This window comes from Mus musculus, chromosome 17 (assembly GCF_000001635.26).
Source record: "Mus musculus strain C57BL/6J chromosome 17, GRCm38.p6 C57BL/6J".
In the NCBI taxonomy this organism is placed as follows: domain Eukaryota; kingdom Metazoa; phylum Chordata; class Mammalia; order Rodentia; family Muridae; genus Mus; species Mus musculus.
Window position 1 is genome coordinate 14,438,958 of NC_000083.6, and position 55,733 is coordinate 14,494,690.

The 55,733-nt window shown below is 44.1% G+C and overlaps 1 long non-coding RNA gene across 1 annotated transcript; it reads left to right on the forward strand.

The window, feature by feature from the left end:
- Positions 1-10,964: 10,964 nt before the first annotated feature.
- Positions 10,965-49,154, forward strand: Gm38551. The gene is made up of 3 exons (XR_876627.2): positions 10,965-11,057; positions 46,600-46,818; positions 48,650-49,154. It is a non-coding gene; the product is annotated as a predicted gene, 38551 (long non-coding RNA).
- The last annotated feature ends 6,579 nt before the right edge of the window (positions 49,155-55,733 follow it).

The window sequence follows — 55,733 nt, forward strand, 5'->3', positions numbered from 1 at the left end:
TATAACCTCAGAAAAATATTTGGTTTGATTTTGAGGCAAATAAACAACATTGTGGCTTTTTTTTTTTTTTTTTTTTTGGTGTTGGGGGTAATCCTTGTCTCATCGGTGAGGACAAGTGAAAATGGAAAACATGGTGAGGTGAGCCATCAGCTTTAAGTGGTGGCTGAAGAGACTGCACTTTACAAGCCCAGGGGCGAGCCAGCAAGCCAGGGAAGCAAGACCTCGTCAGCTTCTTAAGTGACCATTGTATTCCACAATATGGCATCTTTCCATCAAAATTATGACTTAATATTTACCATCCTGGGACATTTGTGCTGTGTGGACACCTTGAGGTTTCCTCAGCCCACCCCACTTATGTTGTCTTGGTGACAGAGAACTTTGGTATTTGTGTGTGTCGCTGATAGTGACTTAAGTTCCAAGTGACTTAGAGGGGTGGCCTGGTACTTATTTGGAATCTGGATCCTTTGGAGGGGCCAACAATAGAGCCTGAACTTTGTTCTGTGGAGAGGAGCACCCATTATCCAGGCATCTTATTTTTATACTTTATGTGTTTTGAAACTCGTACTTCTCTTTCTGTGGTGGGTTCCATCTGAAATCTTGACCCAGACTATCCTATCAGGTGAAGGAGGAAAAACAGAGTAAGTTATGATCTGAGAGATGTGGCTGAAGAGCCACCTTGGGAGCACAATATGCCACTTCCAGTTCCCAGAGAGACCTTGTCCCTGGGCACCAGGAGGATAGAAGTACTGGGCTGTGCTAAAGCCTTTCCTAAAGTTGGTTTATAAAAGTATTATAACAACAAACCAACAACAACAACACAACAGTAAATGGGACATTCAAGAATACTTCAGCACTTACGTTTTTCTTCCATTTTAATTCCTGTTAGGGAGAATCTGAATAAGGACTTAGTTTTGCCCCGTAAACAGTAAGAAGCAAACACTAATCTTGGGATTCCTATTTTGGCAAAGGGTAGAGCTACCATGACCTGGTTTGGCTGTGGCTTGCTTTCCCTCTCCCTTGAGAGATGAGCAACGGTCGCTGTGACATGTGCTTGAAGTAAAGTGTTTATAAAACACCCAGAAACTCCAGACGCCCTGCCCTTTGGTGACCAGGAGGAGTTCAACTGACTGATGGTCCTCTTTTACCACAGCCCAGCACAACCATGCATATAGTAACCTCCCTCCCTCTGCCACTCACACAAATAAATAAAATGAGGGAGCCAATGGCTTTCAGACCAGATGTGTTCAGACTGTGGATGAATGGGCTTCCTTCCTACCCGGAATTCACCAGGCATCCAGTACTGCACATGTGGAGGAGATAGGGTCTGGACGGTCTCAAGTGTTGATGGCTGTAAGACCTGAAAATTCAGACGTCAAAACAGAAGCCCCAGCAAGCATTCTTCTCCAGGGTACCAGATGTCATGTGTGCAGTGGGCCTTTTCTCTGCACCACCAGAGGATAATATCCTGGTGGCAACAAGTACAGGCCAGTCTGCATCGGCCATTTTTCTCTGGAAATGCAGCTAACGCAATGGCAGAATGGTATTTTAGTTGTGTTTCATTCCAGTTAGGTAAAGCTTAGTCAACGCGGTGAGTGAAACCGGGAAGGACAGCTCTAGGATCCAGACCCTTGTTCTGCAGCTTGCTGGGTTCTCACCAATGGCTCTCCTATCATCTGGTTCTTGCTAATCTTTCTCCAGCAACCTTCTTTCACAGACTCAGCCTGACTCTCCTTTCCTCTGCCCCTGCCTTCTGCTTGAGAAGGAGGTTTCTTCCTGAAATCTCAAGTTCCAAGCTCTTTGCTTTTTAGTTACTCTTCGTATTGGCATGAGGCAGTGTATCAGATTGAACCAACTTAAGGAAAGGCGCTTATTGTAACTCACAAAACTCCAAAGTTTTCAGGGATACAGTCCTTCAAGGTGGGAGGCATGGTGGCAGTGAGGCAGCAGCTGCTCAGGCTGCGTCTGCACAGGATCAGAGCTACGAATCCTGGTTCTTTACTTTCTCAGCCTGGAGCTCCAGTCCATGGGGTGGTGTGCTCACATTCAGGGTGGGTCTTTCCACCTCATCTGATCCAATCCTGAAACTCTCCTACAGACATGCTCAGAAGTTTGTTTCCATAGTGATTCTAGATCCCACTGAGTTGACAATCAAGATGGCCCTGCCACAGATCCTTTAAACACTGCAGGATTTCCTGTCCCCACAAAGTGAGGCTGACTGTTCCCAAGGGCTGTACATCACTCTGGCAATTCCAAAAGTAAGGAAGGACAACATTTGAAGTCCGCTTGTCCACTCAAGTAAATAAAGTCCTTCCACTTCTAATGTCAAAGACTAAGGCTTCCATTACCCCATCTGCCCCAGAAATCCAGAACTACAGCTCTGAGCTCCCAGGCACTCTTCACCAAGCCTCCCTCTACAACCTCCGACTCTCCCATGTGTGATGTCATAGGCTGGGGTTGCTCCAATGAGTGCCTTCCACTTCTGGCTTTGTGACCATGGCTTCAGACATTTCTCTAAATAAAATGTGTCTGTTTCGTCCATTTATAAACTTCAGCTGCTTCAATGCGGCAAGTATGTTTGTGGATGTCCTCAATAGGATTTCGAATGCCAAATTCCTCTCCCACATCTCTCTTTTGTCTCTTCTATTATGGCAGCGGGTGGGATGAAAAGCCCTGGCACTGAGCATTCTGTCAGCTGGTATTTGACCTTCACAATACTCAGGCCTTGCCCTTTAGTTCCTAGGGCTCATAAAGTAGAGTATGACTGCTGGGACCTCTTACTCCTACCTCATATGTCCAAATATCTCCAGACCCTCCCCTCTACCAGGATTGCAAGGCTGTGGGCCTGGGGCAACCTTAGCTGCTCTTAATTTCCAGTTGCCAATAACAAATGGAGGATCTGTGATTAGCACCACAGGGACCTTGTACTTGCTTGGAATGCTCTCCTGTGAGCTGGCACACAGGGTAAGAGTTTCCACATAGGAAGGGTTTGTCTTTTCTACTCCTCTTCCTCCTCTCTTCCTCTTCTTCCTCCTCCTCTCCAGGGCATTATCTCTAACCATAGTGGGTACCATTTTTTCCAAGTCCAGCAAAAGCCCCTCTAATGACAGTTATACTAGGCTCCTGTCTGCAAGTATAACAGATTATCATCAATAGTGTCAGGAGTGGGCTCCCGCTCATGACATGGGTCTCAGGCTATAGCAGTTGTGCAGCTGGGTCTTCATGTGGAACTCCTGACTTAGGAGCAGGGACTATTTCTGACTACCATGCTGCCTTTGGAACCCTTTCCCCTAACTAGGCAGCCTTGTCTAGCCTCAATGGAAGAAGATGCACTTAGTCCTTTTACAGCTTAATATGCCAGCTGGTTGCTTCACCCAGCAACTCTTAGAAGCTGATGACCAAAAATTGTGTGGAGCTAGGGGAGTTCCATGGACGTGGGGAAGGAAGAATTGAGGGAGCCAAAGAGGTCAAGGACACCATAAGAAAACTCACACAGTTAACTAACCTGGGCCTATGGGGGCTCATAGAGACTGAACTGCCAACCAGATAGCATGAAGGGGCTGGATCTAGGGCCCCACCCATATGTAGGAGTTGATAATACTTTTTTACACCATTTGGAAAACCTGAATTCCTCTCCTGCGTTCCTGTCTCCTGCTGGTTTTGTGAGTTGTCTGTTTAGATTATGGCTGAAAGTTTGTGATTCTGGAAGCCTCGGGATGAGTCATGCACAAGACTCACCTCCCCATCTTTTAGGGAGAAAAAAATTCTCCAGACGTGTTCTGAGCACACCCGGTGTGAGGTGGAGTGGCAGAGATCAGCCCTTGACCTCTATATGTGCAGGTGCACACATGCACACACACACACACACACACACACACACGTCTGTTAAATTAGACAGATGGAAAATTTTGTGAAATTCATTATACACTACAATTGGCTAAGCCACCCCAGCATCACTCCTGGCACACTCTGGTACACTCTCTTGCTGGTCCTGTGGTCACTCACACGATGAACATTTTGTCTCTAGCATCATGCCACTCTCCTGTAACATGTCAGCAGGCAACAATGTCCAATTTTCTAAAAACAAAGCTGTGAATCACAAAAGAATGGCTTTTTCCTACAAATTAAGTTTCCCAAACTGTTCTGAAAACCCTGGATTCTGTCCACCCCACTGTCAGGCTGTCTCTGTTTGAATTCGGTGTCTCTCCTTGACAGTCTTCTGTGAATCATTACTCATTCTGTCTTCTCAATTCTATAGACAAACACTGTCAATTTTGGAATTTTTTACTGATGTAAAATTTACATCAAGATAAATGCAGAGTTGGTGATCACTCATGAGCTAATGACTGTGGGCTGACAATCCATCACCCTGATGAGGATGCAGAATCTGTCCATCTCTCCAGGAAATCCTTCATACTCAAAGTTTACGCTGACTCATATTTCCCACCATCAAACACAAATTTGTTTTTATACTGAAAATGAGGTTTTCCTGCTCTTGGATTTTATATCTCTGAAGAAAGAATTCCAGGAACCATTCTTAGTGTGCAGGCATACACAAACACAGACACACAGAGACATAGGTACACATACAGAGACACACACAGATACAGACACACACAAACACATACAAACACAGACATAGATACATACACACAGACACCGGCACATACCCACACAGACCAGACATTGACACAAACACAGACATAGACATACACAGATACACACAGACATAGGCACACAAAGACACAGATGGATACAAACACACACACACACACACACAGAGAGAGAGAGAGAGAGAGAGCTATGTTATCTACTTCTTGCTTTCCACGACTGTGCTGTATTCTGTATCACAGCTTATTTATACATCTCCCTGGTTACATTATATTTGATCTTTGAGGCAATGAAAAACATTTGTTTGGGATGTAAATAAGTAAAATAATTAACTAATAAAAAGAAGAAAAACATTTGCATATGCCATTTTATGGATCGACAATTTTCTTTCATTTATGTAGAAAAGCATTAGAATAAAATTTTCTGCCAGTTTTCCAAAGCATTTCAGCTTCCTCCTCCTACATCCACAGTAGTGTGCTTGCTGGCCCTGTGTTCCACAGCCTGGTGGATTCAGTGAAAACACACATCATAGTTTCAACTACCATTTACTTAATTGTTAATGATACTAAACACTTCTTAAAGGTTTTATATGAGATTTGCATATATTTCCCTGTGACATATTAAAAACTTTGGCCCATCTAGTCTATTTATTTATTTATTAGCCTACTTATTTATTTATTTGTGAAGACTCTTGAATGTGATGAATATGTAATCTTTATCAGTTATATACTTTTCAACTATAATCTCTTGCTCTACCACCCCTGCCCAAAGGTACCAATGACCATTACCTCTGTGGACCCCAAGATAATGTTGGAGGTTAGCTCTGTGGGTTCTAAGGAAGGTTAGCTGTCAGTCTGAAGGTCCTAAGGCAGGGATAAAGGAACTTTTTTTCCTTATGCTTAACAAGGTGTAAAAATACAACTTGTCATTTATTTTCTTTTCATCTTTGAAGTCTTCAGTGTCCACTGTCCCTTAGAGAAAACCCTCATACCCCACCATAAAGCAATTCTGTGCCATCTTTGGGGACTTTGGTTTGATGTTTTATGTCCTTTACACTATTCTAAAACTTTGACAAATGGTTTATCAATTTATATGGCAAAGCTATGGATTTGACTGAGCTAGTGTTATGTGTATATGTGATTTGTGGACAATCAGGATTTTTTTAAAAAAATATATTGAGTTATAACATGGACGTGGTAAGTCTTCATGTTATTTTTGTTTCCCTTTATTTTATCTCAAGGTTTTAAAATTTGCCAACACAAATTATTTGTATAATCTTTGTTACATTTTTATCTTGGAGGTTATTTTATGTTTTCTCTGATATTGTAAATGTAATTAAATATTTAAATGTATTAATTTCTTTGTTAAGTATATTAAATACAGAGGCGATATCTTTCCACCTCTGTAAGATTATTCTGCTGATTTCTAAAGTTTTATGTCTTTAAATTTTCTTCCTTTCAAATTTGTATGCTTTTATTTCCATTGTCTTATATCAGGGAATAAGGTTTCCAGAACAACTTTAAATAAAGTAATGAGAAATTTTATTACTAACCTCTGATGTTAGCAGGAAGCATTTAAAGTTTCTTGGCCCTATGATGACATTGTATGTTATTGCTCAAAACAATACAGAAGGTCAGAAATATAACTAAGAGGGGGAGGCACCTGAGACCAATCCTGAAGACTCAAGTTTAGTTCTAAGGAAACCATAGTTGTCGGGGAGAACCAACTCTTTCGATTTGTACACACACACACACACACACACATACACACACACACACATACATACACACACACATACACACACACACACACACATACACACACACACATACATACACACACACATACACACACATACACACACACACATACATACACACACACATACACACACATACACACACACATACACACACACATACACACACACATACACACACACATATACACACACACACATACACACAGAGAGACACACAGATAGATGAATGTAGCAAAAAGGCTGAATAACAACAGCTATACATTTCCTATGTGTTTTTATATTACATTAACATTTTCCTCCTATATATCAAGTTGATTGTTTCTGCCAATATTTCAAAGGCATAAATGAATATTGAGGTTTATAAGACCTTTTCTGGTGCAGAGATTCACGAATTTTGCTCTACTTTAGTTAGTTACTATGGTGCACTCCATTAATGAAAATGTAACCTCAATTAGCCTTGGCTGCGTGGGCAGACTTGATCATGATGCACTGCAAGCTGAGAACTGAAGCACAGCAAATAGTAAGTATTGGCAACGGTGGGTATACTGTAATTCGTAACTTCTGCAGGGAAGCAGACATGTTCACGGGATGGATGGAAACTTGGCTGTCACAGTATGAGGCTTCTTAGGTCATGGAAAAAATTGAGAATGTAGATGTTGGTGATCATTGTACAACTTGAGATTGAGTAAAAGCCGATAAAGTGTTTACTTTAAAATGTTGAAATTTATAGAAGGTGAATTTTATGTTCTATGGAAAGAGGGCCCACCTGCTAATGTGAGGGACAAGGTGAGCTCTTTGAAGCATTTCCCTGGTGGCTCCAGCTCCAGTTCACAGTGGAGAGTAATATATGTCCTTGACCTCAACAGCAACCCCAGAAGCCAAAATAAAAGTTACATTATTTTCTTACATCTTCACTATCAATCCAATGTGTATGCTGACGATACATTTATTTAGTGATAAGAAAGAAATTATAAAAATCCTCTAAAGCATGTAAATGATTTGGGAAAAGCCCTGGGAGGCTGCGGACACTGGAGCAACCAGCTTGCCACTTCCAGCTTAGGTTGTGGACTGGCTCACTGCAGGATGAACTGGAAGACTTGTTCTCGGAAGGATGAAGGCAGAATTGGCCAGCTGGACAGCAGTTCATAGCAGAGATGGATGTCCGTGGGATTCAGGGTTAGACAATCAATTATGACCATAATAGGTTGATGGGAACAGCCTCCCTAGTCCTACATCTGAAGAAAGATTGTGACCTTGGAAAACGTGGTTCTTGAGACTGGGGACTCTGACTTGGTCAGAGAGATGACAGTGAACCCCTTTGACAGGTTGACTGTGAAGACACCTAGCTACTCGAGGCTGGACATCTGATGCTCACTTCTGATACTCCCTTGGAACTAGTTCCAATGGTATCACTTGGCAGTCGGACAGCTGGAGAGAGTCTTTAAGTCCTGGGTTCTCACTCTTGGATGCCAAAAGTCAGGAAAGAGGAAGCAGTAGGACATCCACTGGAGGACTAGTTATCAGGGATAAGAAAGCAGTCCTCAGTTCTTACCCTCAAATTCGTGGCTGTGGAGATTTGTGATGAGTTGAATCCTTTCATGGCATGGGCTACTATGCAGGTGAAAGAGCTGTCATTTAGGAGGTGCGACCATATGTGGAAGGAGCAACATGTCCCGAGACTCATCTGGGAAATCATTTTCCAAGTTCAACTGTGTTGCTAAAAGGGGTTCCTGGCATTTCTGGGCAGCAGGAAGGAAAAATAGAACCTGTTTCCTCCTTGAGCCCAGCATGGACTCCAGGCACACTGGCCACAGTGAAAAGACTTCTTTGCAAAATGGAAAACAAGTGGAGATACCAACTCAGGGTGGCCACTCACAAGGTCCTAGACCACCAGCACTCTCTCCCCAGGTCCCCTGTGCTCTAAGGGGACAGTCACCAACTCTGGATCCCATCTGCAGAAGTACTACAGACAGGGCGTGGAGCCACTGGGGACTGGTATCTGTAGCAGACAGAACCACAACACCAGGGCAGACCCAGGGTTAGATGCCAGTGGTATCTGCTCTCACTTTCAGTCTCAGAAGAATGGGCAAGCCTTCGTCTTCATCTTTGGAAGCAATTAAGACTTGCCGCCCTGTCTGAATGTGGAGCAAAGGTCATTTTGGAAAACAGGCACTGTCAGTTGCCTGCCATATTTACATAACTCGGGGTTCAGAGCTTCCTTTTGGGTGTGTTTTGCAATATCATCTCTCTTAATAGCCATAAAATAGTTCTCTAGTTCATTTTGTTTCCGAAAACTTTTGATATTCTCTGTGTTTATACTTTAAAAAACTTAATACTGTTTAATATTTAGTTTGAATAAACTATCCGTGAAGGAACACTTGATCAAACAAAATACTTTAATATACAACATTTTTTACACGCAATTTTCTCACCCTTTCCAAAAAAAAAAAAAAAAAACTGGATGCACGGATTTCCAATATTAAAAGTGTTTTATTCTTTTGCAGTTGAGTTTGCTTAAGACCTTGTGGTGAAGAGGAAAATCAAACTCATATTCTTTTATTTCTGCAGTGACTGAGAGAGGGGCAGAGGAAAAGGAGCCTAGAATAACCGTCTAGGTGTCAAAAAATTTTAGTTGAATAATCTTGACGAGCTAAGCAGGCGCTTCTGAAGCTCCTGGATTGCATTGTCATACACACAACGGTTCACTGCTGGGAGCCAGGGGCTCCACACAAGCTATTTCAGGCAATATTTAGAAATCTTTAATCAACCATGAGTGGACCTGCTCTACCCAGCTGAACTCTCCATCTCTCTCTGGAAGCAACGACTCTATGCCATTGGAGGTCAACATCTGTTTTGATAACAGAAAGTATATCTGTAGGAAAATGTTAGGAGGTTGGAGCCCAGTTGCAAATGGCTTTAGGGTGTTTGTTTGTGGCTACACAGTATGAGGTGAAGAACGCTAATTTTGCATGCTGCTCTTGGAGCCACAGCTCCTGGACAACAGGCACTACTGTGGTAGCAGTGACAAGCATGCCATTATGGCATTAAGAGGACATGATGCCAGAGATCAAGGGCCACATGAGAGCAAGAATGTAAAGGAATGGCCTAAGACAAGACATAGCGCCCATGAGTACAAACTAATGCCCAGCTTTCTTCAGCTGGGCTCCAGTTCTCAAAACCACTGTTATGAACACAGCCGGGGTTTAAGTCAGAGCCTCCATGATCCAATCACTTACCAATGACTGAATATACTGGACAGGGACCAAGCAGGGACACAGGTGGGGACACCTCATATCTAAACTGTATCACTAAGAGAACAAATCAAGCTATGTGCAGAGGCTAGGAAGATAGCTCAGTGGATGAGAACAGCATGAGAACCTAAGGTTTGATCCCTAGCACCCATGTAAGAAGCCAGCAGTGACCGTGTTTGCAAGCCTGGTGCTGTGTGGAAAGAGGACGAGAAAGAGGGATCACTGAAATATACGGACAGCCAACTTGAAAAACGCAAGTTCCAGGCTTCCTGGGAGACCCTGTTTCTAGGGAAGAAGGTAGAGAACTAGAGGACCCCTGATGTCCTCCTCTGGCCTTCACATGCAGACACCATGTTTGTATATTCTTTATATCCAACTGTCTAGACTTGGAATCGAGTCTATGTTGTCCATCTAAAGCTTGGCAAAGCTCCAGAATTTTTTTACTCTAAGCCCCATGTTCTTTAGAAGCTGGAACAACTGTCTCCTGGTGCATGTGTTTCCACACGCTCTTCCTTGCAGTGTGTGGCCCAGGCACCACCTCACCACCTGCACCAGTTTGAAAAGTTGCTATGTAAGGAAGCTCAAGGTTCACCTCGTGAGGACGGTGGGAGTGATCCCTCTGCGTACCTCCGATGTGCCATTGGTTTTGAAGCCAGCCCTCCACTTGCTTTGCAGTATTCTGTCTTTGATGAGGTTAATGCTCCAAGGCAAGGACACACTACATATTCAGGCTTGCCTTGGACTGTGTATCTCTAGTTACCCTTGAACTCTGTCCCTCCTCCATTTCCTGAGTGCTAGAATTTCAAGCAAGGGCCACCATGCCAGCTATGGGTGTGTTCTTCTATACAGCAAAGAACTACTAGACCCAAAGCTGTGGCATCTACCCTGTACCAACAGTACCAGCCATGTCTCCTGAAACACTGGAGCACTTTGTGAGATGCTTTCATACATCAGAAAAAAGAAGCCGAGGTGTGGCCCCTGAAGGTTGCTAAGGGTTTTGGAAGGAAGCCACTCTGTGAGTTTGATCACATCATTATCTGCTGGAGCAAAAGCACACAGGTGCAAGGCCTGAGGATGGTGGATCAAGGTAGACCATCAGGTAAGAGGGAAGCTTGTGTCTTGTTCAGATTTAACCACAAGCAAGGTTTAAGACTTGACCAAGACAGCTCTCAAAAGCAGCACTTGTGAGATGAAAACACATGAATGAAGATCTGTGTCAACAAGTATCGGGCTGAGCTTGAAACCATTATTAGCTTCTTTCTAATCTTAGGGAGTCTGATAGCGAGCTTCAGACACAGCGTGAATTGTGACCTCGAGTTCCGATTTTAGAAGCCTTTGGGTGGGTTGGTGAAATGATCAAAATGCTTCTGAGGGAGGTGGTGTTACCTCTGAGGCTGTCGAGAGGCAACGGTCCCAGGTCCGCACCCAGCTGCCAGGTCAGGTCCTACTGTTTTTTTGAAAGGTTCCAAGTTCAACCAAGGTGAACCAAAAATGTGATTTTTCTTTCCCCACATGGACTACTTGTGTTAAATGAAAATACAGGGCTAATGAAGACCACCCAGAGTGAAGCTAGATGGAATGATAGGCCTGGCCGGGGATGAAACACCTGGGCCTGGGCCTTCCTTGACTCCCTTCCGCTCACTGTCTGTACATCCGGCTCTGGGGCCCTGTGCCAACCAGCTCCAGGCAGACTCCCCTCTGTGCCCTGTCTGGGCCTGTGGGCTGAGGCATCACTCCCTCCCCTGGCCCCACGACCTCAATTGGATGGGCCCCAGGGCCCCGCGCTACATCCCAGGTTAGATGCAATCCTATCAACATGGAAGGATAAGGCAACAGGCCCCTGCACATACCCCACACTCAGACTCTCCAGCCCTTTCAACACGCTGCATCTCGGGGTCAGAAAGGCAAGGATGCCAAGGCAATTACTCTGAGGGCTGGGATGGGTTTAAAGCTGGGGCAAAGGTTATGGAAATGTCCTATGGGGATGAGCAGAAAGACCTTGGAGAGCTCAAATTATGTTCAGGGTTGGGCCACTGGAACAGTTCCCAGGCACACATGTACATTTTCAGACAATCCAAGTTAGATAATGACAGCATAGCCTCACTAGCCAAAACATCCTTACCAAAACGCTACAAGAAAAATACAGCAAGGTTCATGGTGCAGGCCACTGTAGTACTTTCCTGTTGCTGTGATAAAATATCCCCAGAAAAGCAAATTTAGGGAGAAAAGGGTTAGTTTTGGCTTACAGTTCCAGTGAGGCTACAGTCCTTGGGGAAAACATGGTGGCAAGAGCAGGAAGCTGGCTGTTCATAGTCCCGCCCACCAACAGGAAACAGAGAAAAAACAGGAAATACACCTGGGCTATAAAACCCAGAGTCCCTCCCTCTGTGATATACTTCCTCCAGCAAGATTCCACTTCCTCAACAGCTTCACCAACTGGGACCAAATGTTAAACACATTACTGGGGGACACTACGCATTTGAAAATTATAGAATTCTGTTGAAAGGGATTTGAACGGTTTCTTAACCAGTACTGGCAACAGACAGCACTGACAGCCCTTTTGTGTGAGTCTGTAGATGCTAGGAGCAATTGACGCAACATGAACTGGTGAAGATGTATAGGTGCTGAATAACTATTAACTTTAATTATCAGCACCCTGTCGGGGAGTTCTAAGAGGGATGAGGGAAGCAAGGTGTCGAAAGCAAACGGAAGGTGAGCAGTGTCAGGAGAGGGAACATTGTTCCTGTGAGTGATGTTATCCTTACAGCTAAAGCTCACTCATCCTCCTGCTTCCCCAACAGCACCCTAACCCAAGAGCCATTGGCTCTGCTTTGCCACCAGGATCTTCCCAGACGGCTCTTATCTCAAATGCACATCCCACCCGCTTTCCCCGAGGCTCTTCTTACTGAAGGATCCAAGAAGAAGGCAGCATTAACAGGACTCTTGGGATATATGCCTGCGGGTCTGATGTCTGCACACGGTTGCCTCCTCCCATAGAGTGTGAGGTAGACTGAGAGCCCAGTTTCTAATGAACAGAGAAGTGGTGGAGAATCACCCCAGGGACTACAAGCCAGGGCTTCTTTCTGGCTCTCTGGCTCTCCCCACGTGATCTTAATAAACTAGCTGCCTGTCTAGACTTGCTTTTCAGAGATCACAAGTTGGAAACTGAATGAGATGTCTGAGTAGCTGCTCCAAAAGATCTCCATCCTGCAAGCATGTTTGTAAGTGAGCTTGCAGTCAGAGCTTTCTGAGCACAAGTTTTTAGGTCAGACTGTTGCCCCAGCCAGCATTTTGATTAAAGCCCCAGAGAGGAACTGCCCAATAGTTCAGTCATGCTTCAAATCCTGATCCTTAGATGTTAGATTTCAAAACAAGCTTGTATTTACTTTATCTTTATGTGTATGGATATTTTGCCTAAATGTATATCTATGTGCTGTATGTGTACCTAGGGCCCGCAGAGACCAGAAGAGGGTGTCATAGTCTTTGGAGCTGTATGTAGTTCATAGATGGTTGTGAGTCACAATGTAGGAATCAAACACAGGACCTCTCTGAAAGCAACCAGTTAGCATAAATACTGAGCTATCTCTCCAGCCACAAATGCTGTTTTAAAGTGACCCTATTTTGGAGTTAACTTATAATTCAATAATGTATAACTAGCATGACATTTTAAGTTTTGAGGTTCTCCTTAGGTCTTGCCTTTTCCACTATACTTCCCGAATAGCACAGCCTACAGCAAGCAAGCCCTTCTCATATGCACTGCCTCATACATATAGTTACTTATTAAATAAAAGTTTATTCAATATATATATAACTTGTAATGCCTATACCTAGCAGATACTGGCGTTGGGTAAATATTAATTTTTATCAGTAAATGGACAGATGGGTGGTTGGCTGGATGGGTCGATAAGTAGGTGAAAGGAAGAAGGTGGCGAACACATGGGTAAAGGATGAACTGGTAAGTGAGTGGGTGCGTAGACCAGTAGACAGATAGATGAGAGGCTGGATAGGTAAGTGAATAGATTGATGGATATGTAGATGGATAAATTGGTATATAAAAAGATAGTGAATAAGATGTACAGGTGGATGGATGGGATACTGGACATATGAATGGATGAGTGGCTGGCTGGCTAGATAAATGGCTCAGTAGAAGGATGAATGGGTCAGTAGATGTATAGACGTATGTATGGATGAATGGGTGGGTGGCTTATAAGGTTGTGAAGGTAGAAGTCTAATCAGAATAATTGTGCAGATGAATATCTTAGAGAATTATGTGTATCATTCTGTATCACAAGAATATTCCAGATAGAAGGCATGGTCCAAAAGGGGAGGTGGGGTGCCTGGCTGTTCCAGAAGGGCTGTAGCTGGGAGAGACAGAGTGAGGAGCAGGTAAGCCTGATCCTCTGCTGGGTACAGTCAGAGATACCTGCTCCCGAAGGCCTATTTTTTTTTTTAACTTAGTGATTTTTCTAGTGGATCACAGTAGGTACGTATGTGGAACCTGAAAGCTGGTGTGTTTACCCCAGACTCTGTGCTGATACCTCCACCAAGCTCCCAGAGACATCAGACTCCAGAACACTTGTCTTGTCCGATTTAAGTTACAGTTCTATGGGATGCTTAAAAATTACTAGAGCCTGGCCAACAAAAGCCAGCCATCCTGCTTCCATTGTGTTTTACCGTGGATGACGTGTAGAGACCCTATGTAGCATGTCCAGCCTCAAAAAGCCTAATATATTATTACCAGCATCATACTATTAGCACAAACACTTAAATATTATTAGCATAAAATCTATTGGTATTATTTTGAGGGTAAGCATGGCACATCAGTTACACAAGGAACCTACAATATTGAGGAAGAAGAGCTAGAAACAGCCAAGTGGAGCAACACTTATCCATGCTGAGAATGTAGAGAAGGCAGCTCAGGTTGTACCAAGGCCACCAAGATACCCCAGAAATGGACTTCTGGTGATGAGAAGAGAGAGAAAGGACTCAGGTGAGCTGCATGGCCACAACAATATCAACAACAACAACAACAATAAAAACAACAACACACCTTTCATGGCTGCTATCATAACTAAATTCTTCCAATTATTTGAAAATTGACCTAACACACATATGCCAATTACATACATTAAGAAAATTTAACAAAGTCCTGGGATACTACTAACATGGAAAATCTGATAGACACTCTGTTGCCAAATTAGCAATAGCTAAAACTTTGTTTTTCATGTAGTATGTTTTTTTTAATTTACTTTAAATTTTATTATCATTTATATTTATTCTTTCAAATGAATGGGGTAGAAGACCCTTTAGTGGGAGGCAAACGTGTCTTACTGCCCCTGCGCTTGAGTCTGGGAAGCTTCTGTCCCTAGTGTCTTGGCTTTTCACTTTTCAAGGTGTTTAATGCTGCCAATTAGATACAATCTAGGATCACCTAAGAAATAATGCTCTTGCTGCATGTCCCCTCACTCCTGCTGCATGTCCCCTCGCTCCTGCTGCATGTCCCCTCACTCCTGCTGCATGTCCCATGCTCCTGCTGCATGTCCCCATGCTCCTGCTGCATGTCCCATGCTCCTGATGCATGTCCCATGCTCCTGATGCATGTCCTCATGCTTCTGCTGCATGGCTTCATGCTCCTGCTGCATGTCCCCATGCTCCTGCTGCATGTCCCATGCTCCTGCTGTATGTCCCATGCTCCTGATGCATGTCCCATGCTCCTGATGCATGTCCTCATGCTTCTGCTACATGGCTTCATGCTCCTGCTGCATGTCCTCTTGCTCCTGCTGCATGTCCCTATGCTCCTGTTGCATGTCCTCTCGCTCCTGCTGCATAGCCTCATGCTCCTACTGCATGTCCCCATGCTCCTGCTGCATGTCCCATGCTCCTGCTGCATGTCCCATGCTCCTGCTGCATGTTCCCACGCTCCTGCTGCATGTCCCCATGCTCCTGCTGCATGGCCTTATGCTCCTGCTGCATGTCCCCATGCTCCTGCTGCATGTCCCATGCTCCTGCTGCATGTCCCATGCTCCTGCTGCATGTCCCATGCTCCTGCTGCATGTTCCCACGCTCCTGCTGCATGTCCCCATGCTCCTGCTGCATGGCCTTATGCTCCTGCTGCATGTCCCCATGCTCCTGCTGCATGTCCCCATGCTCCTGCTGCATGCCCCATGCTCCTGCTGCATGTCCCCGTGCTCCTGCTGCATGGCCTTATGTTCCTGCTGCATGTCCCCATGCTCCTGCTGCATGGCCTTATGTTCCTGCTGCATGTCCCCATGCTCCTGCTGCATAGCCTTATGTTCCTGCTGCCTGCCTCCCCTGCTGTCATGTGCTGTATCACAGAACCATGAACCAAGACCTTCGTTCTGTTGCTTTTGTCAGGGGCTTTTTCACAGCAGTGAGAAATGTTACTAATCCAAGTTTTATGCCATTGTTCTGCTGACCATACCAACTGCACAGGCTTTGGTTTTAGAACAAAGCAAAGGAATGGATGGGGAGTCAGGGTGCAAGTGGGGAGGGACCTTCGGAAAGCAACATCAACCATTACCATTTCTGTAGATTAGATGCAGACTCACATAATGAGCCTTTCCTAGTTCCCAGAAAAATGAACTTGGTGAAAGAGCGAGAAAAATAACACCACATGTTCACCTCCAGGGTCTCAAATTACCCAGAGAAAGATTGTTTTATCCAAGCAAAGAGAGCAAACACTGCAGCTGAAGTGAACTGGGCGTTTAGGCAATGGACAGCCACTGCCAAGGCAAAGTCTGTGCAGAGCAGCGGGAGGCTAGGCCAGCCACCTTCACCCAACAGAGCGTGGTTTGTGCTACTGGCTGGCACACACCTGCTCCGTGGATCCTGCCGAGACCCAGGGAGGCTGCAGCCTGGCTTTCTTCCCCAGTCCTTCATCCAGCTGCATGGACACTCTAACCTGTACACCATCCTTCTTGATGGAAGACACTAGTGGCCAAAGTGCAAGTGGGATGCAGAGGAAGCTGTGGACATGGGCTCTTCTCTTCGAGGCCTCGGTGCCCATGGGTCACTGTTATGGCCTTGGAAAGGCTCTACCTGGCACCAAGCCCAGCTTCTCCTCTATAGTCTTGGAAGAAGCCTGGGAATTTGGAAGGCATTTCTGCACTCCTGTGGTGTTGCACATGGCAGTATAAACACCGTTCTGAAAGAGTCTATTGGGTAATTAATCATTTCAACCCCGATAGTTTCTGGATGGGCTGATACCTCTGCCCTGGGAGGAATGTCTAAATGCTTAGCCAAATCATCATCTTTGTAAAACAAAAAATCAACAAGGCCTGTTTCTTCAGAAGTCAGTTTTGATCTGAATGCCCCAATGGCTGGACCTCAAGGAATGATTTAGGTGTTTTTCTATAAAACAAGGCAGGTATTCTCCAGTGCAGCTGCTCTCGGGGACACACAGAGCTTTCTGTGAAGTATGTCTCAATACTTACAGAGATTTTAAAAGAAAATATTTGGGCTGTGGTTTATGAATCAAACAGTTTTAAGTATGTAAATAAGGAGGGGCTGGCTCTCCTTCCAGAATAGCACACAGGGCTGTCCAGCCTGGGCCACCTTCTGACAGCAAGGATGGGCTGTGCAAGGTGCCAGCAGGTTTGTTTCCCAACATGGGGCAGACACGCATGGATTGTGCACAAGGTACGGAAGCCGATGGCTCATGGCTAAGTTGGGTGCTCTAGTGAGAACGCGTCCCTTGGTAAGCACAGTCAGTCCGTTAACTTTCCTCAGACATCTTCCTTAGAGCTTTTGCTTGGCTAAAGCAACTTATATTCTGACAGGGAGATACATCTTCTTGTATGTGTCTCTCTGAATGTGCTACACTCAGGAGCAGGGCAAGGTCAGGGCCAGGTCAGGACAGAGTCAGAGCAGTGGCTTGTTAGCATCACTTTTGCCCTTTGTCAGGGCCCATGGTGGGTACAAACAGGTCAAGGTTCTGCTGTCCTTCCACGGCCCTAAGAGGGGATCGGGGACAATGGACTGTTGAGAGCTGGTCTCACACTCTGGGAGATCTGCAGTGAGGCTCCAGCCATGCAAATATCATCTGAGGCTGAATCATGAGGCAAGGAGCTCAGAAAACCAAGTAGCCACGCCAGGCACAGACAGTGAGAGGATGTCCCATGCCTGCGGGGACAGAAGTGTCAGGATCGGCTCTGTTTCAAAAGCCCTTGTCCTCGTGGGTAAAATCAGGTCTGCTGTTATGGAGAACTAAACCATTGAACCACCAGCGTGGAGAGGTTGAAAGGTGGGAATCTTCACGGACCGTGACAAATTGAGGTAATTACTCAAAGTACTTTCTCTGACTTGATCCATGGTGGGAAGTGTTTTGGAATATATAATAGACCAAATGGTTCAATTTTCCACCTCAGCTTCATTTGTAGATAATTTTTAAGATAGGTTTTCAGTTTATATAAACTTCGCCTTGGAGAGGAGACAAAATGAAGTGTGTTTATGAACTGGCCAATTCCTGGTGGATTTGAGACTTCATTACCTCAGAGGGGGAAAAAAATCCCTACCATTCTTCCTTGTCCTGATTTTTAAAAGAAGAAACAGTATTTTCTCTTTAAAAAAAAAAAGACCTATTTAAGTGTGTATGTGCGTGTGTTTTAGGCACACATACATGCGTTCAGTTACCCAACATAGCCAGAGGAGGGTGTCTGATGCTCTGGAACTTAATTTGCCAATGGTTGTGAGCCGCCTGATGTGGTGCTAGGAGTGGAACTTAGCCCCTCTGCAAGGGCAGGTCCGTGCTTTTAGCCGCAGCATCCTCTCTCCAGCCTCCAATATGCATATTTATCTGCACACAGAGCCACTAAATTATTACACGGTGTAAATCAAAACCCAAAAAGTGTCTTTTCTACTTTTTTAGTAGCATGAGTCACTGAAGCCCAGCCCTGCATGCCATGTGCCTTTGAGAAGCCCCGACTCACCTCTGCTGAGTGAACTCTGTAACAATCCAGAACAGGTGAAGGTCACTCAGCAGGGGTAGATTCCGGCACCCACTTCCCCTGCGAGACTAGGTTCACAGCTACAGGTCATGAAGTCCTGGTGTGGATCTATCGTGGCCCTGGTGACAATTGTGGCTTGTGGTGTGAAGATATCGGGGAAGTTTTGTTTCCCAGAGCAGCTTCGTTGTGCCTCTCACACTCCGCCTAGTTTTTCATGTTTTTGGAATTCACACACTTATTCTCCCTTGTTTAGACAATCTTGGGTATTATCTAACGATTTCCTCTTCCTCAATGTTCTCTACCTTTTCACTCTAAAACTAACTTAGTTGCTTCTTAGAACATGTAAATTGTTGTTATATTTGGTCAAAGTTTCTTCAACTTTACTTTTGTGATATTCTTCTGTTTTTATGAATTCTTCTTCTTCTTCTTCTTCTTCTTCTTCTTCTTCTTCTTCTTCTTCTTCTTCTTCTTCTTCTTCTTCTTCTTCTTCTTCTTCTTCTTTTTCTCCTCCTCCTCCTCCTCCTCCTCCTCCTCCTCCTCCTCCTCCTCCTCCTCCTCCTCCTCCTTCTGTTTTTCGAGACAAGGTTTCTCTGTATAGCCCTGGCTGTTCTGGAATTCACTCTGTAGACCAGGCTGGCCTTGAACTCAGAAATCTGCCTGCCTCTGCCTCCCGAGTGCTGGGATTAAAGGCATGTGCCTGAGGAAAGTTAAGTTATTCACTTGAACTTTCTATGTCTCCCATCTGCCTCTCTCTTTCCCTCTCTCCCTCTCTTTCTGCATCTCTCCCTCTCCCTCTCCCCCTCCCCCTCCCCCTCCCCCTCCCCCTCCCCCTCCCCCTCTCCCTCTCTTTCTCTCTGTGTGTTAGGAGATAAGAAGCAGAGAGGCACACACTGAATACAATGTATCCATTCATAAATTCTGTTCTGGTTTCAGCTTTTAGGATTCCCAGTCTTGATTACTGTGGTTTCTCCCTTTTCATATTGGATGGATATAATTTTATTTCTTTGAAAACTACTCCTTTTAATTGTGATTTTCCAGGTCACTTTTATGTGATGGTTTTGGCATCTCTGCTTTCTGTACTTTCCACTTACGTGTTAATGGCTGCATTTTCTTGGGGTTTCTCTCAAGAAAGCAGAACTCTCAGGTTCCACTTTCAGACTGGTCACTAAGCAATTGGTTAGGGAAAAGTCATTGTAAGAGGTCACAGCTAAGCTGGGGTCTTAATCGACTTTTCTTGTGAGTGTCTCTCTCTCTCTCTCTCTCTCTCTCTCTCTCTCTCTCTGTGTGTGTGTGTGTGAGAGAGAGAGAGAGAGAGAGAGAGAGAGAGAGAGAGAGCATGTTTTGTGTTTCTCTGTGTGTCTGTGTGTGTTTCTGTGTGTGAGCATGTTTTGTATGTGTGTGACCATGTGTGAGTGTGGGTGAATGTATGTCTGTGTGTGTGTGTCTCTGTGTGTGAATGTGTGTTTGTGTGTGTGTGTGTGTGAGTGTATGTGTGAATTGTGTCTCTGTGTGTAAGTGTATGAGTGTGTCTCTCTGTGTGTGTGTGTGAGTATATGAATGTATGTGTGAATGTGTGTCTGTGTTGTGAGTATATCAGTATATGCATGTGTGTATATGAGTGAGTGAATGGGTGGTGGTGTGTGGAAGGCCTATATGTCTGTGCACATGTAGTGGAGAATCAGAAAAGAGTGTTGGGCAACTTCACTACCTCGTGCATCTTATTCCCTCCAGGCAGGCCTCTCAACTAACCCTGGAATGATGCTGGCAATCAGAGAGCCCCAGCAGTCCTTGCCATTGGTTCCGGGGGTTACAGGTACACATGACCATACCTGGCTTTTGTCTGGGTGCTGAGGAGTCACAGTCAGGTCCCTATGTGTGTTCAGCAGGTGAGTCCACCAGGGAGTCATTCCTCCAGCCCTGAGGCTGGGCTTTTCTGAAGCATCTGAGTTTTTCAGAGAATTCTTTCATGTAGTTCTGCTGGAAAACAGGCAGAGAGTCTGCCCTCAATAAGTATGGGCACTGGCCCTTGTTTGCAGCTGTGAACCATTGCCGCTACCCAGAGTTCCCAGTGCAACCTCTCTCATACAGTCCTTTCAAGGGGGAATCATGTGGGCAGCATCATGGTCTATCTCTAGGGTCTGTTTCTATCAGGAGCTTCAGACCACCCTGAAGGGCTGAAGATGCGGTGGCATTCGGGATTTGGAAGCTAGAAGGCCATCCCAGTAGGAGAAAACCCTCAAGACCCATTCAGATCCACATCCTTGTTCTTCTAGAAAGATCTAAGACATTGGGCTTGTTGGGTAGGAGGGAAAGGATATAGTGTGGCTCAGCTGAGGTCAGAGTCTGCACTTGCACACGGGGAAGCAGTGTAAGCCACTGAGAGCCTCATGTTCAGAAGTAATGGTGTTATATATGTGGGCGCCATGCCACTCACTGCACTGGGAGTCTTGGACTCCTAATTGGAGTCCACTTGGCTGTGGTCTAGTCACGCAGAAGAGATGTTGGGTTCATGGCACTTGGTCACATGAAGAAGTGTGGGAGAAATTCTCGGTGGGAATTTCTGTGATCAGTTCCCTGGGGGCAGAGACTTCACCAAGGACAAGCCACAGTGTTCAAAGAAAGTTCCTATTGAACTTAGCGAGAATGGTGAAATGTACCCTACGTAGTCAGGGACAAGAGTTGGAGCTATGGTAAGTAAGGAGATCTTCCTCATAGAGTAATGATAAGAAAAATCATGCTCTGTTAGTTGGCCCAAGAGGAGTGAATCCACACCACCCATCAGCTTGCACAGTGACAATGCTTCCATACGCCATAGGCTGATACACAAACACCTCAACAAAGTGCAGTATTGTACTGCCAGCCCCCATCTGTGTAAGACCACGTCCAGGCTCTGCTGGGCCAGACAGAGGTTGCTTCTGTGAAGCTGCCCAGTAAGGTTGCCAGCTTCCTACACAAGAGAAGGTACTGTGGTCAGGGCACAGCTAACTGGGATTATTTTTGCTTCTTATGATGTCCAGCTCTGCTGGCCTGGCTAAAACCATAAACATTCAATTTCAGAAGCCTCCTTCAAAACCGAGAATTTAATATGCTCAGTTCCTGAACCTTCCACGAAACTCTTAAAGGTGCCTCCTTCCTAACCCTGCTCCTCATCCTGACATGACATTTCTCCATTCAGAGATGTAGCATGACTTGGTCTCTGTCAGGGTAGCCTAGCAGGGTAGCCTTCTAGGTGTTCTTGATTGACTGATGAAATGAAGACACTCCAGTAGGGCTGCATAGTGCTGACCCCGAGGCTGCCAGAGGCACTGAACAAATTCCTTTGTGAACAGGTTGGCCTAGGTGTGACCGCAGACTAGCTCAGCTGCTACCCATTTCTCCTCTGTGATGGACATCAGTCCATGTAGACAGGGAAGACTGTCCTTTGGAACACTGTGGAATTCTGGGAGGAGTTTTGTTAGAGAAGTGTCTGACAGAAACTGGTTTTTCATGCTGTAGTTAGAGAAGCTGCCCCGTGGGGAAAGAGACGTGTTTGTAGGAGAGTCACCATGTTTGGACACTTTGCACATGGGGGCACTTTGCCTGTGCAGACACTTTGCATGGGCTGTCTTTCCAATTCATTCAGTGGAGGTGGTGGTGGCCTATGGGAGCACTGAGGCTTGAAAGCCCAGGAGGCATCGTCCTCAGATATCACAATTACCTTGTCTCTTTCCTATGAATAGACACCCTTGAGCCTGGTGCCTATGCTGGGTGCTTAGAATCGCAGTGACTGTGCTGCATTCCAAGACGCTGTCTCTCCTTTACTTGTCAGTAAGCATTCCTGCTTGGACCCCACATTCCCTGTTCTCTCACCCCCAATCTACCCCTACGCCTTCAGTGTGGAAATTGTGCCTTCAAAAGAAGGATGAACCCCAAACAAAACAATCACTTCTGAACATTAGAGGTTGGCTAAACTCCAGAAGGGTACCTACAATGCACATGTCTCCGCTCCGCACCTTTGCAGCACGTTCCAAGCGCTATTGTGTGGCAGTGTTGAGTTAGAGACTTTACACCCAGGCATCCATATCCAAGTGTATGATGGCCATCCCTTCTGGGACCACTGAGGGGTCTTTCAGAACTGTATGAATCCTTCACATACTCTGCCCACAGTGGTGATGCTGTCCTGGCTTGGTCCTTATCATGAGTACCTAGTGACCTCACTCAGCCTGGTGCAGCTGCTGACTGCCAGACTCTAGGGGGCGTCCCTGTTGTGTTCTTGCTGGAATGATTGCTGGTAACACATGCACTTGGCAGCCAGAAAAAAAAAAGATTTTACACACACACACACACGTGCACACACACACAAATATAAATATGTTTTATAAGAGACAGGGCTTTTCTTTCTCCACATCCTCGCCAGTATCTGATGTCACCTGAATTTTTAATCTTAGCCATTCTGACTGGTGTGAGGTGGAATCTCAGGGTTGTTTTGATTTTCATTTCCCTGATGATTAAGGATGCTGAGCATTTTTTCAAGTGCTTCTCCGCCCTTCGGTATTTCCCAGTTAAGAATTCTTTGTTTAGCTCTGTACCCCATTTTTAATGGGGTTATTTGAATTTCTGGGGTCAAGCTTCTTGAGTTCTTTGTATATATTGGATATTAGTCCCCTATCAGATTTAGGATTGGTAAAAATCCTTTCCCAATCTGTTGGTGGCCTATTTGTTTTATTGGCACTATCTTTTGCCTTACAGAAGTTTTGCAATTTTATGAGGTCCATTTGTCGATTCTTGATCTTACAGCACAACCCTATAGGTGGAACAACAATATGAACTAACCAGTACTCCCAGAGCTCGTGTCTCTAGCTGCATATGTAGCAGAAGATGGCCTAGTCGGCCATCATTGGGAAGAGAGGCCCCTTGGTCTTGCAAACTTTATATGCCTCAGTACAGGGGAACGCCAGGGCCAAGAAGTGGGAGTGGGTGGGTAGGGGAGCAGGGCAGGATGGAGGGAGGGTATAGGGGACTTTTGGGATAGCATTTGAAATGTAAATGAAGAAAACATCTAATAAAAAATTGGAAAAAAAAAAAGAGACAGGGTTTTTCTGTGTATCCCTGGCTGTCCGGGAACTTGCTCTATAGACCATGCTGGCCTTGAATTTACAGAGATCCACCTGCCTCTGCCTCCTGAGTGCTGGGATTAGAGGCGTGCCTGGCATGAATTGTAATACTTAGTTGCAAATCTCTCTGGGGAACCCTATGCTATTGCCCCTGTCCCATTGTCTCCAAAGTTAAATTCAAATTCAAGAGGCATCCCCATCACACAAAGGTTGTTGGTACTCTTGACCCAGAGTCTCTCTCTGCTTACGAACCCATTTCGATATACTTGCTCACATTGCTGAATATCCCATGAGCATTTAAAATTGAGCACCACCGGGACTGGTGGCGCACGCTTTTAATCCCGGCACTTGGGAGGCAGAGGCAGGCGGATTTCTGAGTTCGAGGCCAGCCTGGTCTACAAAGTGAGTTCCAGGACAGCCAGGGCTATACAGAGAAACCCTGTCTCGGAAAAAAAACAAAAAACAAAAAACAAAAAACAAAATACAAAACCAAACAAAACAAAACCAAAACCAAAAACAAAAACAAAAACAAAAAAACCCTGAGCACCTACTGTGCTCAACAGGATGTGTGCCCCTGCCCTCAGGGAGCTTTAAGGGGCCAAAGCTGGTCTGTGCATATTCTTGTTTTTCCCTATAGTATTTTTACTGATGCGTACAGTGTGGATTTTATGTGGACAGTCTCTTTCAGATCCTTGATGCTCTCTGGCTGTATCCACCGCCATCAATTCCTTGGCTTCTTCCCCTCCCTTTCTCTTCGGCTACTGTCCCCATCCCTGAGTCTCCCTCCTATCTTCTCATCATATATTATGATGATGCATCCAACTTTAATTTGTGCTCTCTCTAAAGTCCCAGATGGCATAATGGCCGTGATAATGATTCTGAGGCTTGCTCCATTTGGGAACACAAATAAACAGAAAAATGAGCAGTTTTCCAGATAGAACCGCTTTTCATATGCTTTATATAAAAGAATGATTATATTTCACTTGGGAAAGCCAGAAGGGGATTATTGAAGAAATTATGCTAAGGCAAAGCTGGCTATCTGTACAAAAATAGAATTAAATATTTATTTAATACCATTTTTCAAAATTAATTCCAGACCAGTATGAAAAGGAATAATTTTTAAAGAACTGGACACATATGTTGGAGAATAATAACCTGAAAATCAAAGAACGCCCTAAGATTTAACTCAAGAAATAATAAGACAGATATTAATTTTATTTTATAAATAGGAAGTTATATGTTAAACATCATAAGGCAAATTAAATTGCAAATAGCAACCGGAAATAATTTTCAACAATATATCACATAGCCAATAAAGTATAAAAAGCATTAAATTGACTAATGGTATAAATAAAGTATTCATAGAAAAATGACATAAATAAAGGAAATCAGATGGCTAAAATAAATGTCAAAATGTTCAGGCTAACTTTATGTGCACCAACTTAATATGCCAGCTACCTACAACATTGTAATTCTACAACATTGGCTTCTTCACAGCTGTTGTGCAGAGCAGGAGATGAACACTTCTCTGTGTCCCTTATGGAAGTCCTAGTTGATATGTGTGTGTGTGTGTGTGTGTGTGTGTGTGTGTGTGTGTGTGTGTGTGTGCACACGTGTGTGTGTTTAGAAAGTAATTGATGAGCGTATGCTCCAGTCTCTAATTTTATTTAAAATAGTCGCAGTCTTTTACTCTGTACTGTTCCTTTTGAAAACTGCTTAAGTCAAATAGTGAAGAAGGAAAGACCATGTTTAGATGCACAAAGGTGTATACTGTAACATTATGAGAAAAGCATTATTACTAGAAGCCTGACTTTTGAAACATCTGAAATGTATCCACTACAGACATAGTACTGACAGCATCATGGTATACAACTTGTGATACAAAATGCATCACAAAGCTATAGTCTCCCAAGGAGCATTGCATAAAGTTAGACACCCAGGCCAAGGGAAGGCAATATGAAGCCCAGGAACAAACCAGGCCTGAAGATTCTCTGTACTTAGTCTCTTGCAGAACAGAACCTTCCTGGCAACAGATTCCTCAGCCCCACCCTCACACTTTGCTGGGTTTGCCTGTGATGTGTCCCCACAGTTATGTATGCCTTGCTTCTTGTTGTTTGTTTATGACTGCTGCACACATTTTTGTAGATTTTCCACCCTCTAAAGCTTTTGGACACTGAGTTCTGTCAGTGTGTGTGCATCTGTGCACATGTATGTGTGTGTACGTGCGTACATGCATGTGTGCATGCGTGCGCTAAAGCTTCTGGGTTTTCCTTACAAGCCTCACGGCATCTCTTGATTATCTGTAAGACTCATCATTAAATAAAGGGCAGAGCTGTCCCCTCTAGCTCCTGCCACCCTCTGTCCTTGATCCCTGGGCAGCTCAGGGTCTGCAGACAAGTAGCCCTCAAATGTGCAGGACATGGTGAGCTGTTGCTGTTCCCTTGGTCTAGGACTCTCTCCAGGCTAAGCTCTCAGAGTTCTGTCAGTTGCAGCTGAGCCTTGCTCTTTTGGTAATACTTAGCTAGACTCTGGACTCACCTTGCCCCACCTCCCCAGCATAAGCATTAGATCAAACTGCACAGCTGACACTCTTAAAATATGTCTGGGCTTGGCCAGTTTGTAAGAAACACTGGCACTGTTCTTGAGGCATTGTTTTGGGGTCAGGTTTCTTCAGATCTGGCAACACTTCAGAGTTGACTACTGGGAATGACCTGGCGATACAGGACGGCTGGAGCTCCAAGTTCCTGTCATTTACACAACTGTCTAACCATGTTCCAGAAGATTCTCTTGAATAGACCTTTCCGTCTTGTTCTGATGTTTTGTTCAGTTGCCTAGATTCTGAGCTAGCTTGTTCCCTTTGACTGTGGTTACACTTCCGGTGCCGTGGACAGAGAACCAGGAGGGGACCCTCTGTGCACTGCCTTCTGGAGTACAGTCAGTCTTCATGGTTCTCTGTGGTGACTGATCTAGCGGTGGCTGTTACACAGTGACAAGGCTCCCCTTAGCTCCTCCTGCATCTAGGAAGAAGGGGAGACCAGGCTCACTTGGATCTTACATTTACATTACATTGCATCAGCAAAGAAATGTATTTCTTGGACATAAAATGTCAGGAAGGGCTGCAGGCGAAGTCATCCGGATGGGTTCTAATGCGTACAAGTCGTTTCCTTCCTCTGGCTGAGTTTAAAAGAAACATATAAAACATAGCCATTTTGCATAGCTAGTTATGACATTGATGGTGACGCTTCCCTTGCACTGACTGCAGAACTCAGGGTGGAAGTGTCACGGGTAGCCCCAGAATTCCGTGGAACTGCATATCACCGGGGCTTGAGGCTTCCACTCTCTGAAGTCATGGGACTTATTAACATACGGAGCAGTTAAAACAAAAAGGAACCCACACCATCGATTTACACCTAGGAAAAAGTAGGAAAGCTCTATTTCATACCCCGAGTAAAGTTCTACTGCAGACCTTTGCAGTTCTGATTTGCACTACTCATCTTCCCAACTAGAATTTTTGTCATTTTTGTGAACTAGAAAACATATGAGAAAAATTAGATGGTCTGATTCATCAATTGAAATAAACCATGAAGCCAAATGCTCTCCATCCAGGCTAGCTGTGTGCAAGTCAGAGAAGCAGCAGGGGCATCCATGCCTCTAATATTAACAGATTTCATGAACAAGTTGGACTTGTTAAAGCTTGCATATCCTCACTCTACATAGAGCTTGGGATTTTCTCATTGCAAACCAAACACTGGATTTCTGTCCTGCTCTTCTTGTAATGTTGGAATGTAGTAGATTGAGAGGGGTCCTGAGTCACTAAATCCAAATCCATAGGTTTCCTTGCCTTGCTAAATACTCTCTTATCCTCTGTCGCTCTTCTGTTTTAGATACTGTATGGAATTTTGGCAACATTGTGGCTGCTCCTCTATGTATCAGACTGGACTAGCATTGAAAGATCAATTGTTATTTGCTCCCTCTTCTATCATCTCCCTCAACTACACTGTGAATACTTGAAACAAAAGAAGCCATGCCATACTTTGAAGGCAGTATTCTGGCTGGCTCCCTGCATTATAGCCAGGTTAACAGTGTCTGTCAAGTGATTAAGTAAAACCCATGCAACTTTCTAAGCCTTTGTTTTATTGTCATCTTAAAAAATAAGTTCATCCGAGGTCTCTGGAGGAAGGAAGAAGAAAACAAGGGGCATCAAAGCACAAAACGGGTGTCTTCCGCTGAGCCTAACTCAGTAGGGTTACTTTGTTCAGTTGGCAGAACCTGGGGCCTTACTCAGTGACTCAGAGAGACTTTCTATCCTACACTTAACACAAACTCAACTCTAACGTGTGTGTGTGTGTGTGTGTGTGTGTGTGTGTGCGCGCGTGCATGCGTGTATGTGCTTCTCTCTGTGTGTCTATGTGTCTCATGTATGTAGGTAGGTAGGTATGTATGCATGTATGTGCTTCTCTGTATGTATATCTCTCTGTGCATATGTCTATATGTCTCTATATATGCTTGTGTGTGTGTGTGTATGTGTATGTTTCTCTGTGTATATGTGTATGTGCTCCTGTATGTGTATATGCCTATATGTGCTTCTCTATGTGTGTGTCTCTCTCTGTATATGTTTGTGTGTCTCTGTATATGCATATGTGTATGACACTGTATGTATTCCTCTGTCTATATGTGTGCCTGTGTGTGTCTTTGCATGTGCTTCTGTGTTTATGTATGTTTGTGATTCTCTATGCCTGTGTCTCCCTGTGAGTATGTCTGTATGTCTCTGTATATGCTTGTGTTAGTATGCATGTGTATGTGTATGTGTTTGTTATGTATACATGTTTGTGTGTGTGAGCATATTCTGTGCGTGTGTGCATGTGTGCTTAAATGCTACAGCTGAACCATGGCTCTCCCATCTAACATATGCAATAACTCTTGCCATCCATCATTTAATTCCATGAACTGCTCAGCATTTATTTAATGCCTGCAGCTCATTCTCTTTTGCTTTGTTTTAGGTTTCATTATTACTGTGTAAAGAAAACTGCATCTTCCACTCCCTTCTTCTGGTTTAGTCGTTAGTGTGTGAAGCACAAAGCATGCCCTAAAACCTTCCTTAAATTAACAGTAATAAACCGAGAGACAAAGACCACGAGTGCATTGCAGGGGGATTAGCTTAATGCTGACAAGATGGACATTTCTAGATGGAGCATATTTTAAACCTTTCCTTTTATTTTGTAATAAAAAACATAATTCAATTTGTTGTCTTCTTGGCATGTATAAAATATTAGGTGAAAGTACAACCACGTCACACAAGCATCTCGGAATTTATGAATATGGTAAATAGAACAGCTTTGCAGCTTAGTCGTCCCCAAATCATCCTCTTTCCCTGAGTCAATTGCCTGAGGAGCTTGTGAGCTCGCATGACTAGACAACACTTACTGCCTAACTGAAGCATCTCAATCAGCTCCAGCTGTGGAATGATGACTTTTTTTGAGTAGGAAGGGCCTTGATCTTGACTTTGTTCCATCCCTATGGCTAAGCTTATACTTAGAGTAGCAATGACCACTTTGGTTAAAAGCCTACCAGACACCACACTTAGTGTCTTCACAGACTATTTCTTATCCTAACTCCAAAAGATGTCCCTTTAAAGAAAGGCGTTAGATACACTAACGCTTGGTCAGGAAACATGGAGATATAGGCTTGATACTTTGAATTCCTCTCCCTGGACCTAAGCCCTCCCTCTCAGGTCCTAGCCTACACACCTCTCACTCAGGAGCCACTGACTGAGCAGGAATGTACTGTCCTATGCCTTTTTCTGAGACAACTGTAAGCATTTGCTTCCTACTTTAAGCCACTGGCTATCTCATACTGCACATACAAAATGAACAAGCAGGAAATCACAGGAGGAGAGAGTACGATGGCAGAGCAGTCACCCAGAAAAAGAATTTAAGTGATCCTTTAATGGGAGAAGAAATACATGTGAAAGGTAAAGACAAGAAGTCACAGCTGACATCGATATTTACCAGGAAAATGGAGCCAAGTCACATGAAGCTACACAATGACCAATTGACACAGCCACATGGCCACAGACTGGGGGCTATAACAAACATTTGGAAATGCTGTTGCAAATACGAAGAATGCTTGAGAAATTCTCTTGGCAGCCTCTTACCATTGAAAATGCACATGGCCCTGACTTATGAGTGTGTAAAAAATGACCCTCATTCAATAGAAGCTGGGCTTCATGCTCTAATGTGTGTCACTTCTGGCTGGAGTGTCAACATTAGCAATTCCAGGCAGCCTAGAGAGCCGCAGCTCTAGTAAGCTGCATGGTCTCCAGGGTAAAAAGCCAATCTGTCCTGCACTGTGTTGCCAGCAGGCTTTAAATCCAAGTATTCATTGAATCCCTCAAGGCATTGGCCATTTCACTATAAAGAAGGTTTTGTGTTAGATGGCTCGGGACGCATCTGTTCTGAGTCTTTAGAAGGTAGACTGGGGAAGCAAGAGAATAATCTGGCAGATTGTTGTCCTAGATCTGTTTGCATTAGAAACTAAAGCAGTGTCCATACTAAGCTGTGCGAAAATGGGTCTAAACTGGAACCTAGGGGAGTCCATCTATAGCCAGGTGACCATTCTTCAGAGCATGTACCTCACATGGTACAGCCGTCCATCAAAGCACACAGGTGTGAATGTGTGAGCAAGCCAGATAAATGTCTCAATTGAAGGGGTAGAGCAGTTCCTGCAGGGTGCATAATGAGACAGGATGCTGCAGGTGGCTGAATTCTGTTTGACTGGGAATGGATGGGGAAGGACTATGAGAAGCTTTCTAAATCTATTTATGGGCTGGAGATCCAACCAGGGACCTCACATGGGCCACACTACACTCGTAACCCTGAAATGTTTATTTATGAGGTAATGAAATTTTACTCTGTCTTGACAGGAGTCCTTACATCTCAGCATTTGCTTTCAGGATCCATCCAAAAATCGGTGACTTTAAGTGAATTGGTGTATCGTGTGTACATCCTGCCTGACAGTGTTGGCTGCTGATGGAAGAGGAGGAGGGTGGGTGACAGGAGCCCGTGTCACTGTGTGGCCCCAGGGAGCTGGGCACTCACGATCTAGGCATCTTCATCATCTGGGACAGCTGCCATTCCCTTTCTGTCTTATGAGACCTTTTGCCATTCAACCAGAGGAAGTTTACAGGCCTGACTAGGACAGTCCCCATGCGATCATGAGAGAACCTTTACTGTGAGCGTTTCCTCATAAATGTACAGGGGCTGAATCCAGATGCTGCCCTCTGGGCAGCTGACCTCCCCTTTCTTGGGGTCACAGAGCGGCAATAAGAGACACTTTAAAAGACTTAATATAAATGGAGATGCACAAAGCTCTTTGCAGTGTACAAGTTGGGGGAGATATTTTTTTAATAAGTTGTTTTAGACATTGTTACAGACAGTGTTGAAACTTCAAATAAATTAAGGATGATCTAGAATTAATTGTATACCATTCTAACCGTGTCTCTAGGCACGAGCTCTCTAATTTAATATGAATTTTTATTAGCACAGTATTTAAAAAGGCCAGTAAACCCTCAACATTTGCCCTGATGTAATTCTTCTGGCTTCCACTTTAAGATGTCTGAGACTTTCTCCCTGCTGTGGCCTTCTTTATTCCCTCAATTTAGCCAAAAGATATTCTTTTTTTCCCCCCTTAAATAGCACTATTTAATCATATTTACTGTGAAAAGGGTGAAAAAGCATGACATAAGCAAATTACCCTTCAGCTGTACATTTTCATGTGTAGCAAAATGGACTTGCCTTGAAATATTTGTTTTGTGTTTTCACAAATTAAACATTGGAGTTAAAACCAAGGACCGAATTTTGACTGCGGGTCTCCTTCAAAAATCCCCTCTCTTTCAGATCCAACATCTAGACCAAAGCCAGGGATGAGCTGACCCTTGCCACATTTTCTTTCTTTAGGAAACTGTTAGTGGGCAAAGCTGTTCTTTTCCCGTAGAAGTAAAAATGAAACTTTTGTACCCTGAAAACTTGGCTCGGGCCCTCACACACCATCAGAGAAGCAGTATAGGGTTGGAGATGCTGGGGGCTTGCATGGTTAACAGAAGTGAGAGTGTGAGACAGTCCTATTTGCTGAGAACTGGACTAAGACCCTCTGAAGAACAGAGCATGCTCTTAACAGTTGAACCATCCCTGCAGCTCCTCTCTGGTGTGTGTGTGTGTGTGTGTGTGTGTGTGTGTGTGTGTGTGTGTGTGTGTGTTTAAGCTTAAGACATTAAAATAACCTATGTTATTTTAAAAAAAAAAAAGACACTTGAGCTGATACTCGGTGACTGGCCTTGCATTGTGGGTAACATTTGCTTTGTATTTTGGGAGTTTCCATCTTTGTCCGATTGAGAAATTCTTAACAATCTCATACAACTTTTTACTTTGGTGCTTTCAATTTCTACACTTTGAGAACTCTGGGAGCTAGGCTGTCTGCTGACTCCGTGTGACTTGCCTCTGTGGGATTCCAGTTAAGAGTCTGATAGCCCTGGAGCAAGTGCTGACTGGAAGGTGCCATCTCGAGTGAGCAGAGATCTTGTCTTTGGTTTCTTGGGTTTCTGTGTCCTGGTAGGTTGACCTCCAGAGAGCAGGCATGGAGGCAAGCACTTTCTATGGGGATTCCATCAGGTCTTAGTCAGTGCTGGATAAACTCTGTGGCACTGGAGTGTGCTTTAATGTCCATGTTAATTCAATAACACACAAAAATACAAAATACTGCTTGCCATTCTAGCTTGCATGACAGTTTCTGTGGCTTCTACTTATTTTTCTTTACTTATTACTTGATCATAAATTGCCAATTGGTATTAATTAATTAAGAGCAATTACTTTCAATTGCTGTCCCTCCACCCTTAATTAACATCTAGTAAACAAGCCAAAGGCAGAGATGAGAGGGTAATTAACTCTTTGTGAGCACTAGGCTTCTTGTATAATTTGTCATCCTGCATTGACATAAACTTGATATTTCGGTTCTGCAAAGGTTGTAACATTGGCCTTAACATTTTTTTCTCTAATGTCAGACACCAGAATTAAAAAGCAAGTTTTTAAAACAAATATATTTTTAAAAACATACATGTTTCAATATTTCACAGCTACTTTTCTTTTCTTACATTCATTTCATGGTTCCCTTTTAACTGATTTTTACTCTCTTTTCTGATGTCTTCCCCCATAACTTAACAGAATGTGAGAAATGTAAATAACCAGGGGTAAATACAGAAACAATGGATTTAGAGAAAAGAATCACTGTGCATTGACATTTTACACAAGAGCAAGTGTGTGTGTGTGTGTGTGTGAGGACTACATACATGTGTGTGCCTGTGCATACATATTGACATATTTTACACAAGAGCACTTATATGTGTGTGAGTACTACATACATGTGTGTGCCTGTGCATACATATTGACATATTTTACACAAGAGCACATATATGTGTGTGAGTACTACATACATGTGTGTGCCTGTGCATACATATTGACATATTTTATAGAAGTGTGTGTGTGTGTGTGTGTGTGTGTGTATTACATAAATATGTGTGGCTGTGTACACATATACATGTTAACTAACAGACACTTTTCTGGTGATCGGGTAATTCAATTCAATAACCCTCATGCTTTAGTCAAAAAAAGGAACTTAATTTCTCACTATTGTTTCCAATTTTAGTTTCGATTCTTGAGGTTGGGGCTGTCTTTAAAAGCTTCCCCACATTCAATAGGTTTGAAATTTCCCCGGAGACACAAATGTTGAAGGCTATGGAGACACTTGCTTGCTGCCTTCTCTTTCTTTGCTTCCTGGTCATCCATGCGGCGAGCAGCTTTCTTGACTGTGTGCTTTCACTATGGTGTTCCACTAGGACAAAAACACTGGAGCCAAGTGAGCATGGGCTGAGCTTCAGAGAATATGCTTTTCCTTTTTAAAAGCTGATCATCTTGGTAATCTGTTACATGGGTAGCAAACTGTCTTGTCTTTACGAATTTCTATGATTTGGGAGTTACCAGCAGCTAAGCCAGTTGCCAGGTATGCAATAGAGTAGAGAGAAGTCTAGGAAGTTGACAGATCAAGAGCTGGTATGTGAACTTGCTGACATCTATTTCAGGGTAGCACAGGCATTCTAATTTAATATTTTGTATATGACATGAATAAATATGAAGTCTTTTCATAAATCTTCCTCTGAGCTTTGGTCAGCACTGTGTTCTGATTTCCTACAGCAGGAAAACCAGACGGTCTGACCTTTGATTGGACTGATTAGACACCCCAGGTGTGTCTGTGACAGTGTGCACAAGAGAGCTCCATGAGAGCTAGTGGATAGGGTGAAGATCGGCCTCCCCTCAGTGTGGTCAGCACCATCCAGGGGCCAGGCTCCAATGGACCATTAAGGCAGAGGATATGGACTTTCATCAGGATGCCCTCATACTCCTGTTCTAAGACTGAAGCTCAAGTCTCTGGCCTTTGGCCTTGAAATAGGCCCCCAAGATTGCAGGCATTTTGGCTAAGGTTTCAGTTACATCCTTGGCTTCGATCAGTGTAGTCTTTCTGCCCAGAGCCCTTTTACAGGCTATTAAGCACATTGCAAGATAATGTGTGCACTAAACTCACTAAATTTGTACTATAGTTGGACTGATTTTGCTTCTAAAATATCCAAGTTTAAATAGTATATTTAATGGAACTCCAAAAAATATATATGCAATTTTAAAGCCTGGATACAACACATCTCAAATGCCTTCAGTATGTTCCCTTCATGAGGAACCGTTAAGGATGAGTCCCGTGAGACATTGGCGGTAAGATCTTCATGGCTGGCCTCACAAAATCTATTGTCTAAGAGACCCTAACTAGTGGAAGAGGCTCTTTCTACATGTATAAGTAAGGACTGAATAGAAGATCTCAAACTATTATGAAACTGCCAACATCAGACACTCAAACGAATTTCAGTTTACAATTAAGACAGGAAAACCATGACAGAACGCAAGCACTACCTTGTGTACCACGTGCTATTGAATGGTCAGGCCACATAACTTTGCCTCAAAGATAAAATCAAAGCAACACCCAGGAATAAATACAGAGGGTTCATAAAATGTCTATAGAGAAAACCTTGATATCACCAAGGAGGTTACCTCCTGGACTACAATAAAGTTCCAGAAACAGACCCAGAAACTTGGGGGAACATAGTTTTTGTAGATTAGTGGAGAAGGGACAGTGCCACAATTGTTGAGACAAATGGCCAATCTCAGGGAACAGTAAAGCAGACTCCGAACCATCCTAGCACCATGCACAGTAAGTACAAGAACGAGGAGCGAAAGATGCTGTTTGGAGATATCTCAAATTTATATTTGAGGCCTGAGAGGAGGGAATGATTTACCAAACAGGACATAAAAACCACTCAAGTACAATGAAATTAATACCTGCTGTTTACCAAAAGGCATCATAAAGAATGCATAAATGAGAGCTCTGAGCACATGTGGTCATCAGCCCGCCACAGGCATTGATGGGTGCTCCACTACAAGCATACATGGGTGCTCCACCACAAGCATACATGAGTGCTCCACCACAAGCATACATGGGTGCTCTGAGGACACGTGACCATCAGCCCACCACTGGCCATCTGTCCTTCTTAGGACAAGCTTGAACTAACCTACCCTGTTCACCCCATCCTACAACTCTCAGAGGAGCTGGTCTCGGGTTGTTTTTTTTATTAATAACCCAATTTCTGTCTATCAATGAATGGATACCATGGCCTGAATTGTGTCCCCACCCCCCAAACGTATGCATTGAAGTCTTGGCTGAACAGCAGCAGCAGCATTGGAAACAATCCAGTTGAAATGAGGGTGGCTTCCGTCCAGTTTCACAGTTATTCATATAGGAAGAGGTGATCCAGCAGAGATGTGAGTGGGTGTTCACCAAGGAAAGGCTACGTGTGGACACATCAGGCAGTTGCCACCCACAAGCCAAGAGTAGGCTCTGGCCTGCTGACCACAAATCTTGGACACCTGGCTTAGGGTGCTATAAGAGAGATGATATCCATATTTTGAGCCCCAAAATGTGGCATGATCCACAGTTTCAAAGGATCTGAATTTTGAACTCTGGGAACCAGGCATGCATGTGGATCAGAAACATACATGCAGATGAAATACTCATATATATATATATATATATATATATATATAATTAAAAAATCATCAAATTGTACATTTAAGACACATGCCCTACAAATGAGACCTCAGAAAAGCCACTAATAGCCAAATCTGGGGTGGTGATATACATCTGTAACCCTGACACTGGGGAAGTTGAGGCAGGAATATGGTGGGAGACCAGCCTGAGTTAGGGTGTTCCAAGCAAGTGTGAGCTCTAGGAGGAGACGTCCCTCAAAGACAAAGCAAGCTGTTAAACAAAGAGATGCTAGTACAGATAGGAAGAACCCTTCCCTGAGCCCTGAGCAAAGTGTCCCAAAATCCACGCTAGGTTCTTCATGGCCACCCTTGCTGACGGCAGATGCAAGGAAGAGGATTAAAGAAACACCAGGAACAAGGTGGAAGCTGGAAACAGGCAGAAGGAAGGGCTAGCAGGATATAGGTAGAAGTCAAATGCACCAGAGGCCAGGAGGTAGTGGTCTGCCCCAAGTCTTGCAGTGTGCCCAATAAAGAGCTCCTAGTTTGGAGGGATATTCCTGGGCACAATAGAAATGAAACAGGCCAGACCAGTGTCAGCCTTAGGACTCAAAGGCAGGAGCAGGTTGTAGGAGAAAGAGTGTGCAGAGAGCCTGCAGCAGAGCGGAGAAGTGCCAGCTAGCACCAGAGCCCAGAGGTTTGTGGAGGGTCTCCCTCCGACCTCCCAGGATTAGAACATCAAAGGAAACTGTTAGCAGCACTGAAACCGGATCTCTGTCATCCACCCAGGCTATAAAAAGCCTCTGATAAATGGAGATAAGGATTCACATGTTAGTGTGGCTTTAAAAGGGGGCCAAGGTCCTATGTGTTTATTTCTTGCGACTTTAAGATGCTTTGACATGGGTGTATTAAAAGTGATGTGTGTTAATTTTATTTAAAGTTTTACGAAGTTTGGTGATCCTATCACATCACCCCGTCCCCATTAAATATGTCATACTTTATAGTTTAAAATTTTTCTTTTTAAATGCCGTGTTTATTCAGCTGCATAAATCACTATGGTTGTAAGTGGTCTTAAGAGCTCATTTTCAGCTACAACCTTTAAAAAGAGCCTCGTTGCTCTGAGCTTCTCAAGTGTGCTGGCACCGTGTGGAGCTGGGGCTCAGCCTTTATACCACTCTTAAAAATCATTGCCAGACACTTGTAGAGCCCAGCACACTGGGGACTCGACTAGACAGTTCCCGCCCCTCCCTGACCTGGGGGCCAATGGCTCTTTGCTAGACTTATTCTGGTGACAGTGTAGCCTCTGGCACACCTGTAACGACTCGCTGTCCTCACTGTTTCCAGAGAAGAGCCGCCAGAAACTTGTCATCGTAGCTTTCTACTGACATTGCTAAACACTTAGAATGTTAATAAAACAAAGAACGCTAGAGATGGGGGCGCGCTGGGGTGTTGAGGCCCCGTAGCAGCTCTGGGGGCACTCTGAAAGATCCTACAGGGAGGGGAAGAAAAGAGGCTGCCAGAGGCTGTTTGCTTTCATGGGCCCAAACATTCCCCTGGTTTAACTGAGATAAGCATCTTTAAATCTCTTAAAGTGTTTCTGCTGGTGCAAAGCTAAATGTCATCACGCCTTTCCTCACGCACTGCTGCGGCCTGGTTCTCATCAGCGAAAGAAGAAACCGATGGAAGGAGCCTGTGCTCGCCCCAGCTTCAAGCAGGAAGTCTTTACAGGAGGAACGCGTGGCCCAGGCATCAGTCCATGGTCGTCTGGTGTCACCCCTGCCTTTTCTCTGTGTCTATCAGTCTTTCATCACTGGTCCTCCAGGCAGGTCTCAGTCACTTTCCCATGTATCTCCATGCGTGCTCTTCAACAGACAACCTCACGGGCACTTTCTCTGTGCCCAGGAGAAGCCTGTAGCAGGATAAGTCCCTGACTTCCTTCAGATTCCAGCTAGAGTTTTGCCTTTTCCATAGTCAGCCATGTGCACTTTCCTCCCCCACATGCCCAGCCAGCCACTGCAGGTACCATGGTGTGAACCTTGTGAGTGATCACCACCAGCAGGGTAGCCTCAGAGATGCAGCGCGCGGCAGCCTCGCGGACAGAACTGCTGGGGGCTTGGCTAGCTCTCCTGTTTGTGTGGCCTGCACTGGTGTGGCCCAGCCACTGAGCTGGTGCCGGCTGCACGTGGCCAAAATGAGGCCACAGACTGAAATACTCAGAGCAGTGTGGTCACAGCGAGGACGGCAGAAAGACAGGCTGGTGTAACCGTCCGTGTTGTCAGGATGTGCCCAGCCTCAAAGCCATGCACAAGGCGAAATGAGTCCCATATGCTTAAAATGTGATGCACTTCCTCAGGTCACAAACAGGAGTGACCCCTCCCTCTGCTCTTTCTATAATCTGATGTAATATTCCAGTCTCCATAGGGGGAGCATGAGGGGACAAGGGCACAAGCTACTGGACCCTGCCATTGCTGGCCAGCTAAGTGGTGCTGGAAACCAAACCCAGTAACAGCAACATGTGCACTTGACTATTGAGCCATCTATCCAGGCCAAGTTATTTTTTAAGTTAAAATATAATTATATAGTTTTCCTCCTTTAACCCATCCCCATGCATCCCCCACCATCCTCTCTTGATTTCATGCCTCTCTCTTCTCTCACGACATTTACATATATATGTACATATGTATATATATAAACATATATATGTACATATATATACACACACACACAAGCTATGTGTATACATACACACACACACCCTGCTCAGCTCATATAATGTCACTTGCATGTATATGACACATGATTTGGGGGCTGACCACATGGCATTGGATAACCAATCAGGGAAGATTATTCTTCCCATTCACTGCATCCTTTACTTGCCTTTCATTCTTTGGTTCGGGTTGGGACCCCGAGAGATTTCCCTGTTTCATATTAATGTGCGTCTTGGTGTTGCTGCAGTTCAGGTCTTGTTTAAGCAATCATGTTGATGCAATTTCATGGATGGATGTAGCTTCTCTGTCAGTTCTAAGAGGTGAAATCTCACAGTAAAATTTCTCTCTTTTGTACAATCTTTCTGCCCTTATTCCGTGATGTTCCCTGAACCTTGAGTGCAGGAGCTGTGTGTGCTATGTGTCACCCGGGGCTGGGTACCACATGATCATTTGATTGATTGTGGTTTTTCTGTAATGGTCTCCATCTGTTGTAAAGAGAAGTTTCTTTTAAGAGGGGTGAGAGCTACATTTATCTGTGGGTCTGAAGATAAATATTTAGAATGTAGTTAGGAATTGTGCTGCTTTTGTGAAGCAGTGGTAGAAACAACTCAGTAATTTGTAAATGTAGAGTTGTACAACCCAAAACACAGTTTATTTCCCTTCCTTCAAACAGTTTCTCCTGATCAGGGCAAACCTGCTTATCCCTGAGGCAAATTCTACAGCCTTCCCAAATCCTTCCTGTCACAAAAAGCCATGTTAGGATCCTTGTTTTTACTCTTCCCTTAACACAGAGTGTTTTGGACTCACCCTGTTGGAGTGAGCTACCCAACAGAACTTCATGGTGTGGATAACCCACAGTCGTGTGTCTGTTCTCATTATGAACACATCAGTAATTATTATTGTTGTTATTATTATTATTGCTTCATGAACACTAGTGTCCATGTTTCCTTGTGGATACATTCATGTGTTCTATATTATGTTGTAAAATATGAGTAATGGAAATGCACAGAAAATGTGTATGGTTCTAGAATATTTATACACTAGCATGCATGTCACCACATAGCTTGAGAAATGTATCATTTACAATTTGAAAAGCAGCCACGTATCTATTGCTCCCCATCGGAACAACACCCACTTACTTTTTGTAGCTTACTGTGTACATAGTGTGTGGATTGTCTTGGGGCGACCAACCGTCTAGTCCCCCCAGACAGCACAGATTACAGGTGACAGAAACAACTCATTCTGGTCTGGCTTGGTTAATCAGGGTGTTTAATTGAAGTTACTTACTCGGTGTGAGAAATATGGGTAGCTTAGAAGTGGTCAGACTGCTGAAGAACTGTCTCCCCCAAGCAACCGTGAGCCATTTGTTTATCTGTTCCTGGGAAGGGGCACGGTATCATGATCTCTCCACATCTTGGAACTTTATGGGCCCAGACTTATGGCTCTCCTTCAGGTAACCATAGTTACTAAGAGATCAAGAGAGAAACATCCACATTCTAGGACAGCACACATCCCTCAAAAGATAAAGAGTCAGTTTTACTGGTATCACAAGATGGAACCATACTGCATTACTCTGTGGCTTTCTCGGATCTCAGCGTAATGAGGTTCATGCAAACCCATGAATGCCGCCCGCCCATCTGTCTTCCATTTTCATTGCAAAAAGAAAAAAAAAAAATAAAAAAGATTTTAAAGCAACTCTACCCTGTTGCTGAACGTGGGTAGATTTCAGATTGGAACTTGCCATCATCAACTGTTATATGTCTCACAATATGCATGTGTAGGAGTTTGAGTGCGATCCTAGGACATTTTTCAGGTCTTAGGATAGCATTCGTGCTCTGTTCTACTCTATATTGTCAAATATATCTGAGCTATGTGTGACTCACAGGCCCTCAGAAACATGCGGGATCCCCATGGTTCCAACTGGTTTACTTTTTCCTCTGTGGGAAACACATATAACCGCTCCGATCCTTCATGTTTGTTTGAATCAGGCTGAGCACTTTCCATTTGTTTCTGGACATTTTGATTTCTGTTTAGCAAAGGCTCAGCCAGGACTCTACCATGGTTTTGGAATCCACTTCTGCTTTGGTCCCTACCTTGCCCTTTCTAAAACCATTCAAGATTTTGTTATTCTCAGAAAGCCAATTGTGTGGATAAGAGACAGTGCCACGGTTGGTGTCTACTTCAAACGTATGTTTCGTCTTTTCTTTTAAGTCAACTTTAAAATAAGTTTTCAAAATAGGAAGCAAGATTCCCCCACCCTTGTTTATTTTAATTTTTTTTTAAGATTCTATGGACTATTTTGAGTCTGTGTGTTTTCATGGAAATTTTCAGATTCGTTTGTCACTCAGTGTGAAAAGCTTGCTGGCATGTGTACAGACACCAAATTGTATCTACAAACCAATTTCTTACAAATTTCCATCTTAAAAACACTGACCTTTGCAAGCAAGAGCACAGAGCACAGCTCTTAATGAGACGTGCCTGGGTTTCTTTCAATGCTTTACAGATTTACTGGAGAACCTTCCTGTGGTGGCGTGGGGGTGGGAGTGGTTGGTTCTCATGGTCTCTCAGGCAGGGTTTGTTTTTATACCAGGCTGGGGTATCTTCCCTGTGTGGCTGATTCCAGCCTTCTGTTGCTAAACACAACGCTAACCGTGGACTTTGCCTTGGACTAGTAAATCTTTGTGAGCTGATACACAATACCTATGACTTTTGATGTCACATGACACCGTGACACAGGACCTCATTGAGGACTCAACCTGCCATTGCTTGTGGAGGGTTCACAGTGGCCATTGTGGCGGGTTGTACTGAGTGCTTGCTCTGTACTTGACGCTGTGCCTGTTCTGGGTGTCAGTATGTATTAGTTACTTTCTTATCAGGTATCGCTGTGATGATGTCCCCGAGGAAAATGACTTAGTGAAGGATGGGTTACTCTGGCTCAGTTTGAGGCTAGAGTCTGACGTGCTAGGGAATGCATGACAGCAGAAACCTGAAGCAGGAAGTAGAGAGGAAATCTGGTGCTCAGCTTCTTTGCTCCTTTTTATTCAGTCCAGGACACCAGCTGTGTGCCTCCAGAGCAGGAATGGATGTTCTAGTGTCCGTTATTCCAAACTAGAAACTTCTCATCTCCGTTCATTCAGTCTAGCATCACCTTACAGATGTGCTCAGAGCTTGGTCTCCTAGGAGACTTTCGAGTCTGTCAATCTGACAATCAATATTAGCCATCATGTAACATATTTTTGTCTTCTGTTAATTAATATGCCATGTCACATGATTGATATTTAAGTTGTTGTATATGTTGTTGAAATATTTAATCTCAATACAGGACTTCTACCCCACCTTTGACCATTTAGTTCCTAGATAAAAGACACACACAACTTTTATATTTATAATAGGCCTTAATCAGCTCAAAAGCTGGGCAGATGTCTACCCTCTATGCTACTATGCCAATTTTCCAGCCAATAATCCCATTATATACTCTGTCATGTTTCATCTGGACTGCCCTTAATTCCAATTAGCCAACTCACTTGGCCATTATTTTAAAATTCTTACCCTATGGCTGCTTTTTCCTTTCTCTACCTTTTTCTCCCCATCCTGGCTCTCCTCCAACCCCAAGCCCAGGAACCCTAATCCCTACCTGTGTTTCTTCTGCCCAGCTATTGGCTGTTGGCATTTTTATTCACCAATCAGGGTTAATTTGAGGGGCAAGGTCACATAGCACCACCTGGGTGTATCATAGTCTCTGGGAGCAACCAGTATATAGCATAGCAAAAGGCCAAACCTTGACAATAAGTATTTTACTAACCATGTATAACAGCAGTCAGTCCAGACAGGCCATGCGTATACTCTTCACATGCTGGTGACTTCAGCCTCCTAGTGCAAACACTTGAGCAGTATAGACAACAAGGGATGTCAGTCTACAGTGCTCTTTTTACAACAATGTTATTTCAGTCTGTTTTGGTATCAGGAAAATATTGGCTTCACAGAGTTAGTTGGGAACCCTCCCTTCCCCTTCGATCTTCTGGTGGTTTTGTGAGGAGGTGGGATGGCTTCTTCTGTCTTTGGAGGTGTTCACACATGAAGACAACTCTACCTGAATTTAGCTTCTGTGGTAGGTGGATTTTTATTGCTCCACTTTCTTTGATGCAGAAATGGTTAAATGTTCTATTTCCTATGCCATTTTTGATTAATTTGTGATCCCAAGAATTTGTCTGCTTTATCTGGGTATCTAATGCATGAATACAAGGAGATCCCTCTAGTTTTATTTTTTTATTTAGCTAAGTATTTGCTGACTTTGGTTAAGCTTTTATAATCTGGACTCTAGCCCGTGGTGGGCAGCATCATGGCATGAGCAAACACAAAAGACCAGATGGGAAGACAGGGCGGGGGTATTCTAGCTATTTTTAATAGAAGCCTACACTTGTAGGGTCACTGGAGAACATCAAAGCCTACTAAAGACCTCATACCCACTGGCACAACCAATCCTTGTGACAACTCCCCTTAGGAAGCTTCATCCCCTCTCAGTAGTAGCGCACTGGGGGCCCTGTTTCCAGCACATGAAATGGAGCGTAAACACAGATCGTATTCACAGAGCATATAGCATGCGTTAATTGGGGTGTGTGATTTTTGTGTGCTACTAAATATATGTTGTGTCATGTGATGTGAATAATGTGAATATTTATACCATCTATCAGTATACACACATATCACTGATATTTCATGTATTATATAGCAAACTGAGACTTTTGATCTTTATTTTTCTTGTTCACAATATAATTCTTGAGAGATTGGTAATTACTCTATAGTATGTTTGAAAAGTGACCTGATGAAGCAAACATCCTTGAAATATTAAGAACTATTTGAAGTACTACTTAAAAATAATTCAAATATTCATAAAGATACACAAGATTGAAGAGCAGCATAGACTAGCTTGTTTCCTATTTCCAGAACATTAGGTCCAAATATAAGAAACACATTTTTTTTTCAGCTAAACAGTAAAATTCACAAGCCTACTTCTTGCCATTAAACAGGTCCTTGTAACTGAAAAATCTGAAAGAATTAAAACTGTAAACTGTTATAGAATTATACTAGAATTTATATAATAGTTTATAATATAAACTATTAAAGGATTATGCTAGAATTTACTAAACTAGTCTAAAAATTTTCAAACATTTAATCATTCAATAATGAAATTCAAAATACAAAGGTATCAAGAAAATCTATATTTAGATATCTTTGAGACTGAATTATGTAATGCAACACTACGTCAGAGTGTGTGAGCACAGCTAAAGCAACATGTGAACTAAAATGTGTAGCTACAATTAATTTTATTAGAGGAAAAAAGGTAGAGAATAATTGACTTGAACTTCATCCTAAGAAGCCAAAAGAAGAACTAAGTAAGCTTGTATAAAACTGCAATTTATAAAGAATAATTCGGTAAGACAAAATTTATAAATAATAGAATTGTCAAAATTTGAAAATTAATAAAATTAATAAACTCCTAGTAATACTGACCAGGGGAGTCACACAAGTTAATAATCAAACATAGTGGACAAGGAGACAACAGCACAGGACCTACAGACAACATAACACTCTCTACACACACAGATTTACAGATGCAAACATATCAACTCAGGCATCGAATCTGGCAATGCTTCTACTCCATGACTAAATTGGTTTAAAGTTTGAAAAGCAATCAGTTAAAATAGTCAGAGTAACAAAAGAAAACAATTGTAAAAACTTAAATGGAAATATGGACCATAAATAACCATTTATCATACCTAAGAATATTGATTAAAATTGAACACGGTCTCATGTTTACTACAACTCTTAGCTAAAGTTGTTTCTTGTTAAGCGTTGGTTTACACTAGTTCATATTTACACACAAGTAAAAAAAGATGGGTGGAAACCATGGGCCTGGCAAGTGAATAAAACCAAGATCTGCTCAAGGACATCAGAGTGGATGTGGTTAGTTGAATATGCTTGGCCCTTGGGAAGTGGCATTATTAAGAGTTATGGCCTTATTGGGGGAGTTGTACCCTTGGTAGAGGAAGTGTGTCACTGTAGAGGTTGGGCTTTGAGGTCTTGTCTGTGTCCTCAAGTCTGGCCCATATGATCCAAAGTCTTCTCCTAGCGGCCTTCAGTTGAAGATGTAGAACTCTCAGCTCCTCCTGCATAATGCCTACCTGGATGCTGCCATGCTCCTGCCTTGACAATGAACAGAAGAACCTCTGAACCTGTAAGGCAGCCCAATTAAATGTTGTCCTACATAAGAGTTGCCTTGGTCATGGTGCCTCTTCACAGCAATGGAAATCCTGACTAAGACAGTGGGGTTCTGAAAGAGGTGCTGCATTTGTGGGCTGAGAGAGAGGATAAAGAGAACTTAGGGTTTCCCTAAACATTTGTCCCTATAAGGGTTGCTCTGCTTCCAAGACAGCTCCTTGATCTCCCAGGCAGTCATAAATGGGTTGTGTTCAAATTAAGATCCCACTCATGTGACATCCTTCTATCTGTCTGTCCATCTCTCCATCCATCCAGCTTATATTGTTTTGCTCTTAGTCCAAACAAAGTATCTGGGTTTTTTGTTTTTGTTTTTTTGTTTTTGTTTTGTTGTTGTTGTTGTTGTTGTTGTTGTTGTTGTTGTTGTTGTTGTTCAAGACAGGGTTTCTCTGTAGACCAGGCTGGCCACAAACTCAGAAATCTGCCTGCCTCTGTCTCCCAAGTGCTGGGATTAAAGGTGTGTGACACCACTGCCCGGCTTCTGGTTTTGTTCTTATACCAAGTGAAAAATTTAGTTATCCTTTCTGTGTCTCTCTTTGTCAGTAAGCACAGTATAAACATAAAGGCTCCAAGCTTCCAGTGTAGGGAACCCTGTTCTGTGAACATCTGAGCCATGGGCTCCATGGGGAACCCTTCTAGAGCCTCCTGGAAAAGCTGAGTCTTTTCCATCATAAAATAGGAATCAGATGGAAAATCTGCTACTAATAGTCTCAGTGCAGGTTGGAGCTCTCTGTATACCCTATCTGACTTTTATTTCCCCCATAAGAACAGATGTTACCTTTTATTAATTAACACATCTTGGGAAAAACATTATCTACTGCTCTTTTGGGAGGTGCCAATTCACATCCATACCTTATTATTTTTAATGACATCTTTTTCTAAGCAGCCTATATTTTTTAATGTTTTGTTCATTTATATATTAAATGATGAACAAAATATCTCATTCCTTCCACCCGTCCTCTCAGACATTCCCCTTCATGTTAATGCCTCCCTTCCCCACTAGACAACTCCACATCAACTTCCACTTAGTACACACATACATGATTTTATGTGACTTATGACATCTAGGAATGGCAAATGAGAGAAAACATATGATATCTGTCTTTATGAGACTGGTTTAATTTGTTTAACATGATGACACCAACTACATGTAATATCTTGTGAGTGATGTAACGTCATCTGTCCTGATGGCTGAAAATATGCCATGTTGTCTTTATCCAAGCCCGAGCTGTTGGACACCTACGTTGGCTCCGTAATGTTGTCGTGATAGGCAGTGCTGCAGTGGGTACTGGTGTCAGGTGTCCTTATGTTAGTCCACTTACAAACACAACTGATTTTGCGTCCTTGTCTTCTATATTTTACAAGGTTGATTTGAGGTTCTTTGTTTAAATACCAAGGAGTGGTAGAGCCAGATGACATGGTAGATCAATGTTTTGGTTTTATAATTTCCTAAGATTGTACTGAGTTACATATAGTTCTACCAGCATCTGCTGTGGTTTTTAAAAGGCCCTAGTAGGGTGTTATTTGAAAGTGTCCCTGGGTTGGAGGATATACTTTTAAGCAATAATAGCTATTTACAACTATCTTTCTTCTTCTGAGCAAATCAGAACTTTCTTGCTAAGTGTAAGAAGTTCAGATTCCGCACCATGTAATGTAGCTACCACAGCCCCTGACTGAGGGCCAGCTGTTAAGTGTGTATCAGCACGGCCTCCTTGTTTTTTGAATCACAATAGTTATGTATTATGAAAGTGACAAACTCATTTGATGGAAATGGAAAAATCATCTCTGGTTTTCATCTTAGAACCTACAGCACAACTTCATTTGAAAAACAGAGTCTACTTCAGAAAGCATTTTCAGACAAATGTTAGAGACAAAGAGGCCTCAAGTTGGCAAGCCAGCGTCATCTCTGGTGACATGTTCAAACAGCTACTTACATAAACCACACTAATCAGGCTCCTCTTCAAGATCAAAAGGTTCAGCACTGTGATCTGACATTGAACCTGGCAGTGACCAGATAGAGGTGAGTAGAGTGGATCCTAAACAGGCTCCGACTCCTCCTATGACTTCAGGCCTCTAGGAGCCACTCTCTTCAGCTGTGTGACAGTCTCTCTTCACAACTTCACAACCAGCACACACTTCCAGCATCACTTTCACTTGGATGCAAGTGAGATGCAGATGATGCTCGCTGTTCTGCCTGATGCTCCTGCCCCATGAGAGCTGGCTCTGTTCTCCGCTCAGATGCATACTCATGATCTCCAGCACCACCTTCACGCTCAGGCATCGTGTGCACTGTTACGCCTGGTGATCTGTTTCTACCATCCTGTCACTTGCTGGATGGGGATGCAGTTAAAGGCTTTAGGTGAAGTCTTTGAGCCCAGGTTAGGAGTGAGCACTGTGTTTGACACACTATCAAAGACTGTCCTGTGTACCTCAGAGTATGTGTGTATTTAAAAAGAAAATCAAAGGAATGAAAACTGTTTAGCCAGACATGAAAGAGGGTGCCGTGTTCATGTGCACAGCTAGGGTGACAGGCTTGTTAAACACCTACCCTGCAGCTATGGTTCACCCTTTGGGTGATTCTCTGCCTCCCAAGATGTTTGGAAAACCCTGTCCAGACAGATCCTATCATGACACGTTGCCCAGATGTTCAGCTGCCTTCAAGCAAACCAGTGTTTTCTAAGTTTATAGAAGCCAAAGGCTCCACTCCCTTCCCAGGAGGCCTTTCATGTTCTTTTTTCACCTCCTGACATAAGTATCTTGACACAGGGTTCCCAGAACATTCCCAGCCTCCAGAGGCAGGGTGACAGTGATAGAGTGTGGTGTGACAAGACCACCATGTCTCACACTAGGCTGTGGAACCTGTGCCACTTCAGGGTCACCATGTCCACAGCCACACCCAACGCTGAGCATGACAGCCTTAGAGGAGTCACAGAGACAGACACTGAATGGTTTCTAAGCCATGAAAAATACAGTTCCAAGGACCGTGAGACAGTCACCCTGGCATGTTCTTTGAATCTAAGAGAGGTCTTAGTACTCATTTCTACATTGGGCTTTTCCATTCAGGACTTCTCTGTTCCCCGAAATAATGACTCGGAGACTTCTTATTTATTAATAAATTCCTAGGCCATAGTTTCAACTTGTTCTCCAACTAGCTCATAACTCAGTTATCCCTTTCATTTAACCTAGGTTTAGCTACTTAGTTTCCTCTCCCTGTCTTAAGTCTGCCTCCTCAAACTTCCAGGGCAAATCTTCTGTATATCTGACTATTGCCCAGAATCCTCTCTATCTATGCAGGATATCCCACCTCCTATTTCCTGCCTCAGCTCATTGGCATTACACTTTTTTAAAATTGGCATTTGTGATGCTTATAAGAGATTCTCTCTATACTCATTCACTGTAGATATGTGGTGGAACTGTCTACACACACACATTCGTGCACACACGTGTACACCCAGCTGTCATACACAGTTGGCTATGACCTTTGGCTACTATCTGTTTCCTGAGTGAGGATACAAAGCATCCTCTGAGAAAGCAGAAGAGTCTAGCACCTAAGGAGGACCCACTAGGAAAGAGAATCTGGGGAGACTGTGTGGGCATGTCAAATGAGACTGGGTCACAGCTCCAGAGAAGTCAAAGGAAACAAGGTTGTGAGAACCCAATTCATGTGACCTTATGAGATGTACAAGGCAGGCTTGTTTCCATAGACCATACAGGACAAGTTCAGGGTGGGTATCAAACAATGGTGTCTAGGTGATTGGGATGGAGATTGGATGCTAATAGAGTTCTGGTGAGGGCTTCACTGCACTGCCTTCCTGCTGGTAATGTGAGGGAAATTTCTGTTTCTCTTACAGCACAGACCCCACCATGGGGACCCTTTCTATCGACCTGGCCACCTCCAAACATCTCATCTCTCAGTACCATGTTCTTGCAAATATTAAGGACAAAGACATTCAGCAACATATGGATCTGGAAGGTCCTGCTCCTGTGTGATCCTGTCAGACTGTGATTGCTCCAGTGTCTCCCATTGCTGGCCAGTTGTCAAGACAATGAGCATGCCTCAGAGGTGATCCCCAACATAGCCATGGCACCCTCAGTACCTGATACCTGACTGCCTTGTTCTGTGGCTGTCAGAAGAACGCTGTAGTTACAGAGTGTCTCTTACATACTGTCATGAATGCCTCAGAGCTGGGCTTGCTCATCCAGGCTCCAGAGAGTCCCTGTTGTTTTCTGTGAAACATCTTCTGACAACCCAGACGTCCCAAGAAATTCAAGTTTATATATTACCTCATTTGAGAAATGTGCTCCAATGCACAAGTTGTTAAATTATGGTAAGCCTTGTCCCCTGGGACTGATGGTATGCAGCTCTCCCGATTCCTCAAACATGACATCTTGTAAGGAGTAGAGACAAGAGAGAAGACATTTCCATTTGTGATGTGTAATTTGTGTAATGCAAATTATAGGGTACTAGGGTCTGGCCATTCATTCCTGATCTTGCCGTTTAGGGTGTTGGTGTAGATGTAAAATCCAGATTGTTCTGGAAGTAATGGTAAGTGTCTCAGTCTGCTGTGTTTATCAAGGAGAGATGGAAAGGGTAAAATTAGGAGGTCTAGGTAGGTATTGTCTATCCTTACTTTGCAAAGGAAGTAGGCGCTAACTGAGCAACTAGTGCCATGTAGGAGTCTTCTGTCTGAAGAGAATTCTGTCACTTGAGTGCATGCTCATTTGTCTGCAGCCTCAGGCTGGGCATGAGTTCCTTGAGTAGGTGCCTGGTGACCACACAGGTGAACCAGTCAAAACTGCCTTTGTAGCAAAGTCCTCCCTGACAGTCCCTGCTCAGACTGCTCCTCCAGACTCACACAGTTCAGGGCTCAAGGAGCCACCCATCACTGCATGGGACATGTGCATCCCACCTTTCACTGAGAAGCCCATGGGGATTAAGTGCACACACAGACTTAGAAATCGCACCTATAACCAACTTCATTGCCACCCATGTGCAGAGGATGCCCTGGTCATCTTCAGATGCCCATGGAGGTGAGGCCTATATTTATTGTCAGCAAGGAAAAGGATGGCTGCTATTTGTGTTTGAAAAGGTTGCAGGATGGTTGGATTCTCCCAAGGAACTAGATCTTTAAATGCAATTCCCAAGGAACTGTAGTAGAAAAGATGAATAAATCCTGATACATGGTTTCTACCAGCCTTGAGCCATTTATGTTCCCGCATGAAAGACACACACAGCCTTTATAATTTTAAATATGCCTTAGGTAACACAATGTCTGGGCAGCCACCTACCCTCCATGCTGTTAGAGTCAACCTTCTTATCGATAACCCAAGTTATTACTTATTATGTTTCATCTGGGCTGCTTTTAACTCCAATTGGCCAGCCCATATGGAATGAACCACATTTTTTATGATTCAGCTAACCAATGGTGTCTCTCCTTTCTCCTTTCCTACTCTCTCCTACTCACTTGCCTCTCTCTCTCTCTCTCTCTCTCTCTCTCCCCCTCTACCCCCCCCCCCCCAAACATGCCAAACCCTTCCTATGTCTCTTCTGCCCAACTATTAGCTGTTGGCATCTTTATTCACCAATCACAGTTAACTGGGGGCAGGGTCACTGGAGCCCCAAGTTAGCATTAGAATGCAAGCAGCATTAGGCCAACCCACTACTAGGAACTAGCTCTTTAAATACAACAATCCTGGAGATTTGATCTATTGTTTCAAGCCTGTGGGGCAGCAGCAGACAAAAAACCACAGGTCTTTGTTGCCTTTCTTCCTCTCTTGGCCAGCAGCATCTGGGCATCCCTGGCATCTGAGAATCCCTGGTATCTAACAGACAGCATCAATAACTTGACTCCCAGTTGTTTATTTAAGAACTTTCTAATAATCACGAGTTTAGTTTCTATGAGTCTAAAAATTCTGAGTAAAAACGGTCTCAGAAGACAAAGGACGAAACACAGGAAACAAGATTGCTCAGATGACCACAAGGACAAGGGCGGGGGTGAAGAGTCCACTGTTATTTCCCCCAAATAATTCTAACTGGTGGGGAAAACTGTACATTAGATGGGAAATGGCTTCCTGGACTTCTGACCCGAGGCACTGAACCTGGACCAGGCACCTCACACACCCCTGCTAACTCAGCTGCCTAGGAGGGGTTTGAGCAGAACATACCTATGGTCTCTTTATGGACAGCTGTCCCGAGGATAAGGGCTAGATCTCCCCCCTCCACAGATCCCCCCCCCCCACGGTGTCCTACAGAGCAGCATCTCACTGTTGCTGGCAGTTCTGTCCCATTCAGAACTAGTTGCTTCTGACATCGTGAACTGTACGCTTTATTTTAACCTTGTGACTGGTGGCTTTTAAGTTCCAAAATATGATTTTCAGCTTAATATTCTCAGAAGAGTTTGGGGATGGGATTCATTTTATTCTCAGCTAGAAATATCCTTTTAAGGGCAAAACTGAGCAGAGTCCGTGGCTGCTACTCATTAACTCTCCCTGATGAAGTAACTATATGCTTGGTAGCAAGGTTGATTGAGTTCACTGTCTCTCAATTCATACTGACGTGATGACAAAATATATTTGTTTGAAGAGCAGGCACAATGAGATATTTGTGGAGGAAACAGAACTCGGGAGCTTGGAGCTTCCAAAGCTTCAGTCTGGCTAGCCTGGGTGAGGCCACATGGCTGGTTGTCAGAGCTTAGCCCGAGAACAACCAGGACACTCCACCCAATTTGTATAGACCTGAAGGCTATGAACAATACTCCCCAAGAAAGGGCTGGCTTAGGACTAGTGCTACCAATCAATTATGGAGCTGGAAAGATAGCTCAGTAGTTAAGGGCACTAGCTTAGGGTTTGATTCCCAGCATCCACATGGTGGTTCACAAGTGTCTGTCGTTCCATTTTCAGGGGATCTGGTATCCTGTTCTCGCTTTCCCATACATGAGGCATAAACACAGTGCACAGATAGACATGCATGCAAAACACCCATACACATAAAATAATAAAACAAAACACTATTTTAAAAAACAGAATAAAATTTCCCTACACCCTCAGACTGTGCAGATCTGGACCCAGAATTGAAGGTAGTCCTGGCCTTTCTCGGTGTGACTTTGTAAGTTTGGGAAGCCAACGCTCTCACCAGCAGCTGAGCTTCTGACCAGCCCATAACCATAACCATTGGTAGACGTGGGCTTCCAGTCTGAGCAGCTGCCGTTGGATACCCATTCCTTCTGCACACTGTCTTCATATCCCTCATCTCTGTCTGAAAGATTTCCACAGTAGTATCTATGGGGCAGTGTTCTTTTTCCTATTATTGAAAATACAGTTTTTCCTCACTTAACAGATCCTGATGTTTCCCTCTGCCCCTCCCACACTTTCTCCAGCTGGATCCATCTCTTTTCGGTCCCTCGTTAGAAAACAGAGAGGCTTTTAAATGATAATAATAGAATAAGATGTAAGATAAAACGGGAAAACTAACAGACTAGAATAGGACAAACTAAACAGAAGGAAAGGAACCCAAGAAAAGGCACAAGAAACAGATCATGACACAGAGACCCAACTGATCACACACTCAGGAATTCCCCTATAAACACTAAACTGGAAACCATAATGTAATATATACCCAAAGGACAGGTAGGGGAAATAGAGAAGAAAATACAAATAAAATGAAAATAAAAATTAAGATTTTTTTTAAAGCCCCAACATGACGTTATGAGACAAGGAACCTCCAAAGATGGCCACTGACTTTGTTCTCTGTTAGCCATTTACAGCTGGGCCTGCAACCTGCCCTTAGGAGTAGTTTGTTTGCCTAGTGCAACTCCCTTGGAGAAAGCTGAATTTTCATTTGCAAGTGGTTATCCAAGTGGAGGCGGCTGCTGAATTAGGGATGGTGGTGTGAGTCTGCTTTTGTCAGCTCTAGGGTCCCATCTGCTGCAGACCCTCGCAGGCCCTGTGCATGCTCCCTAGGCCTCTGTGAATGCACGGCAGTCCTGTCGATGGATGCAGAGGTCCCTGTGCTCTGAGGGGAGGGAAAGATGAGATGGCCATAGCTCACATAGGACTGATTTTACCAAGGTCTCTCACTCTCTACATGTCGGGCTTCAAGTCTCTGTATTTGTTCCCATTCCTGCAGGAGGGAGCTTCTCTGATGATGGCTGAGCAAGGAGCTGGCCTATGAGTATAGCAGACTGTCATTAGTAGTCATTTTATCACTAGGTTCTTTTAGTACCGCAGAAGCAGAACTATTTCGATTTCCCCTAGGTTCCTGGGCTATGGAGACTCAGAGAATCAGGGCAGAGATGGAGGGAGGACCACAGCGGGTGATCTACTAAAGAGCTGAGGGTGAGACTGGGGGAGGGGCAGGCAGTGTATATGGGGGGTGGGTATCTGAATCTCACCTACCTGCCTACATGTTTCTCTGACAGGCGTGGCTGGTGGGTGCCCAGAGAAAGCAATGGGGTATGGGTTAGAATAACAGATGAGTGGGGAGGAAGGCTGGAGGAGATATTCGTGGTCCACGCGGTGGGGGTGGGGGTGGGGGTGGGGGGGTGAGAAAGGAACCGAAGCACAGCAGCGGGTCTGCTACAACTACAGAGTTGAGCGTGAGACTGGGGATTGATTGGATTTAGAGGAGATGAAGGAGATATGAAGATCTGCAGTTCGCCTACCTGCTTTTCTGGCTGAGTAGAGGAGGTGGGGGAGCAGTTTAGGTAAGAAAAAAGGAAACCTAGCATTGTTGCTAAAGTTAGATAATACAGCCAAGTGTGTGTGTGTGCGTGTGCGTGTGCGTGTGCGTGTGCGTGTGCGTGTGTGTGTGTGTGTGTGTGTGTGTGTGTGTGTGTAAAGGGAGGGATCTGAGCCTTCCCAGGTGTTGGCACCTCACTTTTACCTCCTAAATAGCGGGGCACATTCCATCCCCACCTACATCCCATATCTGAGATTCCTCATGCTGTTTGTCTGAGGACCGCAGGTAACCCACTTCTTTGAGAACAGACCCCAGGACAGTCAGACAGGACCTAGATATTGCTAGAGACCTCCTTGCAGGTTCCCAGCTCCGAGGCTTCTGTCCTATGCTGGATGCTGGCCTGAGGCATGTCCAATAGAACTGCAAACAGGTCTCTTCTGTTGCAAATGTGCAGTGTGTGTCCTGACCATCCATTATACTGAGATCAGGATATGTTTTCTTGGTCAGGCAGGGTAGTAAGAGTACATACGGAAGCTGAACCTGCTCTTAGCAGCCCAAGGAGGCTTCCCCCGGCCCTAAGACCAACCAGGTGTATGCAGAAGTGCCATGTTGAAGGCTCTTGGCTATAACCTTCCCAAGGTTGACTAGACTTCCCTTTCAGCCTTGCCAAGCCTCTTCCTAGGTACTTGACCTCCGACATTCTGGCCTGGCAGCAGACCAGCTGCTAATGTGGGCACAGTCTCCCGGAAACTCCCGGGAATGTTGCGGGCAGGCCACCCACCCTGAGCCTCTACCTCTATATCTTGGCAGGCCCCTCACACCCCTGCAGCAAGCTGTGAACGCAGCATGTCTCCCACCACGCGCTAACATGTCCTCCCGGCCAGGCTCTTACTTCCATTTCCAGTCAAGTTTTTCCTTATGTGAAACTAAAACTGCTTTTATTTTTTGTTTATTTTGCCTTGCTTCAAGCCAATTTCCTCTTCTGCAAACACGTGTGGGAAGAGAAAGTTTCTCCTTTGTATTGTTTCATCACACATGTCTTCGGGAAGGTGAGACTCCTACTCTGACCAACTCTCCTTTCTATCCAGGTCTTCAGCATCTACTCACAGAAATGCATGCATTCTGAGTTGGCTGCTGACTTTAGAGTGAGCTATGAACCTCACTATTGAAGCACAGACTTGTGTGGTGCCCTGGATACACGTGATGCCCATACAGTGTCTATTAGCCATGGGAGAAGATGGGAGGGAGTTAGTAGGCAGGTGTTTGGGGGACTATGCAAACGTGAGGGTTCTCAGTCATTCTGATCCAGTGAGGATCTTCCTCACAGAACAGGGCGACTCACAGGTTATATCCAAGGCTCCTCAGGCCAGCTGATTGGCAGAGCAGCTGACGATAACACAGGGGAGCTGGATTCCATGCTCAGATCCTGCAAATATCTTGCCAGTGGCCCAGACTGAGGGGCACAGCCTACCTGCCTTCTAACCCAGCCCCACTGCTGGCTACATCATGTGCTGCTGAGCAGTCTGCTCCAAAGCCAGACTTGGCTAGCAATCACACTATAATAAAAACGATTCTTTGATGTCCAGTCCCAGCACATAAAAATCCCAAAATATGCTTTTACTAAGGTGAATGAGTGGATGGTTTGGGTTAGCACGTGAACAGTTACAAATGTCAGAGGCTCGGAGGGATGTAAACTCCACTGGAAGCTGCGCTTGGGCCAGGTCTGGTTTACATTTGTAGACTTGACTATATTAAGTATGCTTTATTGAGCTGCCATGCATGAAATTGCATCCTTACATATCTGAACAACAGTGGGTTCTTTCTTCAGACACATGGACGGTCTGTGAGATGGAGGGAGAGACCTCATCGCCATCTCCCTCACACCCTGGCCAAGCCCAAGGAGAACCACTCGATGTGGCCTGGTTTGGCCATTAGTTCCCTTGGGATCTTAGCCTCTCTCACAGTGCAGGGAAACTAGTCCTGTGTCTATTCCTGTGTGATCCCAGGCCAAATGGCATGCTGATAGCAAGTTAAGGAGGGACTCTTACTGCACAAGGAGACACAGACCTTGGGTCTCTGGAGAGCAGCTTGGAGCAGGGGGTTCTGAATATGTCTGTCTTTCCCCTTGTAACATAGAAGCTCATGAATGGAGACGGGGCCTAGTGGGGGTAGAAACAGCCTGACTCACATGGGCAATCAGCCCATGTGAAGGGCATCGCCTTGAGGCTTAAGCTACAGAGTGTGTGTCAGAGCAGGTA